We start from the raw sequence: 72,089 nt of genomic DNA, 5'->3' as shown, positions 1-72,089 counted from the left end.
AATTATTGTAAGTGAACAAAAGAAGGATCTGCCAAATAAATCTGTTGACATAAATGAAATTTCAGATCAGTATCTTCATTAGTTACGGAGATATACCCATTTTAATTTGAAATAAAAGGGGGTAATTTGACATAAAATCAGTCCATAGTTATCTACCCTGATTGGCTTAGTCCAACTAATGACAATAATGAAATTTCAAATAAGTCCTATAAGTACTTACTGATATAAATCCATTTTGATTACAATCAGGGGAGGTAATCAGATATAAAATAACTGAACCTACGCTTGGATCTGATTTGTCATGGAATCCAAGAATTATTGTTGTTGAAGTTATTTTGGAAGTTTGTATCAATTAAAACCATAAATGAAGTCTTTATATGGCTGCAAAAGCCAAAATAGCCAATTTTGGACCTTTAAGGGGCCATAACTCTGGAACCCATGAAGAAATCTGGCCAGTTCAAGAAAGGAACCAAGATTTTGTGGTAATACAAGTTGTGTGCAAGTTTGGTTAAAATCGAATCATAAATGAAGCTGCTATTGTGCAGACAAGGTCAAAATAGCTAATTTTGGCCCTTTCAGGGGCCATAACTTTGGAACCAATTAAGGGATCTGGCCGGTTCAACTAAGGAATCAAGATCTTATGGTGACACAAGTTTTGTGCAAGTTTGATTAAATTCAAATTATAAATGAAGCTGCTATTGTGCAGACAAGGTCAAAAGAGCTAATTCTGGCCCTTTCAGGGGCCATAACTCTGGAACCCATAATGGAATCTCGCCGTTCAAGAAAGAAAACAAGATCTTATGGTGATACAAGTTTTGTGCAAGTTTGGTTAAAATCAAATTATAAATGAAGCTGCTATTGTGCAGACAAGGTCAAAATAGCTAATTCTTGCCCTTTCAGGGGCCATAACTCTGGAACCCATAATTGGATCTGGCCAGTTCAAGAAAGGAACCAAAATCTTATGGTGATACAAGTTGTGTGCCAGTTTGGTAAAAATCAAATCATAAATAAAGCTGCTATTGTGCAGACAAGGTCAAAATAGCTAATTTTGGCCCTTTCAGGGGCCATAACTCTGGAACCCATAATGGGATCTGGCCAGTTCAAGAAAGGAACCGAGCTCTTATGGTGATACAAGTCGTGTGCAAGTTTGGTTAAAATAAAATCATAAATGAAACCATTATCGTGCAAACAAGAAATTGTTGACGGACGGACGGACGGACGCATGCATGCACGGACTGACGACGGGCGAAGGGTGATCACAAAAGCTCACCTGTCACTATGTGACAGGTGAGCTAAAAATGGCAGTTTAGATTATCTAGGTCCCTTCTGATTCCTGTTGACTTTGATTTCAAAGGTAAAAGTGTGTACAGTTTAAAGCGAATTCCAGTCATGACAAGGGTTACACATTTATTGCTTGGACAAGAAAGTGCAATACCTAGGACAACTTTGACCCATCGTGAACTTCGTATTAAAGATAGGAAAGTTGGTTGATGCATCGTATATCGCAATGTTGTATACCGGAATAAGGCAAACAAAGATATGGCCCGGCCTTCAAAATTCATTTTCAAGTGCTTGTTGACCCCCCTCCTGTGCCATTATAAATCATAAATCACAGTCTGAAATTAAGACACAAACATTAAATCTCTAAAAACTTCCTTAAGTTTGTAATGCAAGTTTGCATAGCTTTTTGCGGTAGTAAATATCAAATGTGCATAGCTTTTTGCGGTAGCAAATATCAAATATGTGGGAGGTTCTTGTTTGTACGAAAATCCGTACAAAATTAATACGACATGAAGTAATTTTAGCACTTCAGTTTCGTTGACGAACAGGGCTCCTAACCTTTAACTAGAAGACGACGCATTATCTATAATGCATTAACACGTTATGATATAAAAGTATGTGTGTAAAGTTCACCGAGTCTCAACGCAAGCGTTGACCAGTGGCATAATACGTGCGAGCAGGGCGCTTTTTACGGCTGTTTTTACCAGTCAAGGTAAAGCTTTCCCTCGCAGTTTTTTTTTTCATTTTTAAAGCTTTGTTATTGGGAATTGGCCGAGGATGACCTACAATGAACGAGCTTTGATGGAGATGTATCGAAATTTCCATATCATTTGTATTTTTTCTAATATTAAGGAAATATTCACTAAAAACACGTATTTGCCTACCGCCCCTTAATTTTCTCGTTGTAAATGGATAAATTACTGTTAAAATTTTTCGTATTTTCGTCCTACCTGTGCGATATACCCACTTGAACAGATCGGTCAGTTGTTTGCAGTTTCAAAAATACTTAGCCCGGCAACCCCGGCCGTCGGCGAAGGTTTTGTCTTACGTCCGAATCATAAACGTTATAAAGTTTGACATATAATTCTTCAGTTATTTATAAGTAATGTGTTTATGTCCAGAGGACTGTGTCATTGATCACTGACCGACTGAGCCCTACAATACTATGGGTTATCTAGTGTCAGATCACCCTGACGTTGGACCAGTGTATGCTCAAGCGAATGTCAAATGTTCTCCAGTTACTTATCGGAAACCTCACGTCTACTGACCAAATCAGCGTGTTCATACAGGAAACCCTAATATTGTTAACAGTTGGACAGTACTGTCAACAATGGCAGAGTCGAGTTGGACAAAATGTTTAAAATGTCAAGTAAATTAAAATCCACTGCAGAGAAATGCGATATATGTATTTGTTTTGGAAACAAGCGTTTGGCACAAAACCAGTAAAAGGCAATTATTAGTATCAACAAGACGAGGTATTTTTCTACGCATCCATTAGTAAGAATTTAAGAAAAGACATGAAAGGGAATCTAAAACCTTGGATATGTCCGACTTTGAACTTTCATGTAGAGACGTGAACCTTACACGTGGCACATTTTCTTGTAATAAGGTTAACGTCATATCAACACAAATAGGTAATATGGCGAGTTGGCGTGTGCAACGTTATTCGAATATCTATATATATTTCGGTAAAATGTCACACCCTGAGCATGTGAAAATGACCTTAAATATCTTCACGTCTACAGTGACGGTAATTGGGCGAATGCTTGTATATGCAAGGTACGTCTATTGACCTAGCATATTCAACAAGCTGAGTAATTATAATGGTACATATATAAAACACAAATCATAAATTCAACAAGCTTCTTTTATTTCTTTAGCAGCTTGGAACTGGCTAAGTCGAACGGAATGTTTAATCAATTGGGTTCCAATTGTTTACATTTCTTTTTCAATTAGAGACCACGTAAATGCTTTTAAAATAGAATTCTATACAATCAATGGAAAACTAAATAGTAACTGCAACCCAGCAAATACTCAGTTCACTTTAAAAGCATATGTTTGGACATGCAATATTTTGCCAAGCATGGCTTTATTTCAATGCAATGTTATTTTTAAATCCTACAACTGAGTACTTATTTTAATTAAAGAGTGCACCCAAAATTTACATTAAGTCCTATAACTGAGTAATTATTTAAACCAAAGAGTGCACACAAAATTTACATTAAGTCCTATAACTGAGTAATTATTTAAACTAAAGAGTGCACACAAAATTTACATTAAGTCCTATAACTGAGTAATTATTTAAACCAAAGAGTGCACACAAAATTTACATTAAGTCCTATAACTGAGTAATTATTTAAACCAAAGAGTGCACACAAAATGTACAATAAATCCTATTTCTGCTTAGAGTGCACACAAGAGGTACAATAATCTAAATCATTTACCTGTCCAATTATTTACACAAGAGTGCAAATAAAGTGAACATCAAATCCTATTTCTTCATAGATTGCACAAAAACGGTACATCAAATCCTATTTCTGCATAGATTGCACACAAAAGGTACAATAATTTAAAACTTATACCTGTATAATTGTTTATACAAAAGAGTGCAAATAAAGTGTATATCAAATCCTATAACTGTGTAATAATTTATAAAAAAAGAGTGCAAACAAAATGTATAATAATTCCTACAGTTGAGTAATCATTTATAGAAAAAAATGCCCTATTAAAAGTGTGGAAGTTTTTGTCACCAGTTACCCTTAAAGAACCCCAAAATGTGAATACAATAAATAACAAATAAATGCTGTAGTATTATTATTGATAAACTTCAGTTAATTCTGTTAAGAAAAAAAGATCTGACCTAATCAAAGCAGGAAAGTAACTTTTATTTCCAATCTTTACCTGCAAACAATATTAAGAAGGCGCCGATATTATATGCAGAGTTATGGATTTGCTCCTGTATGTGCTTAGCGCCTTTTCGGATACAAGAAACTAGTAAATCGAACAAACAAGTAACACATATCCCATAAAAGGGAGTTTACAAACCTTTAAAAAACGTTATATTGATTTTCAATGAAAAAATAGATCATTATCAATAAATATACACAGCAAATATGTTGAAAATTGAGTTTGATATGAACATAAATGGATTTATTTACAAACACATTGCAAAACGTTTCGCACAAATTGTTACATGTGGTCATCTTATATAAATCATTTCAATTTGCATGTCAAAACAGACAACATAAGATTTACATATCTTTTACACAAATGCCATGAAATAAAATTTCAACAATCGGATTTAAACATAATTTTTGCAGGCAGTCATGTTAATGAGTGAGGACAATTATCACATTGAAAAAATCTTTAAACACTGCTTTTAGTGAAGTTTCAAAACTTCAAAATTTATTTCCTATACTTCCTCTTTCAGTTTACAGGAGACATACATTTAAAACTAATACATTCTATATATAATCACGCACTCAAATGAGGGCAACAATGTAAGTATAGTTGTGAAAATTATTGTACAGATATCTATACAGAATATAAGAAACTAACATTTTCAATGCGGTCTCTTTTGGCCTTACTAAGTAATCGTATTGGTACAGAAGTTAAACAAGAGGGCCATGATGGCCCTATATCGCTCACCTGTTATCAATGCACTTAAGGACAAGTCTTCACGGTCAAAAGATCATAATAGAAATCAATCAAAAAATTATGAGAAAATATAATCGAAATTTTCTAGAAAGTAACTTTAAAAACAAGATTTGAAAACTTTTTGTAGAGGTCCATTAGGCAATGCTACCTGTCAAATACCTAAGCTCTTCTGGTTTATTTCTATAAAATTTTGAAGATTTTTCTATGTACAATCAAGTAACCCCATGGGGCAGGGTCAATTTGACCACAGGGGTCATGATTTGAATAAACTTTGTAAAAGTCTAATAGGCAATGCTACATGTCAAATATCTAAGATCTAGGCCTTCTGGTTTATTTTTAGAATCTTTTTTTAAGATTTTCCTATGTAAAATCAAGTGACCCCTAGGGCGGAGTCAATTTTGACCCCGGGGGACAAGGTTTGAACAAATTTTGTAGAGGTCCACTAGGCAATGCTACATGTCAAATATCTAGTCTCTAGGCCTTTTAGTTTATTTTTAGAAAATTTTTGAAGATTTTCCTATGTAAAATCAAGTGAGCCCTGGGGAGGGGTCAATTTTGACCCAGGGGGTCATGATATGAACAAATTTTGTAGAGGTCCACTAGGTTATGCTACATGTGAAATATCTAAGCTCTAGGCCTTCTGGTTTATTTTTAGAAAACTTTTAAAAGTTTTTCCTATGTAAAGTCAAGTGACCCCTAGGGCGGGGTCAATTTTGACCCCCGGGTCAAAATTTTAACAACTTTAGTAGAGGTCCACTAGGCAATGCTACATGTCAAATATCTAAGCTCTAGGGCTTCTGGTTTTTGAGAAGAAGATTTTTTTAAATATTTTCCTATGTAAAATCAAGTGACCCCTGGAGCGGAGTCAATTTTGATCCCGGGGGCCATGATTTGAACAAATTTTGTAGAGGTCCACTAGGCAATGCTACATGCGAAATATCTAAGCTCTAGGCCTTCTGGTTTACTTTTAGAAATTTTTTGAAGATTTTCCTATGTAAAATCAAGTGACCCCTGGGGCGGGGTCAATTTTGACCCCGGGGTCATGATTTGAACAATTTTAGTAGAGGTCCACTAGGCAATGCTACATGTCAAATATCTAAGCTCTAAGGCTTCTGGTTTTTGAGAAGAAGATTTTTTAAGATTTTCTTATGTAAAATCAAGTGACCCCTGGGGTGGGGTCAATTTTGACCCCGGGGTCATGATTTGAACAAACTTGGTAGAGGTCCACTAGGCAATGCTTCACACAAAATATCTAAGCTCTAGGGCTTCTGGTTTTTGAGAAGAAGATTTTTAAAGTTTTTCCTTTCGGTTGCCATGGCAACCAGTGTTCTGCATGGAATTCAATTCTTTGAACAATTTTGAAAGGGGGCCATCCAAGAAACATCCCTGTGAAGTTTCATCAAAATTGGCCTGTTGGTTTAGGAGGAGATGTTGTTTAAAGGAAAGTGTTGACAGACGACGGACGAACGGACGGCGGACGGTGAGCGATCACAATACCTCACCCTGAGCACTTTGTGCTCAGGTGAGCTAAAAATAGATCAAGTCAACAAGCGTGTTATCGGTTTAGACGTGTAATGCTGATTGACAACCTTGGCATAACAGCCATGTGGAAAAATTAACATGTTAATTAGTGAATATTACATGTTTTGGAGGAGGAAATGACTAAATTGAATGAGATATTGTAAGCAATCATAACTAATTATCTTTTTTATTTCATTATTCTTTGAATAGTCGAGCTAAAAACTATTTCATTAAATTCTTTAAGACAATGTCTCGGCACAAGACGTTTATCAAGTCACACGCACAATATTTAGATTACCTATTTTGTAATACTTCGAGCTAAGATATATATACAATACCATGGAAGTGACACTAACAACCAATACAAGCGACATCCCGCCAAAAAGGGTTTGGGGGTTTGGGTTCTTTTCAAATTTCCTTTACAAAAAACCCAGAAAAAGTAGCTTCCCTTACTTAGACTCTGAAAAAATGACTTGTTCAAAAATATAAGTTTCTTCATCTTACAGATTGTCTTACATACAGTTCTGTTACATTTATATTGATAGCTTGATTCATAACTCACTTGTCTAGATACAGCTAACTAAACGTAATTCTAATATTTTGTAATTATATTATCTCCGTTTAATTGTGCTTTATATCATACAATCTAATCTAAAAACGGAAATGAGTATTAATCTAGAAATAGGTTAGTAGTTGCAAAACCGACCTATAAATGGCAATAACTTCACCAAAATGCATTTCAACCAAAAAACGCCAACAATATGCAAAACTAGTTATGGTACAGGTCATCCCTAAAAAGTTTGATTAAAATCCCAGCGGTAGTTTCAGAGTAGTATGGACAAACTTTTAAGACAGACAGACACACTAAGCGAAAACACAAAAAAATCAATATATCTCCTTACATATTGAATGACATATAAACATAATACAAACTTTTCAATCTATCAACAAATTCAATGTTGTCATATTTCATAATAAATCTTACAGTTTTACAAATGTATATACTGAATATGGATTTAAGAACACACTAGAGGAATCCTTCTCCCAGCACTTTTTGCTGCCATTTCCTAAAGTTTCAATATTGTGTTAATGATTTCAAAACATGTTTATTTACAACCATGATTGCAGTTGAATGAAACTTTTTGTAAGCAGACTGCAGTCCCTCATGTAGCTTATTTCCACTCAAGTGCCACAGGCCTGTAGTTTTTGAGAATGGTTCTACAAGACCTGGTTTCTTAAGCAGGGGTCCAATCCTAGCACTTTTAAACCCTTCTGGTACATAACCTAATTCCATTGATGTATTTATGATGTTTGTTATCAACGGTAAGACATTTCTTCAAAAGCCATGTTGGTAAAGGATCAAGTTCACAGAATTTGTTTAGAGATTTTTGTATGATTTGTTTTACCTCTTCTATCGTTGCAGGAGCCAAATCAATAAGACAGTTTGCTGCTTCCTGGTGTTCTGAACAATGCGAGTCTACTGAATCACAATCAGTTTGGCTATGCGAAATAATAGAGAGTTTGAGATTTCAACCTTCGCCTTCCCCTTCAACGTCTCTTGCGAAGTTAACGTATGAAGTTGAAGTTCGATTAAAATTCCTTGAGATTTCAAACTTTAGAATGAACCTTATAGTCCAGTAAAAATACGAAATTTAGGAGAAAAAAATTGCACAGAAATGATTTTTGGCATGTGTGATCTATAACATATTAGGAATGACATATCAAAAATCTACTAAAATCTAATGATGCAAATACCCTTTTTTTTGGGGTAAAATGTTGAAAAAATGAAACGAAAGTGCGAATTTTTGGAATTCCATTATAGCTTCATATATACTTATCTAAACATGTTAAAATTTTAAAGGATATAAGCAGAGTCTATTACCAGTCACCGAAAGTTATATTTGAAACAATATATATCCAATATGGCTGTCAAATCCAATATGGCCGCCATAACTTAAGGGAATTTCTGGAATTGATTCGTAGTATGTTTTATAATGCACCTGAGTGAGTCAAACATTCATATGATAACAAAAAAGTAAAACAACGTTCATTACACATAATCCCTACAGCATTTTAATCCAATATTACATCGTATATCCAATATGATTGCCTTATTTCCAATATGGCCGCCTAAAACAACATGATAACCAACAATTTTAGCATTTTTTTTATGAAATGGGTTACAAGTACCCTTATAGAAACAAAGGTAGCGGCTAGCAAGCCAAGCTGCTACCTAGTCACTTCTATTTTTGATAGCAAGAACTAGTAGCAGGAAAGAAGCAGGTAGTAGAGACCCCCCACTTTCGGTATCAGGAACCTGCTATCACAGTCATAAGGTACCGACAAAGCGATTTTGGTGGCACATAAGTCTAATATGACAGCAGCTACCTGCTACCGTAGCAATAAAGTAGCACTCAATATGATGTCATTGTGTAGGCCCTCTAACATTTATCATGATATCACAATGTCTGTAGGTGGAAATGAAAAGTTCAGTGTTTGGGACATGTGATGTAGTTGCCCTATTCAAATGTATAAAATGTTATCTATTCTGATTTACTCAAGAGGGTGATTTTTTATTTTCATGCAGGTAAGAGTCTCTCTGATTGTTAGTTTTTTATAAGAATGTCAGAAAGTCAGAAAACATTGTCCAAGTTGAATTCAAGATGGCGCTGCTATGTTGTTTCATCCAGATATTCCAGAAGCCAATGTATTTTCAAATTCGTAAAATATAAATTTAGTTATTTTTTGCTTCTGAAGTCAATTTTACAAAACAAGAGATGAGGGCATATGTTGTTCTAGTTATGTTGAGTGATTTACATGATAAATAGAAACTCAAAAACTGTCTTTTGATTCAAATGTTATCAGGTCTCGGCAGCGCATATCAGCCTCGACCTGATAACATTAATATCAAATGACAGTTGCCTGTTATTTTTATCATCGATACTTGCCATTTGAGATATCAATACAACTTTTCTGTCAATGACAGCTCTATGAAATAAAATCTTGATCTAGTCAATATTATGTCTCCAAATATACCAGTGGTTTATATTTTGTTAATTTTCACTTCTGCTGATTTTGGGTCTGTATTTTGAGCCAGTCTTTGGAACTTTTACATTTTTTTAGCTCACCAATATCTCGGTGTGATCAGGTGAGCTTTTGAGACTACATTCGTCCGTAATCTGTCAGCCTGTCATTTGATCACAGGCATAGACGATTTCCTTGTGGACACTCAAGAGGCCGTATTTGTTTTTGCAATCTTCATGAGTCTTAGTCATGATATCTAGGTCAACCTTTTCAGTTTTGAACACTGTGGGGGTTGTACATTAATTAATTTTGTGGTCCAATCTTCATGATACTTTACTATGTTTACCCTGGGTGGATTAGATGACATTCACGAAATATTCTACAATAATCTCAAAGGTAGCATAAAAAGGTAGCAGATAGGTAGCGGCTACCAGTATCGCAAGAAAACTAATATGCATACAAACACTACCAAGCTAAGTAGCAGGAAAAGGTAGCAGATAGCCGCTACTATAAAAGCAGGTAACAAGTAGCAGCAATTGAGGTAGCAGGAAAAAGTAGCAGCTAGCCACTACAAGTCGCAGGAAAACTAATTTGCATGCGAAACACCACCAATAGCAGCTAGCGGCTACTGGTAGCAGTGTGGTAGCAGCTACTTAACTGCTAGATCTACCTAGCTGCTATTGGTAGCAAGAGGTCAATTATTTCTGTAAGGGTAATAACTAAAATTCACAAAAATTATATTTAAGAAGTTATCACACTGTATAGCTTTACGTAAATGCTATGTTAGTTCAACAGCCCGTTAAATTTTCGAAAAACTGGACCCTGATTGGCAAATACAGCAAACAACTTTCATGACCACTATTCCGTCTGTTCGACGTGCAGAGGACTTAGTTGTGATAAATCGTTTGTACCGGAGTTTAGTGCTGACTAAATCTTTAACAATCTAAAGTTCTGTAGTGGGAATTCAGTTAAGTTTAATTAGATCACTGTAAGAGGTTACAGGAGAAACAGCCAATCAGAGAGGAGGATCCCAATCACCTGGCCAGGAGGACCAATCATCGACGAGCAGCATCGCTTAACTTCCAGACTCCATTGAATCTACACGTATTCTGTATCACCAACTGGGACTATTCTGTATCACCAACTGAAATCCAAGGCCATCTTGGGTAGTTATTGCTGCACTGTATTTATATCTGTCTGTTAAACCTCTTCCGCCCCTAAAAGGAGTATCGGACCCGATAAAGTGATGGCCATTTTTGCTATATTGGTGTCAGAAGTGGGATAAATGCAGCATCCGTGTTGTCTTGGAACTAGGAGAAAAGTTAGGTACGTAGTATCTGCATTATTGTACAGAGCACATTGTGAGTGCTAGAAACAGGGCTGACTACAGTATCCATTCTTTCTAGGGCATCCAAAGAAAGGGTAAGTAAGGTATCTGATTTATGGCATAAGTCATACGCGTGCTAGACTTGAGGGTAACTAGGTATCCACATTGTCTAAATTGCACGTGGCTTGAGCAGAATGGTAGATACAGTATTTGTATTACTGGTGAGATTGCTTTGGATGTTGGAATTAAGGGTTGATACGGTTGCCATATTTTCTAAACTGTAAGGGGCGCTCCAAGAAAGGTTAAGTCAATATCTGCACTAACACACATAGTGCTAAGATTATGAATGGATACAGTCTCTTAATGATCTCCAGTACTAATCAGCTTGTTTGGATTAAATATGGTGTTATCCCTACCAGGCCTACTAGCATTAGTGGTGTCAGCAATATTACTTCCACCATCATCTGATACAGTCATCAAGCTGGTTACCGGTCAATGTACTGCTCCTCTGCGGATACTCATCACTGATTTCCTCAAGACTAAAGTCTGGACACAGTAGAGAACTAACAGCCCTAGAGCTATTTGCCTGCTGTCCCCAAGGTTTCGGACATTTGCCCAGCACAAGAGCACTACTCTCATTCACTTCCACCTAACCCCCCCCCCCCCCCCACCCCCCGCCGTTACGTGACTGAAATACTGTTGAAAAACGGCGTTAAACCCAAAACAAACAAATCCACCCAACCCCTATTTTACTACATCTACAAAAATAATAGCTCAGAAATCAGGACTTGTTTGATTATTTCTGAAGAAATTAAAGGTAACATATTTGTAGAATATCTCTGGTGAGTAGGTCGGTAGACTAATTCAGAAATATCTGTTTTGCTGAGAGACAGTGTTTCCTAAATGTTAAATGTTTAGCAGACATCATGGTTACATGAAAATCAAATAAAAGAATGCATTTATATCCGCATGCGTACTTTCCTAAGTGTGTATTTCAGGGCCGTAGGAACAGTCGGGGTGGGGTCCCCCAATAATTTGACTGATTATGGTAATTATCATAGCAAATATTTTGACAGCGAGTCAATTTTAGCTGATTAAAGTCATCTATTTCATAAGCCAAATCATGCTACCAAATGTGACGGTTCTTAAAGGAGTGGCTCTGAAGTTATTGGGCAGAAACCGTTTGCAAGGTTTAGGTCCCTGTGCCCTTAACCTTTGACCCCCAAAACTATAGGAATCATCTACTTTATAAGCCCAATACTACTAAGTTTGAAGGCTCTTGGCAACTGGTTCTCAAATTATTGGGTTCACTTCACGAACCGACCAACCGACCCGACCTACGCGACTGACAGGTGCAAAACAATATACACCCTCCCCGCTTCCTATTCTTCGAAGGGGTCATAATTAAATGTCGCAATTACTTTTAAATCTACTTATTATGCTGTATGTGTTTTATAATGGTTATTTCGACCTGGTTTTGTAGGTATTGTACATGCCAAAGAGAAATATAATAAACTATGTAATAATAGGCTAACGCGAATGCTTTCAAACTGATTAAAGCAGACTGAGATAAATAGCGTTATTATAAGCCCATAATACATTCTTCGTAATCCAGGTAACAAATTTGACCACAAATACATAAGATAAGCAATTGTCAGATAATGTTTGACTGGATATTTTAATTTTAGAGGTCGCACTTATTCCAATATGATAACTTAGTTGATGTAGAACAAGTATTATGTAAGGAAATGAAACATAGAAAAAGTCATCAGAAATATCATGGCACATTTTTAATGTATTTCATCTGGAATTCTGAGGTATTATGGCCGTTATTGTGGACCATTATGCGGTACTTTTCTACTACTAGTATACTATAGCAAAAATGTTAGCTTTGAATATAAGAAAAAAAAAAGATATTTTGAAATTTCTTGGTAGGCTACGTTTTGTATTTTACCATCTTGGTCACAACGATTTGGGATGTCAAATTTGAGAACATAACATCTGAATTTCTAACCAAATTTATACAGACAAACTTCTGATACAAATCAGTTGGAGTTAAAATGAGGTGAGCACCAAATATATGTATCTAAAACTGAAATTCAGAAACAAGAAAAAGAAGCATTCATTGGGGATTTGTAAAACAAAAATGTATTCACAATGTCACTGTAGTTACGTGGGGTTCTTGTGTTGTAAATACCAAAAAGACTTATTTTTTTACAATTTAAAATGTATCTTAATAAAATTTGCAGATTCATATTTTGTTACCAAATTTAGACTTTGGAGCATACTGCTCCTGTTTTGTTATATATATGGTATATCAATGAACACTGAAAGAAAACTCCTCTCTTTGTATGCGACTCCTCGCTTTGACCTGTTTAAACTATATAGAGAAGCCTGAATATATGTCGTGTTGCCTTTGTTAAAGCCAGCATATAAATGTTGTTATTTGAAATTAAGGTCGAGGAAAAACAATTTAAGTGGTAACATATCTACTGTACTGAATTAATATACTAGATTGATAAAATTAGGGTTGGAAAATAATCTAAATGGAATAAATCTAAATTGTGCTTTGGAATAATAAAAGGAATATAAATTATAATGTTGTTTTTGTAATAAGTGTTTCTAGTAAATTTCGATGTGTTTGAAGTTTAAAATATATCAAATAAATAAGCTTTAACCACAACACTTGATAATATTAATATCTGCCCGTAATGCATAAACAGTTACGGCAATTATTTATAAAATCCTTCTTAACTTCTGTATTATATAATGTTAACATGTGAATAAAGATATGATATTAATACTTCTTTTTTACTTTGTTTTAGAAAAACTTTGATAAAATTGTTTATTACATGTATTAAATTTTAAAAGAATATGTTAATAAATATCACAGTGTTTTTAGAGTTTGGCTTGGATTTTCTCCCTGTATTGGATATTAAGTAACCAAAGATTATAAATCATCAATAAAACTTCATGTTTGAAATAGTTTAAGGTACTTGCATTATTTCTAGTAATATAAGCAGCCAATGTGTTTTTACTTAAAACTCTATTCAAAATTTAGTATGGTCAGTATTTTGATGCTATGATTTCTTAAAGTTTAACATTACCTAAATAACATTGCGCTATTGATAGGCATGAGACTGGTAAATGAACATGAATTGTTTCTGATTAGTAATTAGTGACAATTTATTTTTTGTATTCTACGTTTAACTTGACTTAATGACATTCAACAAGAAAATATTTTAATGATTGCGTCTTTTTCAATCCTTTGATGTTCGCTTCAATGAGTCCGTTATTTTTTTTCATTTTGTGGTTAATTACAGTTTCAAACTTTCTTTAGTTTTATAAGTACAATTTGATGAAATAGAAAAAGTGAAAACAACTCAGGTCGCCCAAGACGACTTCAACGAAAATATAGCAGGCTCGGTTTCATTCAGCCTGTTCATAGACTGTAGTGGAAATACAAGCACATTTTTTTTTATCTGATAACAAAAACAAACAATATACATTTTTATGACTACATGGACCAATATCATACGCTGCCCCACAAGTACAGCTACTTAAATAACTTCAAATAGATAAAATGAATTATTCGGATTTTTCTTGTGCAATATTATCCTTTAATGATTAATATTAACGAATATATCTTAAACGTGTATGTCAGAAAACTACATTACCATGATTTGTTCCTCAAAATCCTCTTGGCAATACGGGTAAGCGTCCTGCCTGAATTTTGATAGTGTTTTATTCTGTTGGTAGCCATACTTGTCCTGTAAAACCAGTTTACGTTTAACTGGAAGTTTCAGTTCGTCCATATCCTTACTGAACTCTTGAACTAATGTTTCAACAAGGTTGCTGTTGTGGCGAAATGCGACTTGTGCAAATGCATCTTGATAAGTAAGTGGCGAGCCTCCCCTTAGTGTTTCAACGTACGTCGATGTTATCGAGGCAAATACTGAGACAAAAATTGATTAAATAAATGTATTCATAATTAAAGATGTGAAAGGTTAAAGAGAACCATAAAGACATATCAACTCTAGATTTCAAACTTTCGAGTTGCACTTCTGGTACATTTATAAGGTATACTACGAGGGTCAGTCATTTAGTTCAGACAGCTAATTTTGAATAAAAACGTGAAAACAAAACTTTGTATGTATCAGCATCTGAATAACTATCATGCTACATGTTTAAAAAAATGTTGAAACTGTACGTTATAAATAGATAATTTGACAATAATCTGTTTATAGAGTGTCACGGAGAGCTTTGGGTTCGATTTTTTTAAATTTCGATAACAGTTATTGGTATATCTTGCATAAAATTTGTTGGGTAATATAACTAGGCATAGATTTGATGAATACTTTCTTAATCATCAAAACTAAACTATGCGTACCCAACAAATTTAAATAAATTGGTAACCCGAAGGTCGCCCAACATGACAAAAAAAAAAAAACGTTTGCAGGCATGGTTTGATTCAGCCTGCTCCTGGACGGTAGTTGAAATGCAAGCTACCGTCTAAGATGTCTGACCCCGGGTTGAGCAAAACTCATTTGCAGATGTTAGTTGTACCAAAGTACAACTGAGACATCCGCAGAAGTATTTATACTGCGGATGTACATGAAATCTTTAGTGTCATATACTAGAGTGCAATTCCGTGAAAAGCGGCGTATGGTCCCCACTTAAGACTGAACATTATCTTTATCACATAATTAATGTCGTGCTGAACGACCAGTTGCATGATGGCTTCAAGACGTAACTAACAACGCTGCTGTGATAATAAAATAGAAAAACCCTAAACCCACAGGTCTTTCAACACCACAAATATATTGCATACTCTCCTTTTAACGGACTGCACTGGAAATGGATGCTATCTTCCAAGTCGTCAAGCAGAACGTAACATTTGCATAAAAAATTGCTACTTAAAGTACCAAAATACAATTTAGAAACATTTGCAGATGTGTTAGTACGGCATTGAACATGAAACCTTCAATGATATACAGCAATTTTACGAAAGACTTAAAATAAAAGGCTACTAGCCCTAATGGAGAACTAAACAAACAAGCATTGTGAGTGATGGCCCAATGTTATGGAGCCTGCATATAACAGAAACTATCAAAAGAAAAAATCTAACAAGAGGGCCACAGTGGCCCTATGTCAATCAAATAACCGTAACTGTTTGACCTTGAATCATGAATGGTAACAACTGTGTTTAGTATAAACCAATAGCATCTGAAAGGAGCCACATTCCACCATTTGAACAAATTTGGTAGTAATGATGCTGTACAAGTTTATAAAAAAACAAAGAAGATGATGAAAAGAAGTTATTTAAAGTTTTGTGTCTATTTTTAAATCTAGTAACCCCTTAAATGGACCAAGCACCCCACTTGACAAATAAGGGATGGGACCTCATAATGATGCCATAGACCAAGTTTGATGAAGCTTCACCAATCTGTCCATGTGAAGAAGTTGTTTGAAGGTGTCTCTAGTTTTAGCTCTAATAGCCCTTAAAAGGGACCAAGGAGTTCCTCCATTGGAACAAATTTCGTAAAGGGCCTTATAAGGATATAAGAGATCAAGTTTGATGAAGATATATCACGCGGTTCATGAGGAGAAGATATTTAGAATAATTAAATAAACAGCGAATTTAATGAAGATCTATCAAGTGGTACACGAAAAGAAGTCATTTAAAGGTATTTCTATTTTTAACAATATTGGTCCCATAAAGGACCAAGTATCCCTACTTCAATACATTGTGGAGAAAGGACCTTATAATGACGCTGCAGGTCTAGTTTGATGCAAATTCATCAAGTAATTCATGAGAAGACCCTCCCCATTTGAACAAAATTGTAAGAGTACCTTTAGGGCCGACCTTTTGAACGTCTGAGGTTCGGGACAGGGAAAGTGGCTGGGATTTTACTTGGAATCAAGCTTTTTTATGCCTTCTATGAAATAAAATCTGTTAAACGATCACTTGGAAGCATAGAATATAAAAAATAATAGCAGACTCGGTATGATTGAGCCTGTTTATGAGAGGTATTGAAATGTGCAACACCTCTCACGCACACTAGCACTGGCTTAAGCGGAACTATATAACACACTTATTGAATGGACTTCCTGATCCTAAAGGACCAGGAACAACACTGAATCCAAGTACAGGGAGACTTTTTACAACCACCACAGGGGACTTACGATTGCTATTATGATGGTAAAAGATCCCTTGGAAGCAAAGAATTCAACCAAAAAAAAAAAAAAAATAAAAAAAAAAAAATAATAGCAGACTCAGTTTGATTGAGTTTGTTCATGAGAGGTAACATGATTTGCTACACCTCTCAAGCTCCCTAGTACTCGCTAACACATGTCAGATTCTTTTTCAGAACTTGAAAGCTTAAATAGTTTCATCAGAGAATGAAATATTCTTATTATACTTGTGTTATTCAAAACGTACTTGTGTAAGCGCGATAAAGACATACAGTCTATATTGAGTAATTGGCCTTAGTACACTTGAAATAGTTAAATGCAAGTTTCTGCTTAAATTATTAGATAAGAAGCAATTTAACCCAATTTACAGTAACCTTTTATGTCGCACAAAAATGGAGAAAAAAATGTTTTAAATATTTGCATACATAAATAATTGATACCTAAAAGATAAATGAGTCCCAAGGGGCAAAGCAAGCCAAAACTGGAAGCTGACTGAGACAAATAAGGGGGATCCGGGGTGGGTGGGGGCATGCTCCCATACAGAAAAATTAACAGAACAGCTCTGGTGCATTTCGATATATATTTGGAGATATACTCTCCCTACCTTTGTTTTTTTTAATATAATAATTATACATGTGTACATCATGAGCATGCCTTGACTTGACCTCTGGCCCCGTGTTCACAAAACATTTTCAGTCTGAGCTGATAATGAAACTTTATTTGTCATAACTATTTTTGAATGACTATTCAGTATTGATGGATAGTCTTAGTTGGAATTAAACCTTAAAGTTTTAGTAAAACTGATATTAAAATTTCAAACTCACACTCAACTGAGATCGAAAAATGTTTCGTGAACATGGGGCCTGGAGTTGTGTGGCTTTTCTGATGTAAATCCAAGCAAAAATGGCCAATAAGTTAACCTTTATATATTCGAATAGCTTTTAGGTAAAACAAAGGTGATAACTGTCTACACCTAGTACAAGGTACAACCAGTCTAATTGGAAGAAAAAGGGAGAGGAAGCAAAATATCTTGCATAACTTAAAGACAGTGGAAGACAGTCTACTCTCTCGTGGACTTCAGCTTTAATTATATAAAGAATATTAGGTCACTGTCTTATAAATTTTAATTTATTAAGTGTGTCGGAGAAAATATTAAAGTCGAGGCTCTGTCGAGACTTTTAGTTTTCGCAGACGAACTTAATAGATTTAAGTTTATAAGAAGTAATCTAATGTTCTATTTATCCTACCTTCTGATCTAAAAGCATTCTTTAATTAAAATTCAAAATTTACCACCAACTAGGTCTGCCTTGCAAAGAAATTTAAAAATTAATACGCCCAACCAAATAAACAAATAGGTTTTTAAAATCCACAAAAAATATTATTCTAGCATAAAACTGCTGTTCTTGTCACTTTTTTGGGGTGTTTTAACACGAGAGAAAACGTGTGTTAACAAAGAGATTCTCGCGCTCACGTGCAGTTATAACACCTTTTATATATGCGCGTTCCGTGGCAGAGCGTAAAGGTATTACGGCACCAAAACGGATAATTTAAATGGAAACGTGAAATAAACAACCCGGATATTCCCGCGCATTTCATGGAAATTTGATGACGTTGAGGGATAATGTATTCATTTATTCGTCTTTTTTCGCGTTTATGCTAAGATAGCGTTAGCGCATGTTATTTTCGAGTTATAACATCTTCAGAATCCCGCAGTCACATTATGACGTTCAATCTTTGAAAGAGTTATTTGAAAACGTTTCGGTCGGAAATATTTTATCGTTTATGAAGCAGATAGGAATATATCAAAAAATCCAACATTTCATATTTTTATTTACATCTTGCAATATTATTATGTTTGCAGCTGATATTTTAACACATATGTATATACATTTTTACATAACTGATTTTAGATATGCTTTACATTTTTACATGGATGTTTTTAGATATGTTTTACATTATTCATACAACATGTAGTGGTCTTTACATTTTTACATGGATGTTCTTAGGTATGCTTTACATTTTTACATCAACGTTTATGCTTTACAGTTGGCGTTTGCAATATGACTTCTTCTCGGCGATATATGACCATTTTGTGTCGATTCGCCTAAAACCCAACTCACTCACTTACGCACTCACTCGGAATTCTGCAGACGTTATAACGCGAAAACACATGTGATATCCCTATATAAAAATAAAACCTGAAAAACAAAGGTTAACCTTGTTTCCTTTCGTACCTGACCTTACTGTTCTGCTGAACATGATTGAATGATTTTAATTTGCTGCCAAGCGAAGTTTTGTCCGAAGTTCAGTTGCATGTCGGATTACGCATCCTCACCAAGCAAATGATAGACGTGACTTATACACACGCCATAACGCACCTTGACAAAATAGGCAAACCGTTTCCTCGATGATTTTATTCAATAACACTCCTCCATTCCGGATGCAAAATATTCCTTGATTTAAGTGCAGAAAGCTAAGATCCTAAACAAACGCTATACACGAGTCATTTTCCGTTTCTCCGAGCGTTTCCATTACAAAACCCTTTTGCGGTAATTGCAAATACGGTATTCATACGCTATACATTTATGATATGGTCTCACTTACCTAGTAAAGGTGCCATATATATATATATATATATATATATATATATATATATATATATATATATATATATATATATATATATAATTGCATAAATATGTCTTTTAGCAGTTATTCTCAAAAACAACATGGCGTCGTTTAAAAAATATCCAAAAAGTAGTCCACCAAGCTTTATCAAGTCACTGACCTGATAAAGCAAACTTTATCATACTCCTTGATTTATGCCTTAATTTTGCATGAAGGTAGAATAAATAATATTATTGTTACCAGATATGCGAGTGAAGCGAGCAGACAATTTCAAATTAATCTCGCAAAATTCTTCAGCTTTGTTCAGTATTTATGTGTTGATGGAAATGCTGCTCCTCCTTAATGATGAACGAAAAGTGCTATGATATATATACTAACCTTATTATGTAATTATAAGATATTAAATCTAAAAGCAATTTCAAAGTATAAATATGGCCTCAGATTGATGGAATGCTTTTTAATCTTAAACTTTTTTCAATAATCTTGGAGTCATTTTTTCAGTATGTTGAAGCCAAAACCAGAATAATTTTCAAGCAAAACCAAGGTCAGGATTTTAAAAATCCAAGACCTCCTCCCCCCGCCCTCAACCCACCCACAATATCAAATGGTCGGCTCCTGATACAAATGCTACACATCGTGTTTGACGAATATCCATCTAGCAGTTCATGAGAAATAGTCATTCAATATTTTTTTAAATTTTTAGCTTCAACGGCAAAGGGGTCGCGTGTCCCCATTTGAATGAACATTGGAAACGACTTTACAGTGATACATAAGTTTGATGAAGATCCATTAAGCAGTTCATGGAGGGAAGTCGTTTAAACGATTCACCACTTTATAACTACGTTAAAGATATGCAAAAGCAGGTTTCTCTGGCAAATGTTATTATATGCCCTTCAGTTTGATCACAACATGCCGACATAGAAGTATTTGATAATTTATGAGAAAATTATTTATATGTAGAAACTATCTGAAACAGATATGTACTAACGCCAGTGACATCGATAACAAAAAAAAAAAAAAAATAATTCGCGACTGTGTCAATTAAAAACTAACCAGAACCGTTAACAGGAATACCGGTTACCGCATCCAGATATTTATGTTTCTGTTCATATACAAAGTCTCGCATTTCATCCACTTCAGAGACAAAGTCTTCATCTAGGTCTTTGTCATCTAATTCCTCTATCTGTTTTAGCTTTTTCTTAAGAGCGGGTTGGGATAACGTGAAGCATTTTCTGTTTGGGAAGTATTTTGCAATGCCTTCTCTAGTCATGTTGTATGATTCGCATCCTGCATGACTATCTGTCTCAAGGCAATGTTCGAAATATTCGTCGGGACTTGGCTGCTTATCATCATCTTCGACTTCAATATCTAGAAAAAAGTCTCTCAAACACAAGATGAAAAATGGTGAAATAGCACAGATTAGACTATCATCACTCATACCGCTTCGGCGATCACCCATAACCTGGACTTCCGTTGACAGTCTTGTAATGAATCTTCATTTAGTTAAACGGAATTTATTTATTTATTTTATTTTTTCTGTAAGACACAATTTACTTTAAAGCTTTAGAAGCATTCAGACGTGTTATCTTTCGATATATATTAATCCGTATTAATTAGAACTAAAATATAGTTTGATAATTTGCAACTAATTATATATCATATTGCCTTTTTGATAGCATCAACAAGCAGAATGACAATCAGAGGATAAATATAAAATGAAGTATCACTAGTGTGAATTTCAAATCCCTTTGGTTGCTGGAGTAGAAAGTCTGTTTATTTCTATTGTATAATTCATTTGTGCGAATGTAAAGGTAAAGTATGAAAATGCAGAAACAGCTTACAATTATGCCGTTACATGAAAGTGACTGATACCTATTATAATTTTCTCCCGTTAATTCAAGTACTTGATAGTAACTGGACTTTTACAAATAGTATTGTACATTTTATACTAGGCATAAATGTTAAATCAGTATAAATAGCATCTTAGACAGAAGGAAATTTGGATCATGCAAAACCTACAAAATTGAACTGTGCATTCACCGTAACCTTGAGATGTCGCGTTATTTCTAGTGTCGATCCGTAGAAAAGGATAAGCATAGATGTCCAACGTAAAGTAACAGGGTCAAAACTGTCAGATATATCTTTTGAATATAAACATTTATTTACATAAAGGAATAACATTGCAAATAAAGTGATTTATATCTCTACAAAATGGAATGAACAGGTATATAGAATGTAACATTAAGGACTCCGTGATGAAAAGATTTCATGATATTTCTGAGAGTTGGAAATACTAATAACAAATATGTTATCCCATTTCAATGGTGTGTTTTTATAGGACAAGCGAATTTAAGTAACGTAAAATTGACAAATGCATTCAAAACTCGAACAAAAGTCATTTTTAAATCTACCATGAATGCATCCCTGTTAAATTATTATGTGTAGGTATTATAAATCATCCTGCTCATCACGAGAATGTATTATCATGCTGCTACCAACACATCATAAAAATAAAATAGTTCTTTTTTTTTAAACAATGGTCACTGGAAACAAGTAGGAAAGCATTTCAAATTTGATGGTGAAATCATTCCAAGTGATTTTGACTAATTTTAACAATTGCTAAGTTCATTATATTGATTATTGCAACCTAAGTGTTTATTAAGCTTAATATTTAAAGTCAATAATAAGTTCAAATTACTGAACAATTGTAGTGATGTTCTATTTAAATATGGCATTAGAAAAGTTTTATAATAGATTTATAGTTTTGTATTTATTTCGTTTACATAACAACGTCGTTTTCTCTTGTATAAATACGCTTAAGAAAATATGTGACATTTTAAAGGATACGTTAGCTTTTCTAAAGCTTCCTGGTTAAAAACTCCAATCATGTTGTATATCAATGTACTCGACAGCAAAAGTGCAAGGCCGAATAAATGATTGTCGTGGTTAGTATCTCCCTGCAATTAAATACATGCACTAGACATATGTACAGCAGCTTTAAATGATATCTCTGTTTATCGAAAAAGCGTGCAGAAGTTTAAAATATACACTTATAGACGTACATCTACAGGACTAATATGAATCGACCATGTAATGTTATTATTTTTATTCACTTATTGTTTTCTGCTCAATTCTAGAATTATCAAACTCTACGTACTCTATAGAAATCTTACAATCGATCAGAGAGATAATTCGATGTCTCAGTTCTCAAAGAATAGAAAATGCAAAATGCATTTTAACATGTCTACCGAATAAAACCAATATTCCTATGTTCAGACAATGTGTTAGTCAAAAACGTCTTTCTTATTTTGTTAAACTTGACCTACTTTCCTTTTAAGAAAGGGAAGGTAAGCGTGTGCTCTTTCCCAAACACAGAACGAACTTATCGTTGTTTTGTACGTCTTATGAACAATTTACAGCTCAAAGTAACAGGTAACAGAGACGTAGTTTTGGGTGCGGCAGCAAATATTTTGTTCTAAAAGGCACACTTAGCGATGTATGTAACTCATATCAACAGATATTTTAATCATCCCTTAAGCCGCTTTTTCTATTCTATACATAGAAAATTCACGAAGCAACAGTGGGTTAAAGATACGTTAAAATTCAGAAATATACCTTTTTGATGTCTGCTAATCCTTCAGTATCTAACAAGAGTAAAACTTGTTCATCTTGAGTCGGATGTATTTTGCACCAAGCCCAGATACCTTTGGTGTGTGATTTGGTCGTAGCACCAAGTGAAAATCCTGTGAGTTGTTTAAAAAGAGTACACATATAACGAAACTCTGATTTTCTTTGTAAAGGGAATAAAAATAAAATAAAACTGACTAACCATATCTAAAATGTGACCGCTTTATTCTCGCAATTAAATTCATTATCATTTGTTTTGTATAAATCTTCATTTGGAAACGAGCCCTGCAGATGGCTGAAAAGTAATGAAGTTGTCCTTCGGATTTCTTTGAATTTTGTCATTGATAACTAAATAAAACAATGACGGTAATTATATCTTCACAGAACCTTATCACAAATGATTGATATACACATTAATCTTTCACAAGTTTCCCCTTATTCCTCGCGGGTGTTTTGAAATTGTTTATTGAAGGTCTGATCGGGGTAATAAAACCAACGCGTAATGTGTAGCAGGCTATAAGACACAAGGTTTTCACCTGAATAGACCCAGATCAATACAAAATTAATTAATACAGATGGTCTAACGCCAACAATTTCTTAAATCAGTTAAATTACAGTTACTTGTCTTCTTCGAACTGTTTCAACGTCTCTCATATTACTTGTCTGTGCAAAATATGTGCTTACTCAAATAATACTTACAATGACCGAAGAATAGGTTATCGTCTTGAGAAAATTAAATGCTTGTGAAAGTGTAACACAAATTAAAGCCAAATGCCTTAAAATTAAAGTACTAAAGCATGTTGACAGAAATCTTAGTTCTACAACTGATTTTTGAACAAAGAAGAGCTCCATAAAGCGGTGCAATGAAAGTCCACAGTTCTACACTTTGAAGAAAGTATTTCTAGATGTGAGAGACGGGGATTTTACAAGTGTCACACGTAAATTAAAGATGATTTTGGAAGTTTGGTGAAGGGTGTTAAGTGGACTGTTGCACTCAACAAATTGCCTCATCGCCACCAAACTTTATTCAAAGTTTAAAGTGTAAATATTGAATAGTTTTGAAAGTTGTGCATTGGGCACATAGATTTAAACTCAGTTTGTGACCATGATCTTCAATCTACAGACCAAGATCATGCGCTCTACACAAAATCGCATGGACACGTACCTATATTCCAAGTTTGAAGTAAATATCTTAAATGGTTATGGACATAAGTTATGAAGAACAGGTTTGACCTCGCTGTGATCTTAACCTTAGACCTACAGACTAGGCTTATGCCCTCTACATCATACGCATCTTTGCAACCTACATATATGCCAAGATTGAAGTCAGTACCTTGAATTGTTATTAAGGTATATGCTCTAATTATGAAATTCGAAGGAAACAGACTTTTTAGCTCTATGTCTGTTCTTGACAGCTTGCCTTCTGACCTGGATAATGTGCTCTGCACATTGTCTCATCGCCACCGAGTTTAAAGTGAAAACCTTGAATAGTTACAGAATATTGCTACGGACATGAAGTATGAAGTTTGATCTCAATTTCTGACAATGAACCTTAACAAACAGCCCTTTTGCATACGTTCTGTACATTGTCTCATAGTCATCTACCCATATGTCAAATGTCAAGGTAATACCTTGGATGGATATTGAATCATCCTACGAACTCAAAATACGACGGATAGACAGACGAACAGTGGCACGCGCCATAACACAACATCTCCCTACACATGTAACATATTTTGCCACCCGATTTTTCTACTTTTCGGACAAATTAATTGCAGATAAATTAAAGAAGACTGAGAGAAACAGCTTATATAACATGTCTAATAAATTTATAAACATTTCAATGGCACAACTGTAAATTGTAACTACTGTGCACCTTTGCCAGTATTGTAAGTGCCAGGAGTGGAGCCTGAAATTTTTACACCAAATTGTCAGTCATTATCAACTATTCCATCAGTCGTATACAAAAAAAGTCATGTCTTAAGAATCCATTTTTTGTAGATGTATTTCTGGTATTAAAACGTCTAAAATGGATTATATTTATTCACAATGTACCTGTTCTTGCACCAGCAAGACGATTCATCAAATAGGATTTTCCAGTCCTATACAAGCCACATACAGCAACAACATTTAACGGAACATCTATGAGACTAAGTTGCGAAAGTACACTTTCGTCAACTGTAAGTTTTCCACAGGAATCGGTGTGTATTAGGCGAACCGGTTCGTTGAAAATAGGTAGTTTTTCAAACCTGTAATTATAACATAATAATATGAATACACACGTACATGAATAAAAAAGATTTTATGGTTTTTAGATTCATCGAATGATATCAAGATAAAATGTTTCACAAATAGCGTAGAATTTAAAGTTTATGGGACTTCAAGAACAATAGCATAGACCTTAGAGTTAGTATATTTTGGGCTTGTGTCACTTTTTCTAGTTTATTAGGCTTCTTTAATGGACTTTTAAGGCTGTTTTATGATAGCCAGACTAACCCAAAACGAAAAATCGTCCGTTTATCTAAATCATAGTTAGGAGTATTTAAAAAAAACATAGTAAACCTGTAAACAGCTACCGTAAAATGCCTAAATTCAATCCAAATGGCTAGTACGACAAGATTTGTTTCGTAAGTAAGTAAGTAAATATTTTATTATAGTGACATGTGTTAAACGTTTCACAAATCATTTAAAAAATAATCAATTTAACACAACACCCGGCCCAATGAACTTATAAGTCACCTAGTATACAAATATTAACAATATTATATCACATGAAATTATATTTACAAATTAAAATCTGCTCAAATTTATACATTTTGTTTTTCTTTTTGGATTTAACGTCGCACCGACACATGACAGGTCATACGGCGACTTTCCAGCTTTAATGGTGGAGGAAGACCCCAGGTGCCCCTCTGTGCATTATTTCATCACGAGCGGGCCCCTGGGTAGAACCACCGACCTTCCGTAAGCCAGCTGGATGGCTTCTTCACATGAAGAATTCAACGCCCCGAGTGAGGCTCGAACCCACATCAATTAATAAATATAAGTCATAAGGTGCATTTTATAAAGTTTGAATATGAATCAATCTGACTAAAGTACTTGAACTTCTAAACGAAGATCTGAAGATTATATATTCAAATTCGTACTTTGCTTATCGATAATATTATTTTTATTTTCGCAAATCTATTTTTATTTGAACTAGTCAGACGACTAGTTTTAACAAGCATTTGGCTGAACCATCAAAATAGCGTCGAATGTCACAGGGTGAGAAAAATGTGCAGTCAGTCCGAGGCTCGAACCCGAGAATGATCGCTTACAGGGCGAGTGCTCTACCGAATGAGCTAATCGGCTGCCTGACACATATTCTTCCCTTACGTGACCAAGTCCGTACTGTGACATGATACCTCTCAAAACACGAAGGCGCAGTCATGATGTGGTCGTCATAAGAATTATTAATACGAACATGAAATCCCAGGCTAAATAAAGATGTTTTAAACTTCTACTTTCACTTTATAAAATGTTGAAAGCAAAGCTCTGACAGGCTAGCGGAAGGTTCGTCAGAACGAGTATATCAATAGCACTTCTTCAGATCTAAAGCGTAGCGTCAATTAGAGATGTACTTTAGTTAGACTGGAACATTTAGTCAATCATTATACAGTGTATTTCTTCTTATTAATAATAAATAGGCATACAAGAGATATTTAGCTACTTTTCTTGGAAAGTTAGTGACGATATATACTTAGCGTCACTGAAAAGTTAACACCTTATTGACCTTTATATTTTCAAAATCGCATTGAACAATATTATTTACATAATACGACGGCGTTTTTGACCCATCCGAGTAGTTACTGGTGTAAAGAGTTTTCCAATTTAATGAACTTCATTTGAGTCACGGATGGCTTCTTCGAGCCAAGTCGACATGTCGACGCCCCAGAATAAGAAGGGCGTAAGTGTTACGCCCTTCTAATTCTGGGGCGTCGAAGTACGCAACTTATATCGCAAATCATTCCTCTCACTTGAAAGTAAGTGGACAGACAAAGAGAAAAACGTTCAAAACCAGCGAATCTTTGCTAAGAATGCCACGTTTAAGGGACGCTTAACATCACGAGGCCACTGGCATGGTGAACGCCGGACTTTCATATCGCGAAATTGCAGGTTGTATAGGCTGTTCTCGGCAGACAATCACGAAACTGGTAAGGAGATATGATCAGACAGGGTATGTGAGTGATAGACCAGACCCAGGCCATGAAAAGATGACGTCGATACCTACAGACCGTCAAATTACCCTCACCTATCTCCGCGACAGGTTCAGATCTGCGACAACAAGAGCTGTCACAGGAGACAGCACGCTCGACTATTTCGATGCTGGATAGTGAAAGTGGGCACATTCGAGGAAGCTGGAGCTATCACTCGTGTTTAACGACTCCAATAAGAATGAAGATATTGGACAATCGCTTGGGTCTGTGTCAGAAGTATTATGTAATAAGAGAGAAAAAGAACATCAGATAAGTATAATTCTAAGCAAAAAGGGAGATAATTCATGTAATATTGGTGCAAGAGTGATTTTTGCACCTTGTATGTCATATGACGTGGGTGATGATGTAGAATAAAAATAAAAAAACTTCAAGTTTGAATCAAATCCATTTAGCAATAGTGATGATTGAATAAAATAGTGAAAATGCATCAAAAATAACCTGAAAGTCTAAGCAAAAGACGGGCATAATTCATGAATTATTGGTACCAGAGTTATGGACCTTGTGTCATATGAAGTGGGTGATAAGGTGGAACAACTATTTTAAGTTTGAATCAAATCTATTTAGCAATCACTGAAATAAAGTGAAAGTGCACCAAAACTTTAACCTGAAATTCTAAGTAAAAAGGGGGGATAATTCATGAAATATTGGTTTGAGAGTTATGGCCCCTGTGCAGTTTGATGTAAGTGATTATGTTGAATAACTATTTTAAGTTTGAATCAAATCCATTTAATAATCATTACTGAGATAAGAGTGAAAATGCATGAAAACTTTCACCTGAAATTCTACGTTAACGGGACATAATTCATGAACTATTGGTATCAGAGTTATGGACCTTGTGTCATATGATGTGGGTGATAAGGTGGAACAATTATTTAAAGTTTGAATAAAATCCATTTAGTAATAACTGAGAAAGTCTGAAAGTGCATCAAAAGTTTAATCTGAAATTATAAGTAAAAAGGGGCATAATTCATCAAATATTGGTGTGAGAGTTGTGGACATTGTGCCATATGATGTAAATGATGATGCTGAATAATTATTTTAAGTCTGAATCATCAAATCCGTTTAGTAATAACTGACATAAGAATGAAAGTGCATCAATACTTTAATCTGAAATTCTAAGTAAAAGGGGGGCATAATTCAAGAACTATTGGTATCAGAGTTATGGACCTTGTGTCATATGATGTGGGTGATAAGGTGAAACAACTATTTTGAGTTTGAATCAGATCCATTTAGTAGAGACTTACCCTAAACTCTCTTTCCACAAGGCAAACAATCTGTTTATATAGTGTAATTGTTTAGAGAACACCGTTTGTTACTCCTAATCCTGTCCATGTTATATCAGTGCAATTGAAAAGTAATCTATCTATGTTAAATGCTACGCATGATAAGACAGTCATGCATCTAACAGTCCTGAAATTGATTTCATTGATTTTCTCATATTTCTAGATGTTTTCCCATACTTTACGCATATATGTAGGTAGTATAGATTGTTCTCTTTCCAGCAGTAGATTTTTCAACATAATTTACCTTATGAAATTCTGTGTTTTCTGTGGGTTTTTACTTTTTCAAAAAATCGTCTGTTTGTTGACAGATGTCACCACAGAAAATGTCACACTTTCCCCAGGGAAAGACTAAGAAATTAATTTATTTGATTTTTACACATTTTTCAATTCAGATTTCTAATCCTTGTGGAAATTATGCATGCTTTTCCCCTGCATAGAGGTAAGACGTGCATAGGGTACTAGGTCAATAGCCACCTAAGCATACAGTAAAGTCATAGCGAAGTTGTCTCTTCATTTTCCAGATATTTTACCCGGGATCATTTTTTTCAGCTCAAATAACTTTTTTTTTTTTCGAAAATGATATCTAAACTATTTTTTTCAGCCTAAATTCTTTGATGCAGTTAGCTACACATATATCTAAAATAAAAATTTTGTACTTGAAGTTTGTACTTTTAGTTACACTACCTACATTTAGTTATAACTGAGACAGAGTGAGAGTGAATCAAAACTTAAACCTGAAATTCTAAGTAAAAAGGGGGATAATTCATGAAATATTGGTGTGAGAGTTATGGCCCTATGATGTGGGTGATGATGAGGAATAAATATTTCAACTTTGAAACAAATTCATCAAGTTATTACAGAGGTAAAGTGAAAGTGCATAAACACTTTAACCAAAGTGCTGACGCGGAAGGACGCCGACGCCGGGCCGAGTAGGACAGCTCTCCATACTTCGTATAGTCGAGCTAAAAACGGCGAAAGAAACACCTGGGGTTCGAAATGATCGAATTAGTGCATCAACAGTATGCCGGCGCTTGAAGCACGTTGATTTGCGGGCCAGTTACTCTTAACGGGGTAACGTTTTGACACCGGAACGGCGACAGAACCGCATGAATTGGTGTACCCTACATCAAAAATGGACATAGCGACAGTGGAAGGGCGTTTTATTCACTGATGCAGATTGTTGCGTTCGGCAGACCATGCGTTAGGGTGGAAAGAATCTCAAGGCACAGAACATCTCTCGTCGACCTTGACGGGACGTTGGCTACCTAGCGCTTCGTGGACAATGTTCTAAGGCCAGTGGTTCTTCCGTTCTCCAGCTAGACAACGCGCGGCCTCACTCTGTCAGAGTCACACAGGGTTTCCTGCGGAAGAGCAATGTCAATACAATGCCATGACCTGCTTTCGCACCTGATCTTAACCCCATAGAACATTCTTGGGAACAGCTTGGACGTAGAGTCTACGACGGCAGACGTCAGATCGGTAACCGTCAGCAGCTGGTACAGGCAGTCGTGGGGGAGTGGAAGGCCATTCTTCAGTACAAAATCCAGTGTCTGATTCAGAGTATGCGACACATATGCCACGCTGTACTCAATGCAGAGTGAGGTCATATCTGGTGCTAAGGTCTGTAACTTTTGTTGTTTTTACTGACCTTCCTTTATGGAAGATTTCAGACAATTGTGCGTGAAATCTTAAACGATAGCAGTCCTATTCCACATTACTCAAATGTACATACTATGAACATTTTGTACCAACAGATCATATTGTATAATAAAATAAAAAGGTATATATAAGTGGTAACTTTTCAGTGACGCCCAGTATATTTCAGTTTATCAGTATCGTTTAAGCGAAGTTAAAATAGTTGTCGCACGTACCTCGTATATGTAGTAACTCATCAGTTAAATGCAAAATATGTATTGTTATATTTTTTTCATTATTGCAAAACACTTTAAATTGAAGAATGAAAATGCTCCATCATATTTATTAGTTAGCAGACTATAAGTATTAATTTTCTGGCAAAAAACTTTGAATAACACCTTATGCACATATCCAATACAGTCATGTTCAAAAGTCAGCTAACAACGTATTTGCGAGTCAGCCTTCAAATCTAAAATATACCGGTTTTCGTTTTCGTAATTTAGTTAGATGGTACTTAAATGCATTACAGACAGCAAAAGTATAATTCGAGAAAATCTGTAATGAAAAAAGTACGAAATAAATATATCTAATAAAATATCATTTAATGATTAATGATTACTCTACAAATATTATGTACATGTGCGAATGCACGCCCAGATTTATACTATATTATGGCTATATTCTTAGCCAAAAATAAAAAGACACCTTAAGTTGCCTTATCGTCAAATATCGCAAGGAAAGTGTTACATCAAGACCCACTCTTAAGAAATGGCGTTGGAAATATGCCTTTAATATGTATCATAAATTATAGAGCCTTAAGCTTTTTTCATTGAAGTTGATAAAATTCTTCATTTTAATTTTTCTAATATAAATAACTACCCCTTTAATATATATCAGCTGCGGTAGCCTAGGGGATAGGTCCGAGACTTGTTAGAGGCAGGTTCTGTTACTGAGGATAGACCATTTGGTGTGCAAATGGTCGAGAAAATCAGATAAAATGAATTGCTGAAGAAATTGTGAAAGTGTATCCATAATAAACATTTGTTATATTTCTACTGAAAGCGGTTGTACAACGCACTGTTTTCTTTCACATATAGATAAACATTTGTGACAAAAATCCTTCAAATATATTTGTATATGGGTCCGCAAAGAAATTTCTGCTATAAAAGAGCACATTCTAACACTACCCGATTTAATTCCCTATTAAGTAGGTAACACTGAAATTGTGTGTTATCACGCAATACATGCACTGAATTGAATGTTAAAATTATTACGTCATAGCGTCAGACGTCATTGCGACGCCCTGGAAAACAGAAACTCACTGAACGGGTAAATCTTTAACCTGTTAGAATCGAAATAATATATCCCAATCAGTGGTTTGCTCTTAAATAAAATCATTGCTTGGAGTCCAGATGCGAAAGAATTATATCACAAGACAAATCACTGTTTAGGATATATTACGTTTTTTTTTTCTTACAAAATATGTTTGTTTTGAGCGAATGTCTTATTCACATAAAAAAGGTGTAAAACAGTATTTTACAACGATATGATCTAAGTTGATATTTTTCTTCTCAATGTTAGGTTTACATGTTGCAGTACTTCAGTGTACTATACATAGTAGTCATCGAATCATTCTACTTTCACATTAAAAAAAGGAATCCGATAGTATGATGTGCCGTCTGTTAAATTCTTAAGAAAGTACCCACTTAGAAATGTTAGTATGAAATAAACAAAGCACAAGTAATTGAGATACATTTCATTCTGTAGATAGATCAAACATTTTAGAAAACGGTTTAGCATCAAAAACGTGATTTGCTTCTGTATTGAAATGTGCACAAGGTGAAAACAAAAAAATCACAGACCTAATTGCATGCGTGTCCATCTCTAACATCAATACAAGCTTGGTATCTACGGCGCATACTGCGATTTAGACGTTGCATACGATACTGTGGGATGGCATGCCATTCATTTACGAGCACTTGAATCAGCTGCTGACGGTTTTGGATTATGTTACCGCTATTGTAGACCCTTCGACAAAATTGGACAGAGGTCCGGTGAAAACGCAGGCCATTGTAACACGTTATGTTGTTAGCTGCCAGGAATTCTAATGTCAGTCTGGCAGAGTGTGGTCTTTTGTTTTATCTTGTAGGAAAAAAGTAATTTCGGGGTGATTAGCAAGAAGTGTTGCATTTTCCGTTGCAGCACATCATAAATCCGTGCCGTAAGACTTCCATCGACGACGATGAGTGGTGTCCTATAGTTCTATTAGATCCCGCCCCATACCATAACACTCCCTCCTCCCCAACGTGGTACCTGGCGAACACATCAGTCGGCGTAAGGCTTGCTACGTGGACACCATACTTTAAGACGTCTATCCGGCATATCAAAGTAGAAACGTGACTCATCTGTGAACAAGACACATTGCCATTGGCGTTGAGTCCACCGGAGATGATGACGACATCTAATGACGCGATTTCTCCGACGTTCTAGAGTTAATATATTGCCTCGATAGGCATCATAGCTGTGTAACCCAGTTTCATGGAAGATGGCGACGTATAGTTGACTCACTGACACGTTGTCCATGGACACTTACAGTCTCTCGAGCAACCTGCACTACAGTGCAAACCCTGTTACGCAATTGAAAAAGCATAATATGCCTGTCCTGCTGACATGACTGTATTCTTAGACGTCCAGAACGTTCTCTGTCACCCACAGACCCGGTTGCATTGTGCCGTGCGACAAGTTTTCTTATTGTACGACATGTGCAATTAATTTAACGTGCTACTTCCCGATATGATATACCACCCAAGATCATGCCAACGGCTTGGTTACGTTGAATATCATTCAAACTAGCCATTTCAGTACAGTGATAAACAAAAAAACTATGGTGTGTTTCTGTAATATCCTTACACTGATTTATAACATATAAAGATTTTGTAATAAACTCTTGTGCTACATTTATTCGTGAAAAGGCTCATTTCGCACATGCACCACGAGCAAACCAATCTACCGTTATATTCCGTATATTTCACCTTAATATCATCCAGTGTTGACAATAAAAACCAGTTTATACAATATTTAAATTTCAAGCTTGATTGCTTAGGCCAGAATAAAAGAATTTTCAGAGTGGGTACTTCCTTATGACGGTTAGTATATATCTATATCTCCCATATCATACGTTTTAGCAGGTTCATTCGTGCTTCCATGTCGTGTATGCTCTTACCTGATAATTAAAGTATGTCTGACCTAAATATGCTTATTTAGGAACTAAGCAATTTATTTAACCTCATGCCGTTTAGTAAACACACTGAAGAAAACAGTGCTGCCTGTTAATATCTTGTCATTTTGGAACTGCTGTCTTGACACACAGCTATATCTAGTAATAATTTTATTTGTTGTAGTCTTGCCAACACAAAATAAATCTTATTACATTGTTCCGCTTGTTACATCGTTACAAAATGTAACATAGTGAAACGTGGAGCTGTTTTAATTCAGATTTAAAAAAAAACAAAACTTGTTGAACAGATCTTATTTTAGCTCCTCTGATTTTGAATAATCCTACGAGGTATTATCGTCGCTTAAGCGCGGGATGCTCTTCTTTTATTTTTTTTGTTTTAAGTTAAACAATACTGAGAATGATTAATTATTTACTCTGCAGTAGGAACTTCTATTATACCTATAAACATTTTTCTAAAAGCTATTGTGAAAGGACAACGAACATTCAGTTTCTTTCATTTATTTTACATCTGTTGTTATGTATCTCTGATGTTTTATGCTTACTTTGGTCTATATTACAAAAATCATCATTACACAGGAAATTATTTTCTACACTGCGTAACTGGGCTGTCTGTAAAAAAACAGATCGTACGAAATAATATTACCAATATTCGCACTGACTTCGTACTAAAGTTTTGTGAAACAGGCGAACGAACTTCTTAAGATTTTTGCACGTTAAAAGTAATTACTGTGCGATGTTGGAGTATGAGGTACTGCATGTTACTAAAAAAAAAAAAAGAAATCACTCAATAAATTCAGTTAGGAGTGAATTAAGTGTACAAAACCTGGTAAATAAGCAACTTTCATAGAGAAAGTTTAACCAAGCTATTTACATGTATTAAAATAGGTTAGCTTTTCATGAAGACAAAATTCTACTTGCATTTTGGGTTGCTATGGTTATGACCTAGGGCATTGTTACTAAGACCTGAGCAACATATTTAGAAAGTTATGTTATCTGTTAGTAATATTATCATGACATACTTACAAAAATGGATGCTTACTATAGTTTTAAAAGATCTCTTGACCGCTTCGGTAGCCTAGTGGAAGAGCGCCGATTTCGAGTGCGGAAGGCCGTGGGTCCGATCCCTGGCCGCATCAACAAAAACGTGAAAAATGGTACTAGTAACTTTCTCGATTGGCGCTCAACATAAAAAGGATAGTGCTAGGACTGGTCAACCTGTGACTGGGCTGGGTATTATGTCATGTGTCTAACGCGTGAAATACCAGTGAGACAGCACTTTAAAGTAGGGAATTGTGGTCACTGCTACCAGTAGACACCGTCGATTAAATATGAGGGGAAAATGTTGATAAAGACGTTAAACCTGACCACGCACAAACATAAACTCATTAACATAAAATCTCAGGAAATGCAAATGACGATGTCCATTCGATATATACCCGAGCGCAGACGATATCTTGGTTCTGAAACTATATAAAAAGCTAACATCAGCTCTGACGTAAACATGTTGGATAAAAAGAATTTACCGTTGCTTGAAGTAAACTGATATATAAAGTACGGACTATTGGTTATTCTGGTCACGTTCAAGAGGCAGGACCCGCGGCATTGCACATGTATAAAGGCGTAGGCTCATACCCTAGGTCATCTATCCATATACTGAAAATATCTGAGTAATTCATAACTAATTGTGGGTGAGTCGTCAGTTGGTTGAAACACCGAAAGAAATACATTCTTTGGCCACATCAGAAAACATTTGACTACCATTTTTAGAAAAAAATGGCGATATATTCTGACACAAAAAAGTAGTTATCATGAAGACCTTGACCTAAGCTCGGAAAGGAAACAGTTAACAGCATCCAGCATTTATCTTTGGTCATTTTTAAAACAGTAGATTAAAGTTTAACCAACATGTTCCAAAATAAATATTGGTCAAATGTTAACATTGACCTTTAAGGCATATATAAAAAATACCCACATTATATAAACATGGTGGAAAATGATAGTGATGAATAATATTGCAAGAACATTCGAAATGGCCCTTATAATGAAACATTTTTGTTACTCCTTAACATACCCTAGGACTTACTTGTGAACATTTAGAAGTGTCTGACTAAACTAGTTTCACTTAACAATACACAATGCCTTTCTCAATTTTCCATGTGAAACATAATACCTTTGGCCTTGTTACGCTTGAACGTTTACGCTTCAATATAAATCAAGAACAACTACAATGCTTATGGGACCTATATATATCATATATATAATTTGCCTTAGGCTAACTTGCCATAATAAGTGATGTACCAACGCTTTTCCAAATGATTTATATTATGTGTTAAACAATTTTAAGGATCAGACAAATCCTCAGTGGTTTATACAAAGCCAATTCTGTAAAACTTGTCCACCTGTAGGTTAGAATTTTTCTTAAACATTCTTTCAAACAATTCTTTAAATCATATCGTATGAATGTCAAACCTGTAGTTCCAACCAAACATGTCTGAAACTGTCTTCAGGACCCGCTTGTTTTGTTATGTTCAATCTCCTATAGGGTGGTACTACTATACTTAACTTGCTTTTTGGACATCACATTGTTTCCAGCTTATTACCAAATAGTTGTCATAAAACTTGGTTAAAGTGCAATAAGTTTATTCTTGGCGAAGCTCAGGAAATATTCTAATATCGACATACTTCTGCAACACCTACTGTTATTGAGTTTATAGCAAGTATCAAGTATTACCAATAAATGTAATCGGTAACAAGTAAAACATCTTTTGATGCTTGATTTGTAACACGGTCTTGAAATTCGTTCTCAGGCATACCGGAATCCGAATTTTCAGCAAATTTATTACAACTTTTTCTATGTAGAAAAAAAAACTAAAGCAAAATTTAGACAAGTTGTTGAAAAGATGTTGCTAGACATTATGTCCAGTAGATTTTGCTCCTCTAAATTGAGTTTTTTTTTTGACAGCGCATTTTGCTTTAAATCTAAACAAATACTAGACTATCTAAAATCTAAACACTAGGCAGCAGGTTAATTTATTTCCGAAATATTGGTTCCAATACTCTGTATGGATCCCCAATAACTTATAATATATGGGGAATCTTGAAGAGGAAACTTAAGAAGCACCCTATAAAGGGGCAGTCTCCATAAGGCTGTTTTCCTGGAACAAACAGATTTTGATATATTTTTGCTAACAGTTAGCCTTATGAATGGGCCTTACATCCCATAAGTAGTTAGCCAATCAGAGCTTTAGTTTTGAGAGAATTATGTCTTAAGTGTGGGTGGGGTAATTCCATACTTGTCCTGCCTTACATAACAAATAGGTGAATTTCAATGTTTTTTTATCAGCTGAACTAAACGTAATGGGGTATAATGTGTACACTATAAACACATACTGACATGATGTAGGACATTTGATTCTGCAGCACACCTTTACAAAAATATGCCACTTCATATGCACTTTGTAGAATCTTATACATTTTGCATGTACCATCTTTGCGGAAAACCACAACATTTCTTGACACAAGAAGAGAGACAATTCCCATTTATTGAGAATACTTGTTAATGACTAAACATCGCAGAATTTTGGGGATTTTTCTGTGCTTTGCCTGTGAAGTGACTTATTTGCCCTTGACTGCAGAAAAAGACATGAAAAAAATGCAGAAAATGCCAAACTTTCTTATTTCACATTTTCAGTTATTTTTATGTGTAAAAGTAACCACTGTTTAATGAAATGTACTGTACTTGACTCTTAAAATCATATTTTAATTCTTTTAATTCTCAGTTGCTATTAATTTGATATTGTCATACAGCCTTTACACTCACTTAGCGTTGCTGTACTGGTGAAAACAATGGGGAAAAGATACAGACTTTGCAATTAAATATAAGAGCATGGTGTATATTTACTCCTTGTGTTATGTTTTCTGTTTCAACTTTCTGATATTTCATCGTCTTTATGTTATTCTGCATAACCATCATGTGAGGAGTTATGCACTTTCGGTGCCCCATACCTCAGATGCAGCATCTGTCAAAGCTATCATGAGTTTGTCATGTGTGTTGGGATGGCTTTAATTTTGCTGGTGGCATTTAAAACTTAAATAATAAGAAATAATAATGCCTGTTTTTATAAATATGTTAGTTCTCTGTTTTGGCGAAAGCTTTGTCATATTGGCAGATTTATATCTATGTCTGTCTTTTTGACACACAAGACACTTCACAGAAGAAGGGGATGATGGTGGATCTAGTTCTGAAGTGCTGACATTATTATTTGATTGCCGTTCCCTTAAAATGGAGTTAGGCAAGGAGGAAGCTTGAATCCCGTAACATTTATCACAAAGGAAATTACTCTCACTAACTTTTGATTTTGATATTGAAGGTAAAACACAAATATGATGTTCATTCAATCTTCTTAGTCGGGACAAACGCCCATATCTGACTTTACAGCCTCTGCAGATTTTGCCTCTTGACTTTGCCATATCATATTGAAAACAAAATGTATATAAATATAAACTTGTTTTTATATACGCAGAACAATAACCTCCTAGGTTTTATATTCAATTCTTTGAATTAAAGTATTAACAGTGCATAACTACAATATATAATCTACCAGAACATATACGGTAATGATTTACAAAAAAAAAAACAAACAAAAAAACTTGCATAATTCATTAAATATTGGTGCAAAAGTTATGCACCTTTTGTTGTCATATGATGTGGGTGACGATGTGGAACAACTACTTAAAGTTTGAATTAAATATGCATTTCATAATAACTGAGCTATAGTGAAAATGCATCAAAATTAACCTTAAATTCTAAGTAACAGGGGGCTTAATTCATGAAAATATTGTGCCAGAGTTATGCAACTTGTGTAATACGATGTGGGTAATGATGTGGAACAATTATTTTAAGTTTAAATCAGATCCATGCAGTAATAACAGAGATAGAGTGAAAGTGCATCAAAACTTTAACCTGAAATTCTAAGTAAAAAGGGGGAACAATTTTTAAAAATTTGTGCCAGAGTTATGCACATTGTTTCATATGATGTGGATGATGATGTTGAACAACTACTTTAAGTTTGAATCAAATCAATTCAGTAATAATAGAGTTAGAGTGAAAGTTCATCAGAACTTTAACCTGACATTCTAAGTATAAATGGGGAATAATTCATGAAAAAAAAATTGTGACAGAGTTATGCATCTTGCTTCATATGATGAGGATGATGATGTTGAACAACTGTTTAAAGTTTGAATCGAATCAATTCAGTAATGACAGAGATAGAGTGGAAGTGCATCAAAACTTTAACGTGAAAATCTAAACGAAAAGAGGGGATAAATAATGAAAAATTTGTACCAGAGTTATGGCCACTAAGTCAGATGATGCGGGTGATGATGAGGAATAACTATTTTAAGTTTGATTCAAATCCATCAAGTAATTACAGAGATAAGTAGAAAAATAGAGAGAGTTTAAAAATAACTTTAACTAAGGTGAGGACGCGGAAAGACGCCGACGCTGACACCAGGTCGAGTAGGATAGCTCTCCTTATACTTTGTATAGTGGAGCTAAAAATGATTTTTAGTTAAATACGGTATGATTCGTTCAGCCAGAATTATTTTTACACATGAATGGATTGAAATTCTGAAATAAGAAAATTTGGTATTTTCTGCATTTTTCTCATGTCTTTTTTCTGCAGTCAAGGGCAAATAAGTCACTTCATAGGCAAAGCACAGAACAATCCCCATAATTCTGCAATATCTAGTCATTAACAAGTATTCTCAATAAATGGGATTTGTCTCTCTTCTTGTGTCAAGAAATGTTGTGGTTTTCCGCAAAGATGGTAGATACGAAATGTGTAAGATTCTACAAAGTGCATATGAAGTGGCATATTTTTGTAAAGGTATGCTGCAGAATCAAATTTCCTACATCATGTCAGTATGTGTTTATAGTGTACACATTATACCCCATTACTTTTAGTTCAGCTGATATAAAAACATTGAAATCCACTTATTTGTTAGTATACGTAAGGCAGGACAAGTATGGAATTACCCCACCCACACTTAAGACATAATTCTCTCAAAACAAAAGCTCCGATTGGCAAACTATTTCCGGGATGCAAGGCCCATTCATAAGGCTAACTGTTAGCAACACTATATCAAAATCTGTTTGTACCAGGAAAACAGCCTTATGGAGACTGCCCCTTTCTTAAATTGACTTAAAACTGACTTGTTGCTGGTAAATTAGTTTATTAGTCCCACTTGTGCTTTGCCTCTGAAGCGTTCAAACGTGGCATTATGCCGTTTTCTTTCTTGATCGATGAACTTTTGTGTTTGTTCTTTACTTTTATGTTATTATTCCAATTTTTGTAAATGTGTACATGTACAGATCAGCTCACGCGGAAAACCCACTTTCCGTTTTTCCTCGAAGGAAAAATCTTGCATAGCGAGGAATTTCTCCGAGTACTGCCTAATTCTGACTCGGAGTACCGACTGTTATAGTTTTATTACTTTAGCGGAATTTCGTCGAGTCACCCCGAGAAATTACTTGACGGAACTCCGAGTCGAAATATACAGGTAACACTTTAATGATTTCCGGTATTTTATGGCCACTCCGCGCAACTCCGAGTCTGTAATAAACAATAAATCGGTCATTTCGAGTGCCGCGAGATGATTTGACGAAACTTCGAGGCAGTATTTCCTTACTTACGGATTCTTTTTACATAATTAGCTTTTTTGTTGTTTTTTCTTTATTTGAATGTATGAAACTGTTGTGAATTTTGATATTGAAATAGTTTCTGACCATGCGAATTAGATTAAGAAGTATATTTATTTATAATAAACTAAATTGTTAATCATACGAAATTAAACAAACTTTGAAATCACCGCCGTTAAAGGAAAGTGATTTGTTAAATTTTGATATTTAAATAATTTCTGACTTTGCGAATTAAATTTAGGAAAAAAAGTCGTGAAATCATTTATAATTTATGCACTAAATAAAAAACAATTTATAACAAGATAAACTTTAAAATAACACCCGCTAAAAGTAAATTGTTTAGTATGATATTGAAATACATGCGAATAAGATTTAGAAGTAAATTTATGTAGAACGGAATAAATTATCAAACATATATAATTAAACAAATTTCCAAATGAGTGCCGTTAAACAAAATTGCTTTGTTGTATGATGGTATAGAAAAAAATTCTGACTTTGCGAATTTAATTTAGAAATAAAGTCATCAAAATGCACTAAATTATAAATACTTTATAACTAGATTAACTTTAAAATTACGCCCGATAGAAAAGTAAATTAAAAGTAAACAAAATTTCAAATAACTGCCGTTAAAGAATAGTGATTTGTTAGATATAATATTGAAATAGTTTCTAACAGTGCAAATTAAATTTAGAAATAAATTTATGTAAAATGGACTAAATTAGAAACTATATGATACTAGATAAACGTTAAGATAATGGCCGTGAAAGAAAAGTGACTTTTATTATTTAATAAAAATTATAGGAGAAATGATTAATTTTCATCATGAAAGTGGTCTTTCTTTTATTCATTAGGAAGGAATTATAAATAGGATAAGAAATACTACTGCCGTATCCACTCAAAAAGTAATAAAATATCATAAGTAAACAGAAAAATTTGGTTATCTTAAAGCAAGATAAAAGTACTTCAGTATTATTTTATTTACAATTCAGTATTATTTTTATTTACAAATATTGTGTTATTTCGCGTATCACTATTTAAAATATAACCACCCTGATCCGAGTAATCTGAAATCTTCCTCGAAATTACTCGAAGGCTCATTTAAATTTGTATAGGTAATTAATTATTCGTCTCGGAGTCACTCGAAGGAATTCCGTCAAGTGACTCGGAAACAAAAGAAGTCAATATACAAATGTAGGTGTGTATTCCGCTAATTGGATTTCATCTCGAGTCACTTCGAGGACTTCCTTCGAGTGACTTCGCATAAATCCTCGGAGTCAGATAGCGAAATTCCTTGACGGAAAGTGGCTGACTCGAAGAAACTTCGAGTCGGAGCCTTGGTACTCGTTTTGGCCATCCTCCGAGGATCGAGTAGAATGGGTTTTCCGCGTGAGCTGATCTGTAACCAGTCGCTTTGTACTTGTTTACGCATATTTCTATGTGAGTGGTTGTATGGGTGTCTACGTCCGTTGAATGTGACTTTTCTTGTTTTAATTTCCTCCTTGTGTTTTGTTACTATACGTACATTTTTTTCATTGTTATCATTCATTCATTTCAACATTTTTATGCAACTGTGTCTGTAAAATGAAATATATTTAAAGCTACAAATACCAACACAAAATGATTTGTCTTGCTAAAAGAGGTTCGACTTTTTTCTGTTAATTCTACTTCTATATTTTTACAATTACTGGTATCGCACATGTATCCGAACAGTACCAGTATCCGAATTCTCGTAATTTCTCCTTTCATGTAACCCAATGACAAGTATTTACAGAGAAATTCTACCTTCTTTATTAAGCAATCAAGTTTCTGTTTTGTTTACATCTGAGGGATTCCACATGACACGCATGCGCGGAAGACAAACATGTTTGTCCAATTCCAGGGAGGTAAATCCTGAGCTTATGATTTGCACTCCGTTGTAGAATTACTCTCCCTTTATAATTGGATAAAGTATTAAGGAAATTGTATTGCTATTATATCAAATTGGTATTAAGTAACAAGGTAGAGCACTCGCTTCAGGTATAAGAGGTCGCGGGTTCGAATCCCAGCCTCCGCTTAAATTTTTATCTTTTTTTTTTTTACTTTTTTTTTAAAATCTATATTAACACAGCTTAAGGACTTTACGGTACCGTACGTAACGGAACGGAAGATAGCCACACCCTGTACGATTTATGGGAAAAAGTAGTAAAGGTTAATTACATAATTTAAAATCAATATTATAAAAGATTTTCAGTCATAATAATTCTAAAGCTGCTTACAAAACCATTTATCGGAAACTGGTACTGTAGATAAACCAATTAACGTTAATTAGACTGCCCTTTCGGAGCCCCTGTTTTTGGACGCATGCGCAGATAATGCCGGTATTGTTTACATCCTTGCAAACAGTAAAGACTAGGGTTTAACGATTTGTAGATTACTTTTGTAAACAATTTGTATTTAAAAATAAATATAATGAAAACCCTCATTTTTTATTGGAATCTGGTCTGAAACCAGTATAGTAATGATAATGATAAAACGGAGTTAAAATGATAAACGATTTACCTTTCTTCTAGTGTACATCCTTTTGAAAATTCCTGTAAAATGAGAAAGGCATATGATAGTTAAACATAAATTCTAAAAGTATTGATTAGCAAAAACGGCAGTTAATACATCACAATCTAATTATAGGTTTACAATATCTTTGGTTTAAAATGTTTTTGTATAGCTAATATTTTGAAACGATTTAAAGATCAATAAACTTAAAAAGCAGTGTAACATATATTACGTTATATCCTATATTTTTACATATTACGGTTAACTCAAACAAACTATTCTTCTCTAGTAAAAAACATTATCATATTTCCTATTTGAGAATATGAATGCAACTAAATGACCAAGGTTTTGTTTTTATAACGAACATATGAAATTGCAACACTGTCTCCAGGTTCGATGCTGTTTGGTTTCCTAACTGTTTGATATTTAAAGCTGATTTAGGAACAACTACAAGTCTTTAAATGTACCTTTTAGTTGCTGATTTTTATGCTCCAATTAAAATATATACACACAAAACTAATAGTATTATCTACCAAATCCGAACGTCGTTTTAAATATTTAAAAAGAAGTAAAATATGTTATAAGAACAAAATCTTTTCGGCATTTATGAATGTTTTACATGTTAAACGAGGAATCGGTGAAACCGAATGATGCTCCCCTATGCATGTAGAGTTATGGTTCTTTGACACTGCACTTCCCATTAATGGCCCTATGATTTTGTGAAGTCTCAATGAAATGCCATAAACACTTTTCAAATTGTACTCCTTACAAGTCTTATTTCGTATAAGAAAGGGAGATGATTCAAAAACTAGGTAAGGTAGAGTAATGGTTCTTTGACACTGCACTTTCCGTCAATGGCTTCTTTCATTTTATGAAGTTTCAATGAAATGCCTTTAATACTTTTTAAGTAATGCTCAGGACAAGCCTTATTTTGTATAGTAAACGGGGATAATTTAAATTCTAGGTAAAGTAGAGTTATGGTTCTTAACACTTCACTTTCCATCAATGGTCTCTATGATTTTGTGAAGTGTCAAGGAAATGCCTTTAATAGTTTTTTTTTGTAAAATAAAAGGAGATAATTAAAAAACTAGGTAAAGTAGAGTTATGGTTCTTTGACATTGCACTTTCCGTCAATGGCCTCTATCGTTTTGTAAAATTTCAATGAAATGGCATTAATACGTTTAAAGTAATGCTTCGGACAAGCCTTATTTTGTATAATTAAGGAAGATAATTAAAAAATAGGTAAGTTACAGTTATGATTATGACACTGCACTTTGTCTCTATGGCCTCTATGTTTATGTGAAGTTTCAATCAAATGCCATTAATACTTTTCAAGTTATATTCCAGACAAAATTGTGACGGACGGACGGAAGGACGGACAAAGCGGCAACTATATGCCCGCCCTTCGGGGAGCATAAAAATGTGTTATCCATAACATATCATAATGTCAATAAAATTGAGTAATTTATTCTGTCTGGTCAACAACTAGGTCACTAGGCCAGATCAAAGGACAATCTTTTTAACACTCTAGAGACCACATTTTCAGTTTGAAGCTAATGAGAATTAGTCAGAATGCTCGTCTTGATGACCTCTAGCTCAAGTTCGAATTTTGATCATAAGGGGTCAAAAACTAGGTCACCCATTCAAGTTAAGGGAAAAGCTTGTTAACACTTTAGAGGCCACATTTATGACTCTATCGTCATGAACCTTGGTCAGAATGTTTATCTTGATGATCTTTTGGCCAAGTTTGAATCTAGGTCATGTCGGTTCAAAAACTAGGTCACTAGGCCAGATCAAAGGAAAATCTTTTTAACATTCTAGGGACCACATCTTAAGTTTGAAACTTTTGAGAATTGGTCAGAATGTTTGTCTTGATGATAATTGGGTCATTGTTTTAACCTGGGTCATGTGGGGTCAAAACTAGGTTACCCAGTCAAATTAAAAGAAAATCTTGTTTGTCTTGATGACCTATATGACAAGTTCGAATATTGGTCATGATTGGTCAAAAACTAGGTCACCCGGACGAATCAAAGGAAAAGCTTGTTAACACTCTGGAGGCCATTTTTATGATCCTACCTCCGTAAAACTTTGTCACAATGTTTATCTTGATGATTCCTAGGACAAGTTTGCATCTGGGTCATGTCGGGTCAAAATCTAGGTCACTAGGCTATATCAAAGGAAAATCTTGTTCACGCTCAGGAGACCACATTTTAAGTTTGAAACTCATGAGAATTAGTCAGAATGTTTGTCTTGGTGACTTCTAGGCCAAGTTTGAATCTGGGTCATGCGGGGTCAAGAACTAGGTCACCCATTCAAATTAAAGGAAAAGCTTTTTAACACACTAGAGGCCACATTTATGACATTGTCAGAATGTTTATCGTGATAAGCTTGAGGCCAAGTTTAAATATGGGTCATGTCGGGTCAAAAACTATATCACTAGGCTAGATCAAAGGAAAATCTTGTTAACATTCTGGAGACCACATTTTAAATTTGAAACGCATGAGAATTGGTTAGAATATTTGTCTTGATGATTTCTAACTCAAGTTTGAATCCAGATAATGCGGGGCCAAAAACTAGGCCACTCATTCAAGTTAAAGGAAAAGCTTGTTAACACTCTAGAGGCCACATTTATGACCCTATAAAAACTAGGTTATTAGGCCAAATCGAAGAAAAAAGCAGTAGAGGCCACATGTTTGCTATAATCTTCATGAAACTTGGTCAGAATGTTTATCTCCTTGAAAACTCAGACGAGTTTGAAACTGGGTCATGTGGTTTCAAAACCTGGGCCACTAGGTCAAACATGTTTGTTATGTTGTGGTACTCCGGTGAGCGACCTAGAGCCATCATGGCCCTCTTGCTTATCATTTTTATTTAGTTTCTTTTTTATATACTTTTTGAATAACAGTCCAGCTATTAGTTTTAACGATACAGAGGGGTAGCAAATGATTTTTACACGATAAAATATAAAGATAAAAGGTATGGGTAGATTTTCCGGAAGCACAGAACGCCCAAAACACAACCATAGAGCCATGAATCGCAAAGTAGGCCCACAAGAAAAAGAAAGCTGTAACGGAAAAATATTTTAGACGGGTTGCTTCAAAACTCCAACAACAAGTTGTGAATAAATGCAAAATACAGTAAAATGAGGGTGGGGTGGTATGGGGTAGATAAAAGGGCCGGATGTTGGGCAAAAGTGTAGCAAGGATGAATATATACAACAGGGAAAGCCACTTTCTTTAAACGCAGTATTCCTACAACGTCGCAGACACGCACACACAAATGACACACACGCGCACACACAAAATGACACACACACACACACACACACACACACACACACACACAACTAACATACACAGATAAACAAACGGGTTTGTAAGAAAAAACAACAGGGTGAGGCACCGCCCATGACAAATATACACAGATACACACACACATATATAAGCAAGAAAAACAACGGCCGGCGGATAAAAATATGATGGGCACGATAAATTACTCTTGGTTAGTGAAGAGGGTAGCAAATGCAAGGAAGCATACAAATGTAAATACAAGGGCAAAGGATGGGAATGGTCGATGGGGGTAATAGGGGTAGTGAGGAGAAAGAGGAAAGAAACGCTAACATCAAACAAGACAACATACGCAACACAAAGTACGAGATGGACAGAAAACAAGTTGAAAATAGGGGCACCGCCTTGGAACGTCAGTAACATATTAAAGGGAACTGGTGGTTTAAATTGCGTCTAGGCCATGCAAACCTCGCACTTGCCCTACTTTCAACAAGTTAGAAAAGAAAGTGTAATTAAAATCACTCCCCGCTGAGAAAGGCTTTACAACTAAGCCATATAGAAATTTGACACTAAGGTATGGCAGGCTAAAGAAATCAGTTATAACCTTTTTGATGTCGTTGAAATCTCCATATGTTATTTTACAACAGAAAGTGCTTTACATACGAGAAACTTCAGAAGTATATTACATGTAGAGTAATGGTATTTGACTAAATAATCAATAGTATGATTTTACTTCTTGTTCACTACAGTAATCATGTAATTTAAATGAAGATACTTAAAACAACCTGACCAAAAAAAGACAAATTTCACTTACAGAAGTTGGAATATTCACATGAATATCGTCACAAACGCAATCTGATTGTAAATCTACATTTCTGTCATGTAAGCTGTCTTTACAAATTGAAAACTCTGAATCTGTCCCCTCAGCCATATTTAGCTGTAATGGAGTAATTTGTTAAACTACGTCTAGTTTGCACTTACTGAATACGTATTTATTTAGATAAAACCAGTTATCTTATCATTGTCATGATTAATCATGTATGCTGTTATGTTAACGACACACTTATTCAAATTAAATTATCTTAATCGGTCGATATCGGTTTAACGAGTGGTAGTTGAGTGAGTTGTTCTCATTTAACTAATGCTGAATATTTGACTGGGCGATGTCGTATGCTAATAAGATATCGAGATTTTTCTCAAATGCATTATAGTATACACATACAGAACTGTAGCAAGCAGTTATTCATTTGCGAGGAACACAATGCATTGTTTTAAACAATAAATCAGACAGATTTGTTACTATATCTCATTGAAAACATTATTTTACTTCTTGTTATTGTTTGCGTCTGCAAACATTAGACACACGTATATTCACTGCTTCTAGGGTGTCTAAACGCATATGTTTAGGTGTGTTTACATTGTATGCGTTGAAATACAGATAAGAACAACTATATGTTTTGATGACCTGTTTTTGTATTATTCAAGGATTTATATTTTTGTTAATCTAAATCATTTCCTTTTGATTTCAACGTAATGTATGTTCTACTATTCGATACTTAATTCGAATTTTTGTCTTACTAAATGTTGATTTTCTTACTCCAAGGTTTGACTTACTAGCAAAGGAATATCAAGATATAAAAATGACAGAACTCTGTCTATCTATGGCTATCTGTGCCATTTCGTTATTTCGTTCTGTTACAGTGACACAACGACAAACATGGTTATGTCGTCCTGCTAAACGACGCCCTGCCAAATTATGCCCCATCGACCGTCGCCCTGACAAACGTCGCCCAACCAAGTGTTGCCCGCTGAACATTGCTCCGCAGACCGTCTCCTCGACAAATGTCACCTCACCGAACGTCGCCGTGCCAAACGTTGTTATGGCACCACGTTGTTATGGCACCCAGCCGAAGGTCGCCCTACGAAAGGTCGTTCCACCGAAACGTCATCGTTTCGCCTTATGGAATATAATGATATTACCAGATACGTACGCCCCACCCAGTCCACGACGTAAAAGTACAAGTATTTTTCATGGAACATAGATGGAGGACAATACGCATCCGTGCGTGTGTGCGTGCTTGTATCTGTTTGCCGGTCCGTGTAATTTTATCACGACTGTAAATTTGTCGAACATTGTAAAAGGACATTTTGCTTGCCTGATTGAAATGGGTTGTCCTGCGAGCAAATACTTGATCCCTGTCTGAAAGATCAATAGTACACTTGGGTAAGGGGAATGAGCAAGGCTTATTGGAGTGGTAACTTTAAAATTTGTTTTTACCTTCTAAATGATATACGGCTAGTGTTATGCAAAACACAGACCCTGAAGTCAGGTAGGGCGGCGTTTTGTAGGACAACGTCGAATTAAAACTACAACTGAGGTATTCGGCGGTCACCATGGCTACATAAGTGATATTGTAACAACCTGGATTATGGGGGGCTTACCATTTATTGTCTTCTAGTCAGTGATCTGTATTTTCTTTTATGTTGCATGTAACGAAGCACAGAATTGTACACATGAGTGTTGATCTAATTAACAAGAACGATCAAACACTCATCATACATCCCCATGCTCGTTTAATCTAATCCAAAACTTTGTTTACTTTTCCGCTGACATCTGTTGATGTTATAATTTCGAACTTTTCATCCATTTAACAGAGTGTTTATTACTGCAGCTGCTACAAATTTGTTCCAAGCATCTAAATTGTCTGTTTAAGATAAGTATCTTCCTTTTATTTAGTCTGTGATTTGCATATTTCATCATTATTCTCTCGAATTTGTCACATTTTCCAAACAGGATGTACTTTTATTTGCATTGCATTCTGGGTTTGTTTACTTCCGTTCCTAAGTAAAATTGATATCGTTGTAATCTACAACAATCTTTTAAGATGTTTAAACCACTTGTACATGCTAGAGTTAACTCAGTGGTGCATATTTTGATGTTCTTTTCATCCTTACACCATTTAAAGTCGCCATTTTTATGATACGGCAGTATTCAGCATAGAGTTTAACGTTTTAGGTCACTGTGACCATTCGGTCACTGTGACCCGTCGGTCACTAACCATTTGGTCAATTTATCCAAAGTAACCCATTTTTACTGTTTTGGTAACTTTTCTGGGTCACTTTCTCTGGAAAACTATAAAAGGGCCCGATTTTGGCCATCTGAAATCACTTCAGCTCAAGCTTTCAGACCTAAAACCACGTTTGGCTTGTTTTAATAGATTTTCATTAAAATGAACACTATGCTGAACATAGATGTAAGAAAGTTGCTCTGCAATCAGATTTTTTATTAATTAAAAGTCATAGGTCTATAAAAGCCCATTTTGATACAACATTTAGTAACATTTCTATGAGTTTTATTTGCACAGATGTATTTCATATTCGTTGCTTATTTAAAGTAAAGTAAATTAATGGATTTGTCTAAAGTACTGAGGATATAAGTGACTATGTTTTTATAGAAGGAATTTCTGTTGCTGAACAGTGTCTTTGAATCCGCATCAATATTTACAAGTTATGGAACGCCAGATCAGTCATAAATAGATTAATCTAAAAAGAGATGTATATTAAATCTTGCATTTTGTACCTGTAAAAGTGCTCAGTATTGATTTGTAAAACATTTTTAAAGTTCATTGAAACTCGCTTCGCTACCTGTAAACTATGGAAAGCCGGAACAGTCTTAATCTCATTTGACAAGTTTGCACTTATACTGGCAGAATTTAACCATCAATATATGAATACATTTATTATCAAGAAGAATTTGTGACTACATTTGTTATCAGTTAGATGTGCTTGTTTAATGTGATGACTTCACCTGTATTTCCTGGAGTATGATATATCAACATTAATAAATTTCATTAACTGTTAACCTGAGTCTTATTAGTCTCTCTGGTTTAGTTAGTTTTACGGTACACTGAATCAACCTGGCTATACCCTATTTGCCCTTTCGACTACTTGAGTAAAGTTTACCAAGAGTTCTACAGTACGCATAGCCTACCCATCTCTGCAACACCCCTGAGTCGTAACAATATTTAGCGTTTTCTGTGCGGAAGCTGGAGGTCGAACCCACAATACGCGTTATCACAATCCAGTTTTAATAACAGAATAGTTTTGTCGAAATTTCGATATACTAAGTTGAAATTGTGATTATTAAATATTAGTAAATCTAATTTTTGAGTAACTTAAATCAAAATGTCGGGATAGTAAGACAAAACGTCTTGCAATATATCTCAATCTCTTCAAAATATACATACTTCATAAAATAACACGTAGCTGGCACTAATGCTCTTCCATATAATGCAGCCTTTTCAATATAGCTAAAATTCTATAGCCAAACTACATTTTTCTATTTTAAGTTGTGTTTTATAATTGCTGGAAACTAGGTTACAAACTTCTGAATTTAAAACGACTTTCTGCGGTATCATGTACAACATACGTGTACAACCTCACTCTAAAACTTTTAGCATATTCAGAATATATTGATGTAAAAATGTAAAAAAGTCACGGCATTAATGTTATTCTTATAGCATCTGAAAGAAGACATTTACATCACTTATATACGAATATTTTGAGATGTGCCCTTAAACAGGTAAATATCTCCTTAATCCGGTGTACAACTCTACTTTGGGATAGACTAGAAATGGAATAGGCCTAAATTCTTATCACTTTCACTTTTAATTAATTTTCTGTCATTTTCAGTACGAAGGTCGCCATTTTAGAATTTTTTTCTAATGTTAAGATAATACGCCTTTTGTTAGAACTTTATTATTCTTTTCTTATTGGTAAGTGTATTTGATTCGTCTGTGGACTTGTTTATACCTTATTTAACCTATCAATTGTAATGTGTTTTACCTGTGACCGCATATATAGTGAAACAAACTAGTGTATTGGTCGGTTAGATACTGTACCTGTAAGGTCCGCAGCTTTGACAAGTAGATCTGAATCTAGTCCAATGCAATCAACGATCATAGTTGGCCTTAATACGGCCACATACCTTACATACATGCATATGTTGTATTTTCAGTTATAGTAAATATAAATTAAATTATAATTCATTAAATATCTCTGAAATATAATTCCTTAATTTCTACCCTGTATATTATTATGATTTATTAATATATATATATATATATATATATATATATATATATATATATATATATATATATATATATATATATATATATATATATATATATAAATATAAATAAATAAAACATATTATACCCCAGTCACACATGCGGCGCGGATAGCTACGTCTAGCTACGGACAGAAACGTAGTAATCCGTATCGAAACGTATCGATCCGTGCCTGAGCCGTACCTTAAAGTAGTAACCCGTATCAATCCGTACCAGTCCGTACGGCTCGGGTACGTATCGATACGGATTACTACGTTTCTATCCGTAGCTAAACGTAGCTATCCGCGCCGTATGTGTGACTGTGGTACAAGTCACAATAAATTCCTTAGTTGTTTAGTAACAGTGTCCAACATTCAGACTCACTGAGTAACAAAAGTGTATTTGTGGTTATTCAATCCATACGTCTGTCCGTCATACGTCAAAAATTGTGAGCAATCACTGTCCGTCTGTCCGAGAGTATGCTGATAACATGGGACCGCTATTACATTGGTGCCGAGTCCAAAGCATAAACTATTACAAAGCAATATTACATTTCTATTACATTGTGTACTAGGATTGTTGTCTTTTGGACCGTGAATACGTGACTTATTACCAAAAATTATATACACACAAGGTCAGTGGTTATTTGAGTGGTGGACTCTTACAATAAAATAAAGTAAATGCTTAAATTTCAAATTAAAATAGAATATTAAATAGGCAATAACTTATTTTTTGTTGGGTTTAACGTCACACCGACACAATTATAAGTCATATGGCGACTTTCCAGCTTTGATGGTGGAGGAAAACCCCAGGTGCCCCTCCGTGCATTATTTCAGCACGAATGGGCACCTGGGTAGAACCACCGACCTTCCGTAAGCAAGCTGGATGGCTTCCATACATGAAGAATTCAACGCCCCGGGTGAGACTCGAACCCACATCGGTGAGGAGCAAGTTATTTGAGGTCAGCAACATTTACCTCTCTGCCATGGAGGCCCCCCTCCCCGCAATAAATTAGGGTATACAAAATGGCACAAAATGGCACTAAAATATAAAAGATAAAGTGAAATTTAAAAATTAACTGAGATGTATATTTAGGTGTATAATCTTTCAAGATTGAAGTATAAAGTGTTAACTAGGGATTTAATTGTAGGTTCAGTTATTGTTTAAATAATACACGTTTAAGGTTTAGGTGTTAATTATGGCAGAGGTTGGTAATACATACTCCACCGATGTTATCGGACTAAATCATGTAGTGGACACGACCGGTTTTAATAGACAAAATGTATGCGTACATGAATTATCTCGCACGGGAGTCATGATTTCTTGAAGTCTTACATGTATAGGCCATTTCCTTTACATCAAGGACAAGGATATACGTTGGATTACATTGGTATAGCAAAAGCTTTGAAAAATTTTTTGTAGCTGATGAGTCGTTTAGGTTACATGATGACGAGTCGTATTTGTGCTCTCCAACTTTTAGACTTTTAGAGAGGAATTAAATAAACAGACAGTTAAGCTAAATACGACTGAAATGGTTTACTTTTGTCGGCATATGTCGAAAATAGTTCGTAAACGTTAATCTATAATTTTACCATGCACTGTATTTGCCGATTTAAAGAAAAATTATTCACTTAAATCAGGCTAAAACTACATGTATATTTTGTGGAAACTTAAAAATCTAGATATTTACACTATTTACTGTTATTAAACCAGGCAAAGTGGTCTACTATCTCTATTTCTGGTCCTATTGTGCTGCAATTGGACTATATGATAGACCAGAAAATATTGAATGTAAGTATTGAAACTACAGACATCACTACGTGATCGTTTCTAAGGCAACGTCACCACATTTACCACTAAAGCGGCTTAACGTCATTATAACGCTGTCATATAAAAAAAAGCAATACAACTAGTAATTGCCAATGGCCATTGAACGAATTTTTTACACAAATAAATAAAACTGTTCATATTAATATATTCCTGTGGTGACTGTTATACACTAGTCCGCAATAAGGAGCTCTTTAATTGTCAGAACGTAACTGAATATTATTGTCTTCGGACGTTTGAGCGTCATCATCGTTGCTCTCCTAGTCGCTTTTAAATCTCACATACCGCTGATAAGATGCTGTGTTCTTCCGTGTAGTGTCCTATAAAGCTTCTGTAGTATAAACATTGTCTCTTTCCTTGATTTTGATTTAAAACGTCATCGTATATCTCCGTTCAACACTAATTTTCAGGCGATGCCCTAAACGATTTGTCTGTCAAAATGTTTAGTGGTGCCAAATTTATTATTAAATGGTATCTGAATAACGTTTAGATATTAGGTAACAAATCGTCTAATTTAAGAAAACGTAGCTTTGAAAATAAGTGAGTGGCAACAAATATTTAAACGAATACAAAGTAGGTAAAGAGATAAACTTTGCGTTGTCATAGGGACCAGCATTTGCTTATCATTTTATATTCGGAATCATTTTGTGTCGTCCTTTCATCTGAATTTAGATATGAGAACTGGAGAAAACAGGTGAAACAAACAACCTTTTAAAAAGATAGTCGGTGCGTTTTAGATCAATGCATACAACACGAAGTTCTGTACATGTATATACTTCCTCGAAATGGGCAAACAACTTTGTTAACCTGGATATCAAGCCCTGTTTTTTCCAAGGTATACCCACAGTTTTTATAAAGCTCAAACTAATCAATCAAGTACGTAATATCAAAAATGGCATAACTGACACTGTCGGGTATTATTTAACTGGTGCAGAACATAGTTCCAATAAAACTGATTTTGAATTATGGAAGTTTATTTAAATATTTTATAGAATTTACTTTTCAAAAATATGTTCATTATTATCATTTATTTATTTATCTTGTCTTATTTTGAACCTGCAGAAAGTAATATTCTGATAAATGACAGTGCCGTATGCAGTCAGGCAAATTTAATTAATGATGATGTACATTGTTACACGAAGGTGTAAAAGTGTATCGATACAAAAAGCATAACTGCTCTAAGCACCGGAGTCAGAAACAATTGTGTCGACGTTGATGGATAATCATGGATAATCAAAGCCGTCGTGTGTGTGTATGGTGTGTGTGTGTGTGTGGAGGGGGGGGGGGTGCGTTTTTATGTGGATTATGTGGATTATTTTTTGTATTATGGAAACTATTGTATACCTCAGTACCTGAATTTACTTTTTCCCTATTAAAAATCCCATGTCACCTGAACAAAATGTAACTCTATAAAATAAAAGTAACAAACAGTTTGCATGCAAATCAAAAGCAAACTCTTCACTGTGAAATATTAATATTCACCACCTTTGTCTTATAAATATCTCAATTATGAATTGCGCATTTAATAATGTACCTCTTGTAACACCCTGTTTTTAACAAAGCAAATGCCAAACTATTAAAATGTATATATGAGAAACAAATACAAATGTGTTTTAAATTTAAAATGAACTCTTTTTACCTCAAGAGAGGTTATCTAAATGGCAAGCTGTAAAGTAGTGATGTAACTATGGACTGGAATACCTTATATAAAAACTAAATGGTCAGTATGAATTTAGGCAGGCTAAATTAGGACTGCTTGATCATTGATAATTCATCGGCGATGTACATGAATGAAAATATTTTGTGTAGCGACAGCAAAGCAAAATAAAAGGAGCACAATAATTTTATTATATCAAAAACACTTTCTTGCCATTTGACATCCTGGAAAAAAACTCAATCTATATTTATACTAGAGTTTCACTTTAGCCGCAGGAACAAGGCTTTTGCACCATTTACTACGATCACAATAAAGTTTTGTTTTACAAATTTAACCCTGTCTATTTTAAAAAGGGAATGTCCAGACATTCCCAATTAAAATCCAAAATATGGCCAATTTACCCTGCTAAATAATGACCTTATTTTACCTCTGATGATAAAAGGACAACAACAAACACGTATAATTTGTTAAATAATTTATTTCAATTTAATTAAAAGTCATTTAATCTGAAAATAAATAAACAAAAATATACATTTATTATACATATTTATATCATTTGTTAAGCCAACATAACAACTGAGCTGAAATGTTAATGTTTCGGTTAACAACTGTTAAGCCAGCTTAACAATAACTATCTGTAACAATATAATTGTTATGCTGGCTTAACAAAATCTTATCATGAAAAATTTACCAGTCTTTTTAAATCATTTCTTAAAGCAGAATTTGTTCGGCAAGCGGAATTTTCTAGTTGTAAATTATTTTCTATTCCAAAAGTACAAGTTAGCTCAAGGAATCGTTAAGCCGGCTTAACATAATCTTATCAAAAACATCGATGTAACAGCTATGTTAGCAATGAGACAGATTCATTCTGGTGGAAGCCTATTTATTTTCAAAACAAGCAGCAAGGAGCTAACATTTGTTTGGCTGGCTTAACAAAAAGATATACATAGTATCTTGAAACAAATATGGTAGAAACTATGCATTTCTTACAATTTGTTAAGCTGGCATAACAAATTAATTTGTGATAAAAGCACTTGATATAATACAGTCAATACTATAAATAAAGAGCTTACATTTGTTCGGCCGGCTTAACAATGAAACGTGTTCGAAACAAATATCGGATGGTAGAAACCATAATGTATTTCTTACAAATTGTTAAGCTGGCATAACAAATTAACTCGTGATAAAAGCACTTGATATAAAACAGTTCTGTACAGAAATAATTTAAAGAGGTGACATTTGTTCAGCCGGCTTAACAATGAAACATGTTTAGTTTTTCTAAACAAATATGGTAGAAACCATGATGCATTTCTTACAATTTGTTAAGCTGGCATAACAAATTAATTTGTGATAAAAGCACTTGATATAATACAGTCAATGCAGAAATAAATAAAGAGCTAACATTTGTTCGGCCGGCTTAACAATGAAACATGTTCAGTTTCTCGAAACAAATATCGGATGGTAGAAACCATAATGCATTTCTTACAGATTGTTAAGCTGGCATAACAAATTAACTCGTGATAAAAGCACTTGATATAAAACAGTTCTGTACAGAAATAATTAAAAGAGGTGACATTTGTTCGGCCGGCTTAACAATGAAACATGTTCAGTTTCTCGAAACAAATATGGAAAAAACCATGATACATTTCTTACAATTTGTTAAGCTGGCATAACAAAGTAACTTTTGATAAAAGCACTTGATATAAAACAATTCTGTACAGAAATAAATAAAAGATCTAACATTTGTTCGGCCGGCTTAACAAAAAAACAAAAAATATTTTCACCAAAAATGAAACATGTTTAGTTTATCGAAACATATATGGTAGAAACCATAATGCATTTCTTACAAATTGTTAAGCTGGCATAACAAATTAACTGGTGATAAAGCACTTGATATAAAACAGTTCTGTACAGAAATAAACCAAAGAGCTTACATTTGTTCAGCCGCCTAAAAATGAAACATGTTCAAATATGATAGAAACCATAATGCATTTTTTACAAATTGTTAAGCTGGCATAACAAATTAACTGGTGATAAAAGCACTTAATATATAGAACAGTTCTGTACAGAAATAAAAAAGAGGTGACATTTGTTCGGCCGGCTTAACAATGAAACATGTTCAAATATATGATAGAAACCATAATGCATTTTTTACAAATTGTTAAGCTGGCATAACAAATTAATTTGTGATAAATGCACTTGATATAGTACATGTACCTTCAATACAGAAATAAATAAAAGATCTAACATTTGTTCGGCCGGCTTAACAAAAAAAAACAAAAAACGTTTTCACCAAAAATGAAACATGTTTAGTTTATCGAAACATATATGGTAGAAACCATAATGCATTTTTTACAAATTGTTAAACTGGCATAACAAATTAACTGGTGATAAAAGCACTTAATAAAAAGAACAGTTCTGTACAGAAATAAAAAAGAGGTGACATTTGTTCGGCCGGCTTAACAATGAAACATGTTTAGTTTATTGAAACATATATGATAGAAACCATAATGCATTTCTAACAAATTGTTAAGCTGGCATAACAAATTAACTGGTGATAAAAGCGCTTGATATAAAACAGTTCTGTACAGAAATAAAAAAAAAAACAAACTAGTATTTATTAGCCAGGCTTAACAATAGGACAACTTTAAAGTTTTTGAAAACCATAATTTTATTTAAAAATATTGAAAAGTGGATTAATCTGTGATACAAGAATTAATATATTTCAAATCAATTGTTCTTTAGAAAAACAAATAAAAGGAGGTTAAAATTATTTGGCTTGCTTTACAAAAGGTCATGTTTGGTTTCTAGAAACAAATATAGTGAAAACAATCATTCCTTTCTTTCAATTTGTTAAGCTGAAATGACCAAAAATAATTTGTGAGTTTAAAGGCACTGACCACCAGATTTGGCTAAAATATAATCTTTCTTTCAAACTGAAGTTTGGTCATATTATGAACATATTAGAATATGAATTTTTGTTTCTTGAATATTTAAAAAATTCTAAATCAAGAAAGAAAGAAAACCGCGAACCCTGGATCACAACGGCATTTCCCGTCATCATAACTAAAAGCGCTATTATCTAAAGACAGTTTACCTTGAATATAAGCGTGACAAACACTTCGATTTTTATAGTCAGATACTTTTATTCCTCCAGTTAAGAAGAGCATAACACATATACAATTACTTTCATGGTAAAAACATTCAAATTAAAGTGTCATAATACCGCTTACAAGAAAACGGAAGTATTGACTCCTAACTCGACAGACATATAGCCTGCTTTAACGTGAGGTGACGAAGAAACATGGGAAACCACAAAATAATCCTTAATTAGTTTACCCTAACGGGTGACCCTGAGTGCATCAACAAAAATTACTCAATTACATATTAAAAACAGAAACAACGCGAGTATTGCTCTATTGATCTTCATACATATCAGCAAATCTGGAGTGAATGTACAAAAAAACAAGATTTACAGGAATAAAGACATGCTGGATAATTCCAGAGAGTATTTAAATAAGTTCCAAAGTAATCACGCAAGTTATTTCCAAAACCCTGTTAAACCTTGAAATGAAAACGAAACTCAAGATTTGCATGTTTCAAGATATCTACACATTTTCGTTGTTGTTGTTGTTTTCTAGCGATTAGGAGGCCAGTCACTTAAAAAAAAAAAAAGACCTTTTTTCAGCCAGCTTAACAAGGAGACATAAAAGTTTCATTGAAAAAATATGGTACATGTAATAACCATCATACATTTCTTACAATTTGCTAAACTGGCATAACAAAGTAACTTGTGAGATTAAGTACTGCACAAAAATGAATAAAAGAGCTTATATCTGTTTGACTAGCTTAACAATGAGACAGGTTTAGTTTCTTCAAATAAATATTGTAAAAAGCATCCTTCATTTTCCAATATTTATTTGTGGATGGTGGTCAATCATTGCTAAGCCACATTTCATTAATTTTTTCAGTTTTCATACATTCTGTTAAGAGATTTAATTAAGGAACAAAAGAGTCAATACACAGAGTTTGATACCTGTCGGAATGAACATTTTATCAATTTATATGAAAATTGGGGATTACCTCCCTTTAATATACAAGTATTTCAATATGGACTATTTCTGTAGATTACAATATAATCTTCAGTTTTACATTTTCGTTAGATGACTGTTTGATTATTCAACTATCTAAAAAACAAACAAAAAGTTTTAAATTAAGGTGTATCTTTGGAATTCCTATATTTCAATCAGTCTTGGTTGCATAATCGCAACAGGTAAAGGGAGGTAATAATTAAGATGAATTCCCTATGAATTTAAATAAGGAAATATTAGTCAAAGTTTTGTCCAAATTTACACAATAGTGTTTATACTCACATTATTCCTTTGGCAAAATATATTTATTAGATTTATATCTATGCCTAAATAATGCTATCTTGGACAACCAGGATAGGAAAATCAAATTTTAGAAATAGTTTCAGTGAAAACCTAACATATACTAAAACTCAGTCAACACAAATAAATGTAAATGATTAGTTGCTAATTCTGAACTAGCCTGCCCATTTACCAAAGCCTAATTAACCACATATAAGCCAGCATAATGAATGAATGAATTTCTAGTACATGAATTGATATAAAATTTCCAGTGGACAATTGTATAAAAAGGTGTATTTGTATTCTTAACTGTAGGCTGGTTATAAGATTATTTCGCTATATTTAGATAACTTACAATTTCTGTTCTGTCTTGAAATAGATAAAGTGTAAACCATGCATGTCCAATTTCAATTTATTCATATCCACTTTGAATAAAAGCAACACAATGCAACAGATATTTATGAAATAATTTATAGCAAAAAACTATTTTAACACTATTTATGCATGATGGGTTGTTAAACATCCTGCGCAATAATTTCATGAGTGCACAGCCTGGGTGAAATTATTTGTATGATGTATTACCGCCAGAGTGTACAAATATCCTTAAACACAATTTTGATATCATTCATTTTGATTTCTAATACGCCATTACAAAATAAAATAAATACAAAAACTTTACATTATCACACATTAACATGACATCATTCTAGCGAAAGTGTTTTAACAGAGACAAGCATATTAGATTACTCCATATACATATATATATATAACATCGATGATTTCCAACGTAAATACCTAAAAGCATTGATGTTTGTACATGAATGTTTAAAGCAAACATTTTCACAGTGTCTTTAATAACCATGTGCAACTGCTTACCATATAATGGATGAGTTTGATAAATCTTGACAACAAAAAATTATATTTTTCCATTGAAATAAGCGAATTCATGCAAATTTCTGTGTGTTAACTTAGATTACAAGCTACTAAATGTGTTTTGCTATCAGTTCATGATGAAATCATTAATATATCACTAGTGAACTCTTAATAATAAATTAATATATATACATATATATTATTTCATCTAGATAACTATTTACTTAAACCATACAACAATTATACATTTTAATGTCTTTCAAGACACACACTAGTATCTGTAACTTCAACTATCCAGTTTTCTCAGCCAAGCGAAAGGTATATTTGCCACTCCACTGTCGACATCATACTGGACTCTGGCACCTGAAATATTTTTTAATCATGTAAAGGATGTTTTGTTTTATTTCACAAGTAATATAATATGTAAATAATATTCAAAATAGTTGAAATACAAGTAAATTTCTATTACTGGAAGAAATTTGCTATGTCTGAAAAATTCAACATCATAAAAATCTGTCACAACTAAAGCCCTTTCATACTGACAGGGTCTGCCGACGATGAAAAATGGTGGGGACAGATGTCCCCTTGGTATGAAAAATGTGGGGACATTTTCAAAATCTTGGGGATAACAACTTTTGACCATATGGCAATAAAATAAGACAGTAACATCACTAAAACTAAAAGTCTTTTTTTTCAGTCCAATGATCTATACTCTTTGAATCAATTATGATCTTGAAATCTAGAGTCATTTCCCTTCTTGGTTTCAATGAATTTTCTGCACCCTTTGTGGTTTGATTTTGTGACGCATTTTCAATTTTAGAGGCAATTAGTATTGACAGTTTTTAAGCAGCCAACGGACACGCTTTCATTTCACCTGCCGAGACAGTGGGTGGAAAACGATTAACAACAAGTACTAGTCATAACAATGAATCCTTTTTCTTGTCTGCAGATATAGAAATGTAGCTTGAAATTTTTCACTGGTGATCAAAATCATATTTTTACTGGAAATTGTTCTATTCCAATATGGTACCATTCGTACTCAGTTCTGGTTTTCCCATGTGAACATTTGGCCACAAAATTTTTCTAACGCCACAACTGATGCTTCTATACCAATTTTAGTGCAACATTTATATTTTTTATGCCTGATTCTCGCGATATCACAGCCTCGGCAGAACCCTGTACTGAAAACTAACTTCAACCCTTGAACAGTGTCAAATAAGTACCGTACAGCTAAAGATTAAAAAATCTCACTGTTGTAATAAACACTGCCCATAACTGATCCCAGAATTCTGTAGATAAAATCACTGATTGCTAGAAGGGCACAGAAAATCAATTAAGCTTAACCTGGACCTTAATAGTAGAGGAAAAAAGTCTCCAATTAGAAATTGAACTGGGCCCGGAAAGGTAACAAAATGTGTCATATACCAAACTGTTCAGGACATATTGAAGTTTTTCAGAAGCCCGGCAGGTTTTTCTAGTTTTTGGTGCGGGCCAAGAAATCCAAGATGGCGTCCAAGATGGCCGCCATTCTAATAACAATGAGGGATTTGTATATATGGTACCATTAAAAAATTATTAAAAAACATAGTTCCAAATAAACTTTATAAAATATCTTTATTTAAAAAGTGTAAAATAAATACATCAATTTACCTCCTACTCAAGGTCAACATCAAGGTCAAATATGAGGTCAAAGGTCAAAATTGCCGAAAAATTCTCCCCTCTACCACAAATTTTCTTTTATAATCTGCAGAAAGTAGCAGTCAATCCAGTGTAAATGATATAATCTGGGACATAAACATTAGGGCTAACTAATAAAAAAACATTTTATAAATATTTCTTGTGTTACCATGGAGAAATCCAAGATGGCATCCAAGATGGCCACCGTTCTATAACATAAAAGGAATGGTAAATAACCGATCTGTCTCATTTAAGTAGTAATTAAAGTTAAGAATCGCTTGAAAGTAATACATAAATAAATCAGGCAAATGCATTTGTGATACTTTCACAATCATACAAGATAAATGTCAAGGTCAAACTAAAGGTCAGAAGGTCAAATGACCTAAAATCGACTATTTAGCTCATGATTTCTTAAGTAATGTCACGATGAAAGCAGAAAAATAGTAAAGTTTTTGATTAAGGGATAATATAACATGTAGGCAATTAGAAAACAAAGAATTAAAGGAATTTCCAGTTGTGTTGCCATAGACTTTAACCTAATTTGCACATTTTATAAGTAAATACTTACTATAATTTACCGAAAAAGAGTGTTATAAGTACTTGATTGTATTGTATTTTGTACCAGATCTTTAAAAGGTAAAAGGAGCAAAGGTCAAAGCCATTCAAATGTTAAAAAGGGCAAAATGTCCAAACAACATGAACAAACACTTGTCAACTTTATTTGTTTACAATATCAGAAAATTAATTCAGTTTCTTATACATGTATAGATATGATATAAAAATGCTAGTGTAATGTAATTAAAATTCAGATTCAATTTTAGCAGATATTATTGAATCAAAATACATAATTGTTAAAAAACCTCGCAAGTACTGAAACTAAATAAATGTTTAAATAATGTATACATCAACTAGACATTTTCTTACACATTTGTTCTATGCTCTGCTCAATCCCTAAATCACCTTGATTATTTCGCAATTTAAGTACTTTATTGTTTGTGATAGGAATTGAATTTTAGCAAACCAGCAACATTTGTATTTACTAATATATGTATATAGAATAAACATTTTATTAGAACCATCAAAGAGGAGGTAATGAAGAAACTATGTGTACTTCATGGAGAGCCAAACTCAACTCGTAAATGTACCTTAGGATCATGAACTCACGCTACACGTTAGTTATTGTACCTTTAATCTTGAACAGCACATGAAAGATATGTATATATGTTTTTGCAACAACCAACGTCATCAACAAATGCCTTACACTCACAAGCCGTTGTGCAAGGTTGTTCAGCAGATGCACAACAACAACTAGATTCACAAAGATCCACACAGTTACAGACAAGGTCACTTAGTAGTTCTGGAGCAGCTGCAGGTTGTGCCATAAACTGTGGGACTGCTAGCCCTGACGTTGCATCAGTTATATACCCTAAACTGATTAGGCTTGGAACGACAGGACTTTGGAGCAAAGCACTTTTCCAAACAATCAGCTGTAATAGACATCTCTGCAGATGTAAAAGGAAACTATCATCTGTTGGGGGTAACCGCCTCGGACTTACAGATTTATTTTTAAGAACCTTTTCTACTCGTAACATAGTCAAAGAGGTGCAGTTTGGCTGCCCATACAATTCGCCAACAAATTTAGTGCAAGCATTGATCTGCACACTAGTCAAATCCGGGACATCACCCAAACAACCCATACCCTCGAATAATGATGCTTTGCTCATCATTAATTTAAAAGCAGACCTTTTGCCAATGCCAAAAAATGAGCTGCATGTATCACAACCTGTGATACAATATACAGGGAGCAGAATATGTCTTTGCTCTGGGGACAGCGAGACAAAGATTTCATGCACTGGGATATATCTCGTCATATCGGTATGAATAGACTTTCTGCCAGTCCTGAAAAACACTCTAGGAATAGTGAGAGCATTAAAGTGATGAAGCAAAAGAAGTAAGACATCAGTGTCCGGACTACAAATTGTTAGTGTCTGAGCCCCTTCATCAGCAGCATACTTGGAATGAAGCAACATTTTAGTGTCCGCTTCTTCTTGGTTTGTACATAGATCAGGAACATAAGAAACACATTCAGACGTGATGCTCAAGACTTTATCCTCTAAGCCCCCACTTACAACTACTGTTTGTCCCGCTTTTAAAGTAGTAACTGAGTTTTGTGCAAGATACAAGGTGTAAAACTTGGTAATCTCCTTTTTAAAGTTTGTATTAGAAAGAGACTGCTTTACATCTACAATTTGCATTTCTGGCTGAATTACAAACGTTTTACAACCAGACTGATCCTCACCCCTTTTCATCCTTGTCTGAGATTTGGCGCTGTTATCTAAGTAACTGTCAAAGACTACATGGACATTTGTGGAAGTACTACTCTTTGACAGAATGAATTGCCAGAATGCATCAGCCATTTCTCTGTACAATTTAAGGGATGCATAAACAGTCTGAAGCATTTGAACAACTGCCATACCGTCATAAATAATGCAGTCAACATTACCTACAGATCTTGTAACTTTTTCGCTTACCAGTTCTTCCAGCTTCAACATGAAATCAGCTTTCTTTGTGGAAAGTATTTCTCCTGAATCAGTAAAGAGACTCAAGGGTACTGGTGCATTTTCAAAAGCCATAACCCTTTTAAGTGGTACTTTCTTGAAAGAGTTGATAGAAAGAAGGCGTAAATACATCTCTTCTCCATTGATTGGTAACTCTTTTGATTCCAGTCTGATACGTTTTGGCTTTTGACTCATTGTTTTTGTATTTGCCTTCGGGACAGGATCATAGAAATTCTTACCTGGCACCATGACAAACCTTTCCTCAACAAACTTATCAAGACATTCAGAGCCTTTTTGAAAACAATTTAATAAACTCCTTTCAACTTCAGGTTCCATCGAAACACCGGTAGCAAAATTTACAAGTTTGTTAGGCGGGTCTTCAATACAAAAAGGGTCTAGAAATGCCTGCTCAAACATTACCTGCATTTTTTTAATGTTCTCATCATAAGTCTTCCTGTACGAAGGATTGTCAGTGTGATGAGACTTACCTGTAGTAGCTTTGTCATCTCCATCATCTCTACCAAGACCCTTAGAAGTAAAGGTATTAGAGTACATAGCAGTCATAGGTCTGGCCAAGAACCATCGGCATAGTGCATGATCTTGACGAGTTAGTCCGATTATACCTCCATTTGACTTTAGAGATTTGTTTTCTGTCACTTCAAGGCAATAATCGAACCACACAGAGTTAAACTTACCATCCCTTAACTTAGTTACAAAACTACCACTTGAAAAGCTGTTCTTCACGTCCTCAGGCAGTGTTTGCATGCTAAGAACCATATAGGGCATGTATTTTGCATAAACAGTTCTGTTTGATGCAAAAAAGAAAGGAAGGAATACTGACTTTGAATACTCGTAAACCTCCCACTCAGCATGCCGAGAAGAACTTAAGAACAATTTGAATGGTGTTGAAACTTTCATCAGATAGTCATCCCAGAATCGGAATGTTGGAGAGAGCTCCCGGCCCTTCATCCTAAATTCTTCAAGTAAAGGTGCAACAGAAGTGTCAAGAAAAGACAACACATCTGACAAATCCCCACTGTGTGACTGTAATGGGCTACCATCATGAAAAAGCACATTGCGAGATTCACACCATTTTTGGAAGTTGATAAGGAGACGAGCAGTTAATACTTCATCAACCATCAAAAGAGCAGAAATACCCCTATCGAAATCTTTCCCTGCCAAAATCTGTTTGACTGTGTTTCCTGCAAATACCTCAGAATCGGACAAAAGTTCTCTCAAACCAGCTTCACCATACAAAAAGCCAACACCTGCAAATACAGCCATTAAGAAATGCATTCCCCCTTCCATCGGGATAACACCACTCAACTCTGGCTGCCTTGCCCAAACAACTTCCAGGGCTTTTGTCAATAAACCCATATCAAAGAAAACGGGACAGTTGCTCTGACCAAGTGCATTCATTTGCTCTTTAATACGTTTTAATGTGGTGTAGACAGTGTTGTAATGGGTAGGAGTTGACATTATAATTGGATTAAAAACAACATCTGAGGACTCAGCAAGCTGGTCTGAACTTATCTGAGACTGAAATATCGTCCAAGGTGGTGTTTTTTCAAATCTATCATCACAAAACAAATGTAGACGACTTAAATTGTACAAAAGTTCCTTCATTTTCATGACTTTTGCTGCCTCCGGTTCTGGAAGTTTGACCTCATCTTTGCTTGAAGGTGGTGAACGAAAATACGGTCTTGGTCTGTCGTTTGGCTTCTGATATGTGAGCACTGAAGTGAGGTTTCCACCTGAAAATGAAAATTAACAAATAGAAATGTAACCATAGCTTTTCATAATCTTGAAATCTGGGCAAAACTACATGTCACTAAATTCGAGGCAATACTATACCCATGTCTTCGACTTAAGTACATCTGTATTTTGAGAAGATTCGACTTGGGCAATAGAGGAACTTGCCAACAGTTGCAACAGATACTATATCAAAATATTCCATAAACTAAGTCAAACTTATTTTTATAGACCAATACCTGGTAATGAAGAACTATCAATTGTTTTTTCTGGTATTCTGGTTATCCTCTGTGCTTTGCCAATTCTGTTTGATTTAGGAGAGACAAGAATTGTTGTCATGGCATGAGTGGTGTTTTTACCATCTTTTGTGTATTCGTTGTGGTCCCAATTGTCGCCTGCTGCAATAATAAGCTTTCCTCCATCCTCGTGATGCATGATATTAGCAGGAACTAATGCACCTGAATAATAAATTTGTTATTTATTTATTTATCATTCTAATATGCTTGTCTCTGTTAAAACACTTTTACGCTAGAATGATGTCACGTTAACATGCGGTGACGTCAAAGTTTTTGTTGCGACCAAGAAAGACCGCTTCTATATTTTATCTATTGTTTTAGATTAAGGGCATATTAGAATCGAAATAATTTATAGCACAACCGTGTTTTAACACCATTTATACACTCGGGTGGAAATACGTCATACAAATAATTTCACGAGAGCTGTGTGCCCTTGTTAAATTAATATGCCCGACGTATAACCACCCATCGTGCATAAATAGTGTTTAAACACTCTTTTGCTATAAATTATTTCTTAATTCTATTAATAGTTATTTATTTAAATATTTGTTTATTAGTATTCATTAATAAACTATATCTATGGAGCATATACATAATAGTATAACTTTGTATTTAGAGGGTAGCAATGGTTTCTTGACAGATTGTGTTGGTATTAACAACCGTTTTAACATAATTTCTGTTAGAGGTTTTTTTTACTACTCAACCGCGACAGTGGTCATGTTGGTATACCAACAATGGGAGAACCAATAGTATTCTAAGCAACATTGGTTGCGGCAGTTGTATTTTATTTTATAATGAGACAATTACCCGATTCTGTCGTTGTCTGTTTGCTTGCCATATGAACTGCTGCAGATGAAAGGAAACAGCGGACTTCTGAATATGACATAGTATATCCTAATACATTCAGGTCATCAATGAGCTTTCGACTGCCATAAAGATGGTGTAGGTGTACAGACAAGCCAAGGTGTTTCGGTGTTAAAATAGATGTTGATGCATTGATGACATCACAACATAGTGCCAGTATCTTTGGATTAGGCTCTAAATCTGCATTTATATCAGAAGTGTTCTCATATTGTTTTTTATTGGTAACCCAACAAAAAAACTTGTAAATGTCATCACTAACAAATTTCTTTTGTTCCTCCAAAGAAGTTTCTTCATAAGAGAAGTATTGTCCATCTAGCTTTTCAATCTTGTTTATTCTCTCTCTTAAAATACCAGCTGCTCTATGAAGTATAAGGTCATCGTCCTCGGACAAAACAAAACTGTTTGAAAGTGATTCTTTTGTTACATTTTCTTCAGTTATGGTAGACAGAAGCTTCCCATACTTGCATGCAGCAGACATAGCTTCTTCAAAGCTTACAGACGAAGCGCATACAATTGTGTTATGACCAGGTCTAGATATAAATTTAACTTCTGGCCAGTATTTGTGAAACAACCTTTTAAGTGTTTTGGTTTTGATAGTATCAATTAATAATCCCTTTTCTTTGCATAAATTTAAGAAAGAACATTTTACTTCTGGTACTTCAAAAACTTTACCATTTTGCTCAATGTCTTCTTTCAATGTATCTATCAACTGCAAGGTAACTGTGTCAAGATTTTCTTTTTCAGTTGAAGTGCCTACCTGTTTCTCAATTGTTTTCTTAAGGTAACGGACAAGGCAACCCTTTTTTCTATGGTATCTGGCCTCTGCTGCGACTAAATCTCCATTTACACTGATAAGGCGTTTCAGTAGTGATTGATCATTTTTGCTTTGTGCAACTTCTAAAACCTTGGAGTACATAGAGGATGAAGTATTAGTTGCTGACTCAACCAGGGACCAAGTTGATCGTTTCTTCTGTAAACATTTTTCTCCGCAAATAAAGCAGCACTGTTTCCAATCAAAAGATTGTTTACAGTCTTTTGATCTTGTAAAAGTCTCCGAAGACGACTGAATACAACAATCTTTATCTGACTTCTGTAACTTATTTTGATATAGCGGACGCAAAAAAGCAGACCGACAGCTTTTATGGTATTTCACAACAATGTTTCCATTTCTGATTTCATGTTCATTATCAAGTAGGTAAGAGCTTGTTTCATCATTAGTTCTTTCTCTACAGACTTCAAGCAAAGTTTCGAGGCCTTTAATATCTAATGAAGTTGGTTTTATATCTCCAAATTGTTCGAAACAAAAGCAACAGCTATGTTGAGTCAGGCTTATTTTCCGTTTCTTTGATAAGAATGTTAACTCGGCCATTCCCCCAGTTTTGATTTCGATGAATATTTCTGAAAATTTAAAATACTAGAATCTAAATTCAATTCATTGTCATTAGAATTCTTTAGAAACTTTTTGAGTCTAGCAACAAAAATAATAAAAACTTGCTATATAAACTGTTTAAATAGTGGGCCAGACTCATACTTTCTAATGTTTAGCTACACAAATTTAAAATGGTCATAATTTTGAGATTTTTTGATAAAAACTGCATGTGTGACCATTCATTTTCTTAGTTAGGAAATAATCTAGGCGATGGGATAGGTCTCGAGAACGATTTCTAAAAAAAGTTGTTTTTCGGTATTCTTTATTACAAAGCCGGTTGGTGGGGTAAAACCTCTATGATTGTAAATGGACACTCCTACGTGTACTTGTCGGTGTAATTTAAATACATCAATACATAAACATAATTTTATGTTCTTCATTTGCTGCAGAACATCTTTCTACATTGATGGAAATAATATTTCTTATTTCCAGAGTTATACTACAGGATTGACCAACCAACCGGCCTATGATATTGGAGAGAAAATGCACCATAAGTTTATTAATAACTCGTATGTGTTCTTTTTTCTGTATTACTTACAGTCATCCAAAATTCTGGTATAGTTTTGTTTATTTTTACATTTTTGAAACTTTTTATTTAAATTTTCCCTCCTTGAAAAACTTTCCGGTGTTAACATAAACATTTCACAGGTGCTAAGGTTCTTTTTTATATTGACGGATACTCCTACTTGGAAAGTATTCTAAATAAGGATATAAACAAAAATGCTTATTGTATAAATCATTTTTTTATAGTAGAATTTCATATTAATAAGATGATTTTATATGATAATATCAAAATGGAATAGTGCTTACCTTCAAATTTCTTAAACAGGCAAAAAACAGTCTGTTGGTGACTTCCTTCAAATATGTCTGTTTCCATGGCAACCAGTCAAATTCAACTAAAACTATTGTTTCTGAAAATCTACGACACTAAATAAACTACCTATGCAATAAAAAAGCTAAAATATTTTGTAACCCTTTTGAAATAAAACAAAATTTGAGGTAAATTACGAAAAAAGTACAATTTTTGACCTTTTGACCTTGAATTTGACCTTGAAAATGACCTTTCAAAGGACGAAAAATATATAGCATGAGATGCTCTTATACAACAAACACTTTTCATATAATTATTTTATTCTACTCAGTTATGTTCCTTTTTTACATAGAATATAACAAAGGTGCCTCGATGTTTGATAAACGGCGGCCATCTTGGACGCCATCTTGGATTTCTCAGCCCGCACCAAAATCTAAAAAAACCTGCCGGGCTTCTGAAAAACTACAAGGTACCCTGAACATTTTGGTATATGACACAGCTTGTTACCTTTCCGGGCCCAGTAATTCCTTATGGAGGCCTCTTTTAGAAAATATTTCCTCTACTATAAACTGAGATTCAATTGAGGTTAATTTTGTACCCTTGTCATATTGAAAAGTTCAATTAAATTTTATTCAATCATCTAACACATACCATTTTTGTTAAGCTTTAATACTCTAGCACTGAGCCAGTTCTCACCAGTCTCATCTATCCACAGAGCTTGAACCTTCTCGCCATTACAGAATTCATCAGCCTTTTATGAAAGAAAAAAAAACAACAAATTTTATTCTAACACTTAAATCTTCATCCATTTGAATACTAAATAGGTACACAATCATAATAACAGTAGATTAGGTCAAGTAGAAGAAACAAGCATGCAGTAGTTATTTCACAAAAGAAAAAACTGAGTGAACTTGCCTGTTATATTTTTAATGAGCAAGACAGAATATTCTATAATGACCAGGATATATATTGTTTTCTAACATCAACAAAACTGCCAATTTCTGGCACAGTAAACAGACTGAAGGAAGGGCAAAAATGCACCATGTCTCATCACTGACATTTAGCTTATTGCAAGTTCAATCCTTCCAAGGTCAAAAACTATGCCCTAAATAAAGTATCTTTCACAGAGTGAACATAAGATGCCATATTCCTAAAAAGTAGTGTTATCACATGTGAAAATACAAGAAATGATGTTCATGACTTAACACCATTTTGATCTTACATGTAAATACATTCTCGTGTTTAATTTACTCATTTTTCAGTTTCTAACAAGTGAAAAGTATTTTTCTTATGCAAAGATACCTGATACACACTTTATAACTTTTCTTATTCCAAACTTTGCTTTTTGCCATTAAGATATTTTAAAACAAATGTCAAAGGCAATGATTTGACACAATGTTAACTCATATGCATTATTTCATTGCATATCATAATGACATAAGCAAAGCAATTAATTTCAACCTGTGATTTCGAGGAAAAATTAAGACAGATTCCATACACTCAAATCTGTAAGTACATACAACTTAACATATGTAAATCTTAAGATATTTACAGACTATTTGTTAATATACAATTTTGGTAGACGTGTGTACATTATTATGAACCATGCCATTAAATAGGTAAAATAAATATGAATAAGATAACGTTAATTCCATGCAAAGTATACCCTTCTCTTAAAAAAGTTAAAAAAAACTTGAGACAAAAAAATCCCACTTTGTTAGTTTTTTTATGCCAAAGAACTATCAACCATTACAGAATTGTCCTTATTTTATAGATGCAAATAAACTGGTTTTTTACATGTCCTTCGAAATAATTGACTTGGGCTGCACCCTCGTGAAAATATTATGCCTGGCGTTTAAGTTAAATAAATTTTTATGTTTTTTTTTCTTCAAAATTTGGTTACTTTTCTTCACAAAATACCTAATACCATTTTTAGTATGATTTAAAATACTGGTATGTTTTTTTTTTCAAAGTGAAAGCTAGTACAAAATGTACTAAATGTGTTGCATAAAGTATGTACATACCACCATCAGAGTCTGTGCTGCTAGACTGATGACCAGAGCTGCTATATCCTGAAAAAAAAAAGAGTGGAACTATATATAACCAGTAACACAAAATTGGATTTCTAAATATTGAATTAATACATTGGTTTCTTCATTTAAAATTTTAGAACAAATTTTTTACTGTTCTCAATTAGGACAAAAGTTACAATAATAACAATTAAACTTGTCTCTATTCAACTTTAATTTTATTAAATGAAATACTAAAGTAGGTTTAAAACTGTAATAAGAACAGTTTTTATTACAAATCTCATTCTTCAAATATTAGAAGCTGACTTTTTAGACACTCTGCACCAAACTTCTGGCTAGATTCAATTGATGTCCAATTTTTGCTATTCAAACTGCAGAACATGTGACACTTAGCCCTTACATGACTGATTTTGCCTTTGTGACTAGTGTAGATTATGATCAAACTGCCACCTGTGCTGTCTGTTGAAGATCTGCGTTATTCGCCATTAAGTCAATATCTATTTTGTAAAAATCCCTTTTAACAGATAATGGTACTATCAAAACTGGAAGATGGACAGGTTTGTTAAAGAAATGTATCCGGGCAAGGGTTAACAGCACTTCTTTAAATGATTAAATATATGTCATAGGACAAACTGGCATCCAAGCA

General features: G+C 34.2%; 2 protein-coding genes across 2 annotated transcripts; both read right to left on the bottom strand.

Annotated features, from left to right (window-relative positions):
• Nucleotides 1-14,478: 14,478 nt before the first annotated feature.
• LOC128546733 (guanylate-binding protein 1-like) lies at nucleotides 14,479-47,119 on the bottom strand. The gene is made up of 7 exons (XM_053518013.1): nucleotides 47,003-47,119; nucleotides 42,911-42,942; nucleotides 25,316-25,509; nucleotides 23,249-23,376; nucleotides 22,481-22,590; nucleotides 20,687-21,126; nucleotides 14,479-14,765 (listed from the first exon to the last, which is right to left on the bottom strand). Exons 1-7 carry the CDS (start codon nucleotides 47,117-47,119, stop codon nucleotides 14,479-14,481), a joined length of 1,308 nt encoding a protein of 435 aa, XP_053373988.1.
• A 14,660-nt stretch (nucleotides 47,120-61,779) lies between these two features.
• Nucleotides 61,780-69,971, bottom strand: LOC123541526 (uncharacterized). The gene is made up of 4 exons (XM_053517061.1): nucleotides 69,413-69,971; nucleotides 67,117-68,571; nucleotides 66,253-66,471; nucleotides 61,780-66,015 (listed from the first exon to the last, which is right to left on the bottom strand). The coding sequence occupies exons 1-4, from the start codon at nucleotides 69,477-69,479 to the stop codon at nucleotides 62,891-62,893; spliced, it is 4,866 nt and encodes a 1,621-aa protein (XP_053373036.1). The 5' UTR covers nucleotides 69,480-69,971; the 3' UTR covers nucleotides 61,780-62,890.
• Between the last annotated feature and the right edge of the window lie 2,118 nt (nucleotides 69,972-72,089).

The sequence above is a fragment of the Mercenaria mercenaria genome, chromosome 11 (genome assembly GCF_021730395.1).
Source record: "Mercenaria mercenaria strain notata chromosome 11, MADL_Memer_1, whole genome shotgun sequence".
NCBI lineage: Eukaryota > Metazoa > Mollusca > Bivalvia > Venerida > Veneridae > Mercenaria > Mercenaria mercenaria.
The sequence above is the reverse complement of the archived record's forward strand: the minus strand, read 5'-3'. Positions and strand labels throughout refer to the sequence as shown.

What these genes read in the sequence shown, in the direction of transcription:
- LOC128546733 (XM_053518013.1), bottom strand. Translation starts at nt 47,119, where the DNA reads ATGGCTGAGGGGACAGATTCAGAGTTTTCAATTTGTAAAGACAGCTTA. An exon ending in GATTAGCAGACATCAAAAAG is followed by an intron (nt 22,591 to 23,248) that starts GTATATTTCTGA and finishes ATTTAATTGCAG; the next exon opens with GGAGATACTAACCACGACAA. An exon ending in GAAGCTTTAGAAAAGCTAAC is followed by an intron (nt 21,127 to 22,480) that starts GTATCCTTTAAA and finishes AACTAAATGAAG; the next exon opens with ATTCATTACAAGACTGTCAA.
- LOC123541526 (XM_053517061.1), bottom strand. Translation starts at nt 69,479, where the DNA reads ATGGAAACAGACATATTTGAAGGAAGTCACCAACAGACTGTTTTTTGC. An exon ending in CCTGTTTAAGAAATTTGAAG is followed by an intron (nt 68,572 to 69,412) that starts GTAAGCACTATT and finishes TTAAATTTTCAG; the next exon opens with AAATATTCATCGAAATCAAA. An exon ending in TGATAGTTCTTCATTACCAG is followed by an intron (nt 66,016 to 66,252) that starts GTATTGGTCTAT and finishes TTTCATTTTCAG; the next exon opens with GTGGAAACCTCACTTCAGTG.